Genomic DNA, 72,089 nt, shown 5'->3' with positions numbered 1-72,089 from the left:
CTGCCCACTCTTCTCCACCAACCTCACCCATTTCTTCTAAGAAGTGAGTTAAAGATGGTAACAGCCAACTGACCACTTGCGAGTGTTGGGCTAGAAGGCAGATGAAAATATAATTTTTTTTTATAATTTTCGCCGTATTTCTACAAATTCTGTTTAAAATAGAGACACATCGTGTGAAAATAGTTATAGCTCTGTATCAAGTAGTTGGTGATCAATGGCAGATTACTATTTTGTCATATGTAAGGAAAGTACGATATCAAACACCGTGCTTAAAAAATTTATTATTTTCGTTATATACGGGTATAATAAAAATAACATTGCTCAGCATGTATTTGATATTCAAAGACCGTCTATGTTTTCAGTACCTTTAAAAATTTATTATTTTCGTTATTTACGGGTATATTAAAAAAATAACATTGTTCAGCATGTACTTGATTATATGTGAATGGTAGTTCCACACAATATTCATCTATTTTGACTGCGATTCATGTTGATGATACGAAATTTAACAATGTTGATATTTTATTATCGTCGTAGCCCAAAACTCGCAAGTGGCCATCCCTACATTTTGTGGGCGTAAGAAAGCGCCGGGTATGGGTTAGCGTAGTCCACGGGTTCTGCTGAACAAGCTGTCCAGCACCTCTTCCTCACCAATTTGTTTCTGTATACACCACGTGAATATTGTCTTCTTTGTTATGTAGGCAGTCTATGCTGAAAAAAAAAAAAAACGACATGAATAACACACAGCAGCGTATTTATGTGGAATAGGCAGAATAAATCGATAAGGAAGACTTGCTACTATAACACAATGGAAAGTGATTATGTGGAATGTGCAGAATAAAATGGTAAGGAATACGTGCTAGGATTTAGGTCAGAGATGTAATGGGGTCCAGTCACAAAAACAACTATCTTCCCAGTTCCATGTGAAGAAAATGAACAACTGGCGATGCACACCAAGAATGCCATCTCTACTACGGAGTAACTCAGATGGCTCGCCTTTTCCATTTTGTACTTGTAAAAACTTGGAATTATACTTTTTTTTTTGTCTGTACAATGATAAACCAGAGGACAGTACGTACTCACTCTCTTTTCCTGTCTCACGAGAATACGGCCTCGGATATATATGGCGTACGTAAGCCATAGATTGTGATCATCTTCTCCTTTCTCAGGCTGAAAGGAAGTAGCATCAAGCCTATTTCACACCTAAAGAACATTTTTCTGTAGTTATAGGTTTTTCTACACTGCACAAGTAGAAGTATCATTGCCAACATTGCCTCCTGGTTTGCAGAAAAGTTTCCAAGCACTAAATAAAGTCTGAAAAAAGACGTGCTTCCGGTTGTTCAAAATTTGTCTAAACTGCAGATGTTCATAGTGTCGTGGTACACTGTTCCTGGTGCAGTCTAACAAAGCTTCTGGCCTCCACCTTAACACTGAGCAACATAACTGGGTTCATTATCACCCTGGCTACATCTTCCCTCGAGCATAAGGCACGGGGAGAGCGCAAAAATGTGGCTGAACAGGGTACACCAAAATCACGGTAAACAGTGAGACACTGCTCAATAACCTCTGAAGCCAAGTGATGCGACCTTCGAAGCCTACCAAACTCACCAGAATAATGTGGAAGAATTTCATAGCTGTTCGAATAGACTGAATAGATATTCTTGCTTGCAACTGTACATACCATACTTAAATAATAATATACATGCGTACACAGTATTTATCAAGCTAAAGAGCAGATATTTCATGCTCTAAATATTTAAATGTCGCTATTATATAGGGAAAAAACATTGTTTAACTTTCGACTGTAATAACTATTATAAGCAGAATTATATCAGTTAAATTTCGACTAACCATAAACTTGCTAGCAAGTTCTTGTGAAATTCTGACGAGATTATAAATACGTCAGGTTTGAGAGGGGCTAACGAAAAAGGGACGGTGGTGGGGGCCGAGGGGGTGCAGCGTTAGGGGAGAGAGGTGAAGAGAGGCAAGGGAAGAGTGAGGAAATTTATGAAGAGAAGCACTAAGGGATACAGAGAGCATGATGACACAGAACGCAAGGTGAGGCAAGGTAAAACTGAAGCAAAGTATGGATGAGGGTAGGTAGAACTGACGCAAGGAAGGAGTGAGGCAAGGTAGAGGTAAGGCACAGTAGGAGTCAGGCAAGGTAAACATTGACAAGGTACGGGTGTGACAAGGTAAAAGTGAGGCAAAGTAGAAGTGAAGCAAGGTAGAAATGATACATGGTTATGGTTAGGCAAAAGCGAAGCAAGGTAGAGGTGAGTCAAGGTAAAGGTAGAAGTATGGCAAGGTAAGGATGAGTCAAGGTAGAGGTGAAGCAAAGTAGGGGGTGAGGCAAGGTAGAAGTAAGGCAAGGTAAGGGTGAGTCAAGGTAGAAATGAAGCAAAGTAGGGGTGAGGCAAGGTAGAAGTAAGGCAAGGTAAGGGTGAGTCAAGGTAGAAGTGAAGCAAAGTAGGGGTGAGGCAAGGTAGAAGTGAAACACGGTGGGGATGACGCAAGGTAGAAGTGAATTATGGTAAGGGAAAGGCAAGGTAGAATTGGAGTAAGGTATTGTTAAGGCAAGAAGTGAAGCAAGGTAGGGGTGAGACAAGGGAGAAGTGAAGTAAGGTAGGGATGAGGTAAGAAGTGAATCAAGGTAGGGGTGAGGTAAGAAGTGAAGTAAGGTAGGGATGAGGTAAGAAGTGAAGCAAGGTAGGGGTGAGGTAAGAAGTGAAGCAAGGTAGGGGTGAGGTAAGAAGTGAAGCAAGGTAGGGGTGAGGCAAGGTAGAAATGAAGCAAGGTAGAGGTGAGGCAAGATAGAAATGCAGAAAGGTAAGGGGTGAGGCAAGACGTGAAGTAAGGTAGGGGTGAGACATGGGAGAAGTGAAACAAGGTAAATGAGAGGCAAGGTAGAAGTGAAGCAAGGAAGGGGAGGGGGAAGGTAGAAGAACGCAAGGTAGAGGAAAGGGAAGATACGGGTGATGCAAAGCAGAAGTGAAGACAGGTAGAGGTGAGGCTAGGTACAAAGGAGTACAGAGGAAAGCTCTAGCAACAAACCTGTTGGTCTTTTCTGGACTGTTTGGTATAGAGAAGGTTATAACTAAGAAAATTCTTCTGTCGCCTAAAGATAAGGATAGAAAAACAGGAAAGCTCCCGCCGCCCCACCCACCCAACATACAGTGAAGCAAGATAGGGGTGAGGAAAGGTAGGGATCAGCGAAGGCACAAGTAAAGCAAGGCAAAGGTGAGGGAAGGGAGATGTGAAACAAAATAGGGGTGAGACAGGGTAAGGATGAGACAAATTAAGGCTGGCAAATTAATTTTGTGGGCGAGGTCAATTTTGAGGGTGAGGAGAAGTGAGGATGATGCTGGGTGAGGGTCGGAAACTCTAAAGGTTGAAGTACCGATGAAATAAGCACAAAGTTAAGGCAGGTCTGAGGAAAGGGAAAAAAGGAGAGAAACAAGTTAGACATTTAAAAACATTAAAGGAAGAAATGAGAAGCGAGGAAATGAAGTGATGAAGCAGGCAAGAATGAGAAGGGAGACAATCAGGGTAAAAAAAAAAAAAATGAAGTGAGAAAGGCGTAAATAAGGAGAGATTCAAGTTGGCAAATGGGTAGCGAAGCGTTCAAACAAAAGAAGGATGAGGAAAATAAAGGAAAGAAGTAAGGAGGTCATATTAACACAATTTAAACTAGGATTATTTGTGATAGGGGAGAAGCAAAGGAGAGAACGACAAAGAAAAGGAAAAGGGAGTTAGAACAGAGGGAAGAAAGGAGTGAATGAGGCAGAATCAAGACTGCAGTCCTCACACCTTAACGTGAACCAGGTTTCTATGTTTTTGCAGTACATATCGCGTAGTTCAGAGGCCGAGTGGCACTATTGCGACTGCACATCATTTTTTATAGCATTTCTTAGTGTCTAGCATCATATTTACGTGTTAGTCTATTTTCTCAGTTCTATTTTGAAGATGGAGAGATGGCAATTTTAGGCCAAGCTTGGGTAAAGTGTATTGGTAGGAGCGAGAACAGTTGGCATACTGAATGGAACATTCGTCTCTCCCTTCACCAACACAAGGAAACACTGTCCTTTTGCTCTTACCTTTATGAGTGATGATGGCTGCAGGGTAGGGGTTATAAAAAATAACGAAAGAAGCATGAAAGAGATTAAGGAAGAGGCAAAGAAGGAGTACGGATACGTACAGATGCACAAAAATTAGGAAGTGAGAAAGGCATCAAGACAAGTGAGAACAGAATGAAGGTAAAGTAACGAAGTGAGCAGATACAAGGCAGAGAAGGGATGAGCACAGGCACAATGAAGGGATATTGCAAGAAAGTGAAGACAAGTGATGGAAGGAAGGTATGAATTATGACAAACGTAAGGAGATAGTGAAAAGATTCAAATTACAAACATAAAGGGATAGTGAAAAGATTCAGATTAACTAATCGTTTTACTACTAGGACGCTTTCGTAAACCGAAAAAATCACACTAGTAAGAGGTTAATTATACCAATGATGCTGTTGGTCCAAACAATAAAGGAAGTGGACTGAAAACTGTAGTATTTTATTGCTATCGCCAGATTAATAATTTTACTTGGCAGACTTTTCGAACTGGAAATGTTAGTTTATAACCTTCACTAACCCTCTGATTGTTAGAGCGCTGTCATAAAATAGCCTGCTACCAGATAGAATAAAACTTATTCTAGTTACTAGAAGACAATTTTAAAGTTACCTTGCGTTCACATTGGTAACACTGTCAGTGCATACAAGCTTCATCTCACTACAGGGCCTATCTTTTTAAAATCCTGACTTCAAAAAATTTTACTCTCCTGTAGGGAGACTATTCAAACTGGCAAGGGTAGATGTGGCACTCTAACGCCTTCAGAACATTGACGCTGTATTGTATAATCTCTGTTTATTAGCTATTACATTTTGCTTGGAGCTTTCTACCTGGAGAGTTACATGTAGATATTGTAAACCCTTCAAAGTAAACATTCTAACTGCAGTAAAAATTATATAATCCTGTAGTCAAACTACCAGCTAGACTAAAGTTCCATCGATGCATACTGATTGCACCATGGATTTCTAAGCTAATACAAGGCAGATTAAAGGTACCCACAATATCGTTTTCGTTTTCGTATTTGAAGGCTCCATCATGCTTGCATATACGTCGGCCTTGGTCACCTAATGGCGGCTGGCCATGCTGCTCGATCTATGGCAGCCTCCCTGTTCAGTCCTTTAACTCTGAGGTCACACTTAATGACCTCGTCCCACGTCTTTTTTGGTCTACCCCTCGCAACCCCACCCCAAATATTAACGATTCTTACTTTCTGCACCCAATTATCATCCCCCATCTTCTCCACATGCCCAAACCACCTCAATCTACCTCTCCTCATCACAACACCAATACACTCCAGTGCCAGCCTACCTCTCAACTCTTCCATTATAAACCCAATGCCCTCAGGCCTTGCACGCAAGGACGCACTGCACGTCAACCTAATCATTGTCATGTCTGTACATTTGAGCCTGCGAATATCTTCTTCCTTTACTGCGCAGGTCTCATTACCTTACAGTAATACACTCCAAACACATGCAGACAAAGATCCCATAGCACGTAGGGATAGCCCACTCAATGTCAGGAGAGGCAACAGCTCCCTGAACTTCTTCCAACCACTTCTCACCCTGGCCACAGAGCTAGCTCCAACTCAACCTCCAGCACATAACATATCTACCAAATAACAAAACGCTTTCCCCTACACGCCACACACATATAATCAGCAGTACCTCGTAGCCTACCTCTAATAGACCAACATCTCCTATGCACCCACTTACCATAAACACAGCACAAAATAGAATTACATCCCATGCCCTTGTGGCAAATTCCACATGGCCACATTCCCTCTTCTTTGACAGTACTGCCACCAACCCCAGATAACATCACTAACGTTTTATCTGCATTTATTCTTAAGCCATTGTGCCCCATACCATCTCTCCACTTGCAAAATCTTTCCTCTGCCTGTCTTTCATTCTCTGCAATCACCACCAATTCATCATCATACAACTTCTCACAGAGCAGTCCATTTCTGAAGTCACACGACAGGGATTCAAGTACCATAATAAACAACAAGGGACTCAAAACCGACCTCTTATGCACACAAACATTCACGAAAAACTCATCACTCAAATCTAAATTCACTCATACGTGGGAACACCCACATATATGGCCATAACCACCTTAACCAACCACTCTTCCATCCCAAGCTTCTCATTGCCTACTTCACCACCTCTCTAGGGTCTCTGTCAAAGGTCTTCTCCAGATCAATATATGTTTTTTTAATGAAATGGAGCACATGGGGGACGTAGAAGGTGTGTGCAAGATATTCACAGAAGAAATATGTGCAGCATGTGATGTGGTGTGTGGGGTGAAGAGAAGACGGAAGGGGGTGCAAGGAACAGCGTGGTGGAATGAAGAGGTGAGACAGGCTGTGGCACAAAAGAAGAAAGCATACAATAAATGCATGAGAAATAGGGGCGTGGAAAAAATTGTGAGGCGGAAGAGAGTTATATGTAGAAAGGAAGAGAGAGGTGAAAAGATTAGTAAGAAAGAGTAAGAAGAGAGTGGATGAGGAATTTAGAAGGAATTTGAGTGTAAAGTGGAGAGACTGTAAGAAAATGTTCTGGAAAGAGGTGAAGAGAGTATGACAGGGTGGGAGTCCAGTTAGCAGGGGAGTGAATGATAAAAATGGTAGATTACTAGTGGAGAAGGGAGAAAAGGTGAGCAGATGGAGAGAACACTTTAAGGAATTGTTGAACATAGAGAATGGAAGTAATGAGAGTATAAGTGGCTGGGGAATGGCTGGGAGAAGGAGAGAGGTGAGAAGACAGGAAAAAATCATTAGGATAGAAGTTGTGGAAGCAATGAAGAAAGTCAAATTGGGGAAAGCCCCAGGAATTGATGGAGTGTGCGGTGAAATGCTGAAGCATGAGGGAGAGATAGTAGTAGAATGGATGTGGAAGATGTGCAGATTGGCCTGGGAAGAAGGTAGAGTCCCGGAGGATTGGAAGTCAGGTATAATTATTCTCTTGTATAAAGGAAAAGGGGAAAAAGAGGTGTGTGGTAGTCACTGGGGCATTTGTCTTCTTAGTGTAATAGGAGAAGTGTATGGTAGGATACTTATTGATAGAGTTAGGGTAATAACAGATGAATTAGTTGGAGAAGAACAAGGAGGCTGTAGGAGGGGAAGAGGTTATGTAGATCAGATATTCTTTCTTAGATCTTTAGTGGAAAAGTTTCTAGAGAAGGGAAAGAAGTTGTATGCGGCTTTCATGGATTTGGAGAAAGCATATGACAGGGTGGATAGACAAGGATTGTGGAATGTATCAAGGATATATGGAGTAGATGGGAAGTTGTTGAATGCTGTGAAGAGTATGTATGATGGTGTTAAGGCTGCAGTGCGTGTGGATGGTGAACTGAGTGAATTTTTCTCTTTGAAGGTTGGGTTGAAACAGGGATGTGTCATGTCTCCATGGTTGTTCAATCAGTACATGGATGGGGTAATAATAGAGATGCAAGGTAGGGCAGTGGATATTGGAGTGGCCCTAGTGAGAGAGGGTAGTGTTTGGAAACTCCCTGTGCTGTTGTTTGCAGATGATTCTGAATTGTTAAGTGAGGACGAGGGGGAGCTGGAAGGCGTGGTGGATGAGTTTGGGAAAGTGTGTAAGAAATGGAATCTAAAGGTGAATGTAGGGAAGAGTAAAGTGATGGTCTTTGAGAGAGGTGAAGTCAGTGAATGTACAGTGAGGTTGGATGGTGAGGAAATGGAAAATGTGAGTACGTTTAAGTACTTGGGGAGTGTGATGAGTAAGGATGGAAGTTTGGAGGGCGAGGTGTTTGAAAGGGTACAACAAGGAAGAAAGGTTGCTGGTTCCTTGAAAGCAGTGATAAGAAACAGGGAAGTGACCATGGAAGTGAAAAAGTTATTACATGACAGTATTGTGATACCAACTCTTACTTATGGAAATGAAGCTTGGACGTTGTTGGAGAGACACAAGTCAATAGTGAGAGCAGTGGAAATGAGTTATTTAAGAGGAGCCTGTGGAGTCACATGGAGAGACAGGCTGACGAATAAGGATATAAAGGAGCGTTGTTGTGTGGATGTGGATGTGATAGGAAGCGTTATGAGGGACACACTGAGGTGGTTTGGCCATGTGGAGAGGATGGAGGGTGAGAGACTGACGAGGAGAGTGTATGTGAGTGAGGTGGAGGGGGGGAGAGGGAGGGAGAGGCCGAGGATGAGATCGAGAGATAGAGTGGAGAGGTATATGAGAGAGGGGGGGGGGGTGAGTTGGGAGCAGGGCAGTGAAATGGCGGGGGACAGGGCGACGTGGAGACGCTTTGTTTGTGGCCACCCCGTACGGGATTGAGGCGTCTGGCAATAGATAGATAGATTAATGGCGGTGTTTGAGTACATTACAACACGAAATGCACACATGTATAAATACTTTCATTACGCATACTACAATATGTCAACACGGTATGATTGTATATATATATATATATATATATATATATATATATATATATATATATATATATATATATATATATATATATATATATATATATATATACAGACTCTTGAACTACAGAACAGTATAACATAACTAGGTTACAGTACACTGAATAGTAGTACACTTTAACTTTTAAGTTATTCTGTACTTCTCATTAATCAAGTTAAATTTCAGAGTACATACTGAATCATTTTATCATTTGAACGCATTATTTAAAAAATGACTTGTACAGTGAAAGGCAGTAAACCACAAAACACTAGCATATTTCTGGCCAGATCAATCGTATACTGGTCTTCACAGCATAGTAGCAGATGGTCGCCCTCGCCTCTCTAAGCGCCTGGGGTTCACATGCCATTACCGTATAGGAGAAGGAATCGCCAGGGAAATGCACGACAAATTCTGAAGTTCCTTTGCTGCACCAACACACAACAGGGAGAAACACAATCCAGCTCAACAAATGGAATCCATTTTAAGAGAGAGAGAGAGAGAGAGAGAAAGTTCATGTAGCCTGTTACAGTTCCCCTTCGTGGTAATACACTTTATTTGGATGATAATAGAGTGAATTAACACAAAGCAGACATTCATAGCCTACACTTTCATACATTAATTTGACATCTAAGATCTATCTATCTACATATCTGTTGCCAGACGTCTTAATCCAGTATGAGGTGGTCACAAACAAATCGCCTCCATGTAGTCCTGTCCAACGCCATTTCACTGCCCTGTTCCCAGCTCACACACCCCTCTTTCATATACCTCTCCAATCCATCCCACCATCTCATCCTCAGCCACCCCTTTCCTCTCCTCCCCTCCACTTCACTCGTATACACTCTCCTCGTCAGTCTTTTGTTTTTCTATCCTCTTCAAATGGCCAAACCACCTCAATGTATTTCTCCTAACGCTTTCTGTCACATCCACATCCACACCACAAGGCTCTTTCACTTCCTCATTTATCAGTCTGTCTCTCCACGTAACTCAACATGCTCCTCTCAAATAACTCATTTCCACCGCTCTCATTCTTGACTTGTGTCCTTCCAACCAGGTCCAAGCTTCACTGTCATACGTTAGAGTTGGTATCATAATACTGTCATGCAGTAACTTTTTTACTTCCATGGTGACTTCCCTATTCCTCATCAATGCTTTCAAAGAACCAGCAGCCTTTCTTCCTTGTTGAGCTATTGCAAGCACTTCACCCTCTAAACTTTCAACTTGACTCATCACACAACCCAAGTACTCAAGCACAGTCACATTTTCCATTTGCTCCTCATCCAGCCTCACTGTACATTCAGTGGCTTCATTTCTCTGGAAGACCATAACTTTATTCTTCCCTACATTCACCTTTAGATTACATTTCTTACACACTCTCCCAAACCAATACACCATGCCTTGCAGTCTCCGTTCATCTTAACAACACAGTATCATCTGCAAACAACAGTACAGGGAGTTTCCATGCCTTCTTTCATTAGGGTCACTCCAACATCCACTACCCTACCTTGTACCCTTTTTATAACCCCATCCATATACAGACTGAACAACCACGGAGACATGACACGTCCCTGTTTCAATCCAACATTCAAAAAGAACAGCTCACCCAGTTCACTACCCACACTCACTGCAGCCTTAGCCCCCTCATACATATTCTTCACGGCATTCAACAACTTCCTATTTACTCCATATACTGTATTCTTAATGCTTTCCACATTCCTTGTCTAACCACCCTGTCATATGGTTTCTCCAAATCCATGAAGGCTGCATATAACTACTTTCCCTTCTCTACAAACTTTTCCACTAAAGACCTAAGAATGAATATCTGATCTACACAACCTCTTCCCTTCCTAAAACTTCCCTGTTCCTCTCTAACTAATTCCTCTGTTAATACCCCAAATTTGTCAATAAGGATCTTACCAGATACCTTGCCTATTACACTAAGAAGACAAATGCCCCTATGATTACCACACACTTCTTTTTCCCCTTTTCGTTTGTACTGGTCACTCTGCAGATCATCCATATCCATTCAACTACTACCTCTACCCCATGCTTCAGCATTTCTATACACACTCCATTAATTCCAAGGGCTTTCCCCATACTAACTTTCTTCATGCCTTCAGCTACCTCCATCCTATTGATTTCTTCCTCTCTTTCTCTCCCCCAGTCACTCCCGAGACACTTATACTCAACATTACTTTCATTCTCTGTGTACACCAGTTCCTAAAAAGGTTCTCTCCACATGCTCACTTTTTCTCCCTTCTCCAATAGCAATCTACCATTTTATCTTTCACTCCCCGACTCACTTTGTTACCGTTTCTACTGTAACTGTTTTTAACTCTTTCCCGTGCATTTCCTTCCATTTTCCACTCAAATTCCTTCCAAATTCCTCATCCAATCTCTTCTTACTCTCTCTTACTTATCTTTTCACCTCTCTCCTCCTCTCTGCATATAACTTTCTCTTCTGTCTCTCTGTTTCTTATCCAATCAATACATGCTTTCTTCTTTTGCCCCACAGCCAGTCTTACCTCTTCATTCCTTCATGCTCTTGCTAACACCTCCTTTCGTCTTCTCTTCACCTCACACAAAACTCCACATGCTGCACAGATTTCTTCTGTGAATATCTTGCATGTATATATCACGTCCCCCATCTACTCCAGTTTATATTTATCCAAATACTCGTCTACTTCTCTCTTATATTCAGCCTTTTTTCCATCCTCTTGTAACCTCTCTACCCCCCTTGTATGGACTGATTCCCCCTGTCTTTCCCTTCTCCAACTCTATTTCATCTGAACCTTGACTTTCACCACCACCATGTGGTGGTCAGAATGTCCACTCCCCAAACCTCTGTATGCTCTTGCAACCATTACGCACTTCCTCATTCTGTCATCCCCAAACACATAATCCATCATTTCCTTCCGTTCATTCAATTCACCACCCACCTTTCTCATCACTTGCCACTATACCTGTGGATTATTTTGTGTCAAAAGAGGGTAATGGCTAACACCAACCCCCTCTCTGGAAAAATGTTCACTAGAGCACTGCTATTCTCATCCATTTGTGCAGGCACACCCCGCTCTCCAACTACTCCGTCCACCTTCACATTCCTTACTTTTCCATTCATACCTCCATTCAAAAACTCTCTCTCATTCCTCTTATTTTTTTTTTATGTACGCGTCCACATTTCACCAGAACTCTTCTTTAACTCTGCTTGCACGATCTTGCATTGGCGCATACACACACCCAATCACCCACATTTGTAGTCCAACGTTCAACCTTACCCACATAATCCTTGAGCCGATGGATCCATACTCTCTTAAATTCTCCTTCTATCTGTTGCACACAACAATACAAACTCCTTCATTTGTCCTCTCATCCTCATCTACTCCCGCATATGTACCCCATCCATACTCCCATCCTCTCAGTCTCACCTCCCTATTTTGTCTCAGTTACTCCACATACATCCACTTTCGCACCTTCAAGCACCTGGACAATCTCTTTCTCATTCACCTCATCATTCGCACTCTTTGCATTCCATCTCGCAATCCATATCATGCCCTTTCTTCGATCCTTAGTCGTAACAGGTTGGTCAGTCCTAGTTCAAGGCTTCTTGTAATCACTAGTTAGTTGTTTTACGGGGAGGGGCACTAACCCTCCGCCAACCCACTTGTTGTCTCGTATGGAACACGCGTTGGTTGGTCATAAGGTTATTACCCAGCGTTGTAAGTGATTTCCTGGTTTACAGGAAATCACGTGGCTTGCCAGTCATTGTAGAGCTATCCTAAAATAGAGTACCGCAACACTAGGTGGGTGGATGATGGGCACCCCCATCTTTCAGTATTAAATATGAAATTAAAATTCCCTCTACTGCAATCCATTTCTTTTGGGAAATATTTAGGAAAGCAACATAATCAAAATAAAATGTGCATAGGACCAGACCGCAAGTTAGTTTTTAGAGTACTTTGACAGTAACGCACAATAACACGGAATCACACTACAAAATTTACTGTAATGCGGTTTATCGGGATATTATCTGGCGAAGCAATAAAAATGTAAGAAAGTATAGTGGAACAGATCATTAGAAAAAAAAAAAAATACAGTTTCTTACATAAACCCAACAACTACGTCCAGAAAGTCACAATTCATATCCAGTGCATTTCACTTTTTTAGGAAATGTCTAATGAAGTATGACAAATATAATATGAATCCACTTCGAATTCATAAGAAAACATGCGAGAGAACAGGTAACATACATTGTGCAGTTCATTTTCCCACACCGACCACAGTTCGTCATGTTCACTCAGATGTCGTAAACTTTATGCTGTCACCTGCTTTAGCATGTAGATTACTGTCCTAGAAATGTGCAAGAGAAGAATGTTATGTTGTAAGTTTTTTTCACTGTAACTTTAAAGAAGAAATAACAGTTTGCTACTGCTTCAGTGATACTCTTTTTGAAAAATAACTGGAAAGCAATATACCCATCCAAGATATTAGGTGTGCTAAGCCGATTAAAGACTCCTTTACCCCCACACAACTGTTGACTTTGTAGTATCGTGGGCCCCTTTGTGGAAAACAACTCTCGTGTGTGGGAAAGCGGAGTCTTCCTAAACAAAGGTTCCTTTAAACAAGGTAGAGTGAAAGACTTTTCATTCCATCAGTTCACCTCTTCTTACTGACCCCCTACAACTTATGACACAATTTCTGTTTTGTTGTTGTTGTTTTACCCTGGCCTCTCTGGTTTAACATACCCATTGATCACAGGTAAGAAAATGCTTCAGTACAGCACATACACCGTCTATGTATGCAACTCCCCCTTGTTGAGGACAGCATCTCACCAGGGTCTGGCTAGGCCCCTCCCATAGTGAGGTACAGGGAAATATGTGGGTGTTTGAGTCCCGGAGGGAAGCCTCAGCTTCCACCCAGGGTGCACATTGCCACACACATCAGTGCCATGCATTATCTGCCCAACTCTCTAATGCAAGAGCAAGAGTTATCCATTATTCTGATCCTTTCATGCATGCGCAAGGTTAGTTCTGAAACTGTCTTCCATAGTCTCTATTTCCCTCTGACTATGATCTCTAGCCAGTTAAGCGCAAGTTATTGAAAAACACGAAATGAATAGCCTAGATCTTGACTTTGACTCTCTTTTCTTTATTTTTCTTGGAATGAACCAGTTTACGGGAATCTAGCCACTGGTTTACTCATCTTGATATGATATAAATGAATAATAAACAAACAGCTTTTGACATGCAAGAACAGGCTCGCAAAAATGAGCATGCGAAAATTCAATCCATAGGCTACTGTAGCTACCCAAAACAACCTCAGAAAGCAATTCTAATTACAGCAATGTGCTTATATACTTCGGCAGAGGAAACAAGATCAGTTTACATTGCATGAAAACTTATCTATCTTCCATAATTATCCATTTATACATAAGGTAAATGTGAATGGCTTTGGTTTTGGCCAGCTTTTACAGGCGGTTTCCATTCCTGACGTCTCCCTCCCCATTTATCTGAGCTTGGGCTTGTGCCATGTTGGGCTGTCAGGCCTCCTCAGTGGTTGGAGGAAGGCCTTTAGTCTGCCTGCAGCTAACAGGCCCTTCTGGTATGGGCTCGAAGCAGTAATTCTGCCTGCTCACCACTGCAAGGCAGCACTGCAAGACCAGGCTAGTCTGCACCCCCCCCCCCCGAAGGACCACCAACAGTTTTTCCAGCTGGGGCTGGAGCTTGGGAGGGTCTCAGGAGATGTGAGTGGATGAGCTGGCCTCGCCATCATTATCCGTCACCGCTTCCTCTGGCTGAGACACCAACTCAAGGGGGTGATACAGATACCTCTTATTTGGCTAAAATGATATGTATCCCCAAATGGCAAGTTATTGGTGCTCTGTCAAAAACAATCGTTAATAAACTGAGTGTTTTACCACCTCCTCTGGCAAGGGCTCAAGAGGGCCTTGAGAGATGTGGGGGAAAGCTCTTAGCATGACTGCTTCTACTATAGGCCCCTCCAGCATGGATGCATCAATACAGTCTGGTCCCACTAGGTCCAAGCACCACTCAACCCTGCTCACCACTGCTAGGTAGCACTCCATAGGCAGGGCCTTACATGACAACTGATGCAGAGAAATGCAGAGTGGAAGAGTGGAAAAGATATTTTAATTTTCTAGCACAGCTTCAGACTGCATGTTAATTAAAGGATATCACAAATCATCATCATCATCATCATCATCATCATCATCATCATCATCATCATCATCATCCAGACCTCCTTTCCCACCCTAAGGCAAGGTGAGGAATAGCAACGTCCAGACAGCCCATGTTTGCCCAGTGCAATGGGCCACTCTTCCATTCACTCATCATTCAAGCCCTCAAAATTCTGGCTTTATGTCTTAAGCCAGAAACATCACCACATTCTGTAGCTTCACATAAACGTATCCAACAGAGTCAATAATAATAATAATAATAATAATAATAACAATAATAATAATAATTAGAATACTGAAATTGCTGAAGCAATATTCAAATAACTCAACGTTACAGATGATAATGCCACATTCCAGATATTAGTGACAAAATTAGTGCACTTGTACATCAGATATGATGTACGGTCTTTGAAATATGCACAGTACATACAATAATCCCTCTACTATCTGGACACACATTATTCGGACCCCCACTACCCGGACATTTTGGGCCTGGGCCTTCAGAACCCCAAAATGGCCAAAAAACGGAAAAAAACCAAAGAAATCCGAATTTCTTCCCACCCCTATTTTGAAACTAGCATTTGGCGCTAAATAGCTGTTTTTACACACTGCCCCTCTTCCTTCCTCCCCCCTCTCCAGTTACCGCCTAACTACCATCGTGAGTAGATGCTCATCACAATGGATGCCGCACGTGCTCGTTTGTGTGAATAAACAGTGAATAAACTGCAACACCTCACCACTAGACCACATGGGAATTTAGTCAGTGTTGTGCAGCGTTAAGAAATTAGAATTTAGAATGAAAAGGATTAAGTGTGGAGTGCAAACTGGTGGTTGAAATTGGCGGTTGAAACTGGCATGGCGCAATTAAGAACAGAATGTACAGTGTTAAACAATTATAACTCACAATGCGAAGAATTAAGTGCAGCACAACACTGGATTACTGTACATGCTTCAAGAGCATTTTCACCACTGCCAGAGCCTTGGAGGAGGCTGCCACAGATGTGCTGTAAGTACACTGTACACTGCTAAATATTTTCCATACTTTTAATTCCTCATTCTCTGGTTCCTTTTCATTTATTTCATGCTTTATGTTCATTATTGGTGTGAATAGGGTCTTAAATAGGTGCTATGCATGTCCAGTAGGGAGTTATTTAGGTGTTTTTCAAAGTTAGGCTGGATTAGGGCCTATAAGTACCAGTCCAGGAGGCAGGGGCCCAATATCTGGACCAAAACCAATTCCCGGACATGCCTTTGGCTCTATTACATCAGATATTGGAGGGATTACTTTAAAAGTGTTGTGGTAGAAGGTGCACTGTTAATAATACATCATAAACTGAATGTGCAGAGATAAGTGTCATGATTATTGTTCAAAGCAATCTCTGTATTAGTGAAAAGTAGGTCCAAAGAAAACTCAGAAAGAGTAAAAAAAACATATTGATTTGTCATAGCTGCTGTTATGAAATCTTGAAAAGTAGACAGTCTTAGGATTCTGAAAAATCATTTTGGTATCACTGTAAACCTAGTATTAGGACCTTTTTTTATTTTATTTTTTACAGATTTTGGCTTGTGAACATGAGACCTAGATAAAGGTCATTTTACAATGCAAATCATGTTCACTCATAGACCACCACATTTCCAATGAGTTGGTCAAAATTGGACAAATACATTCCGATTTAACACTTTCGGGCATGAGGCGGCCATTTTGAATTTCCTCTTTATCTCAAACAAAGTTTGACCTCAGTATCAATACCAAGGTACTCTAGAATATGTTGATGAGGACATTCTGGAACATTTGTAAAGCAATGAGTTCAGCAGTTTTTGCTGTGCAGAAGCGCAAAAATTGAAAAAAAAAACTAATATAGAGGGAGCTAGCGCTTGGAAAAAAAAAATGGTAAACGGAGACTGCAGCCAAGATACACCACTTCTGAAAATTTCAAACCTCTATCTTGAACGATCTTGGAATGCCAGCCTTCTAGATCTTAAAAAAATAATTAAAAAAAAAAAAAACTAGAACGTACACAGACATTGATACCTTAGCCAATGCCATTGCAGGATCCAGATCCGGATCCTCCCCAAAAATTTTTGAAATCTGTTTTGGATCATGGCTCACCCTTCCAGATTTAAATGAAATTCATTGAGAGCTTTTTGAGATATCGTGTGAACAAACAAAAAATTCCTGGATCTGGATCACAAGCAAAATCTAATGGATTGTTCTTTGGCCATTTCCTACCCCTCCAAAAAAATTTCAGCAAAATCTGCTTATAACTTTTTGAGTAATCCTGCTAACAGACAGATAAACAGAAAAAAGACAAAACTAACTCTTGAAAAAACATGCCTCTTTACTGGAGGTAATAATATCTAGAATCAATAAGAACTTCACAAAATGTGAAGTTCTTAACACTCTATTTATCTATCTACAGCCAGAAGCCTTAACTCAATAAGGCGTGACCACAAACAAATCGCCTCCATGTCACCCTCTCCCCCACCATGTCGCTACCCTTCCCCCAGCTCAAATCACCCTCTTTCATAAATCTCTCCAATCCATTGCTCCATCTCATCCTCGGTCTCCCCCCTCCCTCCGTCCCCTTCCAGCTCAGTCACCTACACTCTCAACATCAGTCTCTCATTCTCCAGTGTATTTCTCCTAACGCTTTTTATCACATCCACACCACAGTCATCGTTCACTTTCTCTTGTGTCAGTCTGTCTCACCAAGCAACTCCACATGCTCCACTCAGATAACTCAGTACCACTGCTCTCACTCTTGACTTACGTCCTTCCAACAAGGTCAATGTTTCGCTTCCATACATACACAGTACTATCAAACAGTGACTTTTTTACTTCCATGCTGACTTCCCCATTGCATCGGTGAGTGACTCGGTCACCAGTTTGAGGTGGTTACGACAGGTATTACTTCGGATACTGATGACGAGTTGCTGCTGATTTTCTTGGTAATATCCTCAAACGGCTGGACGACAGTGATGCAATTTGTCAGAAGGGACTCATCTTCTGCAGTAAGTGACCTGATTTTAGAGTTTTTTTCATGCATACAAGTGAAGTGACTCCATTAGTTCTTTCATTCTAACCATCATCTGCAGCGTGCTGTTCCATTGAGTGGAAACATCATGTATCACTGATAACTGAGGAGCATTTATTCTCAGCCGAATTTTGTGTAATTCTTCTTGCGCCATGGTCGAGTGCTTAAAGTGAGTGGTTATAGATCTGCATTTAGAGAGGAGGTCTGTAATTGATTTTTGTAAAGATATGCCGTGCTTGACCGTGAGATGCAGTTGATGGGAAGTACAGTTTGTGTTGTAGACAGAAAGAAATTGTGCTTTTTTAATATTAGTAGCGGGATCCCTAATGACACAGTGAACATTGTACAAAGAAATGCTCCATTTTTCAAGCATCGAGCTGAATACTTTACTCATATATTTTCCAGTGTGGCATTCAGAGCGCGGCTGTACGCATCAAATGTAATTTTGATGCTTGAACTCCTTGTAAGTGCAATGACTTGTCAGTCAGAAAAGAGATAAACCAGATTCAGAATCTGACCACCCTTCAATTGTGAACGTTAATTTGGTAGACTCTGTCAATGTCTTGATGGAATCAGAAACTTTATTTTCAAGAGGCTTATATGTTTCATCAAAAATTAGGTCTCTCAAGTACTTGCAATGTCTCAGCGGATATAGTGGTGGAGCCTCTTGCATTAAGCATATAAAACCGATGTCTTCTACATGTGAAAATGGCAAATCATTCATGATTATCATTTTAGCAACGCGATGATCTAGAACACGTCTCGATATATATATATATATATATATATATATATATATATATATATATATATCTATATATATATATGTGTGTGTGTGTGTGTGTGTGTGTGTGTGTGTGTGTGTGTGTGTGTGTGTGTGTGTGTGTGTGTGTGTATGTGTGTGTGTGTGTATGTGTGTGTGTGTGTGTGTGTGTCAAATTATTGTTTCCTATGTTTTTCTCAACCACACAGTCAGGGCGCTGACACGTCTGGTTCCTGTCTGCGTGCTCCTTTCCATTTGACAGCAAGCCAGAGTGATGTTGACTTGGCGAACCCTCATTTTCAGTTACGTGCTTCTCTCATCTGCAGTTATGAGTAAGCATATGATTCGTTTGTCTGAGGATATGCTAAGGTTTGACATTTTTACTCATTATATATCATTTATCAGTGTAAGCACGGCATCCTTGCATTGAACTTGTCACATTTCTCTTTTGTTCTGAATCATATCATGCTGACTGCCCAATCATTATCCAAATAAAACTTATTTTTATAAAACTAATCTTTTTCTTTGGGCCGCGATAATGTGCTGAAAAGTTTGGGGACCCCTGATCTAGAACTTGTGCTTTTGGGTTCTTAGAATCCCATATTTTTTTTCATCTCAAAGCAGCTTCCTAAAGCTTGCCGTTTTATCTTCACCAACGGCATCGGAGATGTTTTACTCTTCTTGCTTTCTTTGTTCTCGTCCTCTTTGTTGTGCATAGCTTTATAAGCTTCGGTATGTTTACTACTCAGATAATTTCTGAGACCGGCTGTTGTTTTTCCTTTCCTGGAATAGTCTTGCTTACACACTTTGCACTTTGGAACATCTCTGGGCACATTTTCAAAATACTGCCACATCTCAGTTGACGACATCTTTATGCTACTGTTACTAACTTCCTTAACTTTCGTCAGAATGTGTAATGGCTGCTCTGAAATTGTATCAAGCAATCAACGGTCAAGAGAGTGTGGGACACAGCAACACTGGACACGCACACATGCGCACACACACCTCAGAGACTCAGTGCAGTCGGTGGTGATGCAGTCACAGAAGTAGCGGCGGTGGTTCCAGGGATATCAGACGCTTCCTGGACAAACTTCGAGATCACATCTGATAGACATTCTCTCTCTCTCTCTCTCTCTCTCTCTCTCTCTCTCTCTCTAAATTCTTGAGATTTAGAATACTTTTTCTGGTTATGACCTACAAATCTGGAGATTACACACTTTTTAAACAGAAATTTTGAAAATCTGTCATAATGTAAAAAACCTGGAGAAACCCAGACTTTTCTGGGAATCTGGCAATGATTCAGCAAGCAGCCCTAGCTAGCTTGCCACAGCTGCGTGGTTGGTAACACTAGCCTAGAACACTTGTTCATCTCATGCATTTAAATCATTATTTGATTTTCTATAAACTTTATACAGTTACATCATTAATATTTGCAAAATGCTCACGTGACAACATGCGAATGCAAATGTGAAAGCAAATATAAAAAAAAATATGTGACTATTTGCAACTGCGAATGTGGAGGAGAATATTTGGACAATCACTAAGGTGTACACCCATTAAAAAGAATATCAACACTCTTTGAATGTGATGAACTTTGATGCACCGAATGGGAGATCGGAAAATAAGCTGAGTTAATGTGCTGTGTTGGTATCCCTGATCTGTTGAGCCTTAGGTCTGTATTTATAGGGAAATTGGAAGGTACACTGCACCACTTACTAAGCAATTTGTTCTGCTTATTTATTATCACTGCCTTTCACATTTCGTAGAGAGTCTGAGTATGAACATACTTCTTACAGAAATTCTAGATGAGGATGAGGATGTGTAATGAAGATCAGATTCAGAGTCAACATTAAAACTCCTATTACTCACTTGAAGCTCAAATTGTCCAAACTGAAACAGTTTCGTAGGCAACACATTCCTCACATTATATGCAAATTGAGAACATTCAGAGGTAGAAGCCTATCCTAAAAAAATGAATATGCCTACTGATAACCCCCACCATCTTCATCAGACTGGTGATATACTACTCTCAGTGGTTTAATCCATGTACAACTTCACATGTCATTGATGTGTGGTTAAAATTATAACAACACACGACACACGCTGTAAACATTTCACATGTATTGTTCGCGGTGCTTTGTATATACTGGTCAGTTTCGCCGAAAAAGTTGGCCATCAACCCATTCTTATCCCCTCCATGGCCACCGGCGTTGAATGACGTTTTACCAGAGCGTTGCTGGTGGCGTTGATGCACCACGATCTATAAAAAACTGTGAACAATTCTGGGACATCATGAGAGTGATCTACCCTCCCCTTCTCAGCACCCCATCTGCCAGTTCAGTTCATGACATCATGATGAGTTGATGTTTATTTTCGCTCCTGGCCAGGCCACCACCCCCTTGCACCGGCGATCTCAGCGTGCGCGTAATGGCCTCACAAGCCCTAAAATCAGGTCTGAACTCTCCCCAGGGGTGGAGAGAGTGACATGGACAAGATTTTTTCTGATGGCAGCAGTCAGTGGTGCAGGTGTCCCCATCCTGAGCAGCCTACGCATGTAGAGACCACTGACTTCAGGCCAAGGATATCTACTTTTGACGAGTGACTCTGGTGTACTTAACACAACACGACTGATGGCCAACAGTTCAGTGCTTAGTTTTTTTCAGTTGTTAGTTGATGAGCAACTGATGAGGACAATTGCGATGTAGATGAACTGGCTTTTTCAACAGAGTACTCCTGACGAAGGACAAGAAGGGACCAACAGGACACAGCATTGAACTGACGTGACAGTGCTTTTCTTGTATGTGTTCTTGGCACTGACGATGTTGATGTCCTTGGTGAAGAAACATTCACTTGTTGCTTACTGGGCAATGATGATTTGACATATGTCTATGCATTCAGCAAACACATATCTCAGAACACATACCAGAACATCCTACAGTTCCTTAATTTCTCTGACAACACTACCACGGACCCTATAGACAGTTTGAGCAAGATCAGGCCCGTTTTGGAGACCCTCAAAGGAAAAATAAAACAGTATTTGGGGGCTTTTCAAAAGCGTCTGATTGACGAGTTTCTTATGTTATTCTGTGGCGTAATTTCTTTCAGACAGTACATCCCATCGAAATGTCATCTTGGCATAAAGGTATTTGTACTTTGTGACTATTATATGGGTGTTGTCTTGAATATGACAATGTACACAGAGGCAATGACTGATATCCCCATGATAATCGTCTGGGAATTTCTGGCAAAATAATGGAACAAATGATGGAAGATTATGTGGGTAGAGGACACATACTCTACACAGATAATTGGTACACATCTCCAGAATTTGCAGTGGACCCGCTTGCCAGGAATATTGGTTCTTGTGGCACAGTTCACCAAATAGACGTGGCATGGCACGGTTCAATCAAGAGCAAGATAGAGTTACTGTTGAGATGTAACGAAACAGCGATCTTCTTGTCCTGGATTGGTGAGACAAGCGTGATGAGCACATGCTATCAACTGTGCACACAGGAGTTCTCGTTCCCACAGGGAAGTAGCTTGTGTGTCAGGCAAACACATTCAGAAGTCGGATGCAGTCGCGCACTGCAGTTGTAAAATGTACTTGGTTAATAAGAACGACATGCAGACTGGTAGTGTGGAGTGCATTTGCTGTAGTGTTAAGTGGTAAAAAAAAAAAAAAAAACTTTTTCCACTTGGTAGACATGTGCATTTTGAATACACATCACAACTGCTGCCAGAAATCGGGACATGATTTTTATGAGGAAGTTTGTTCATGATTTTGTTTTCGAAATTTTGCAGGATTACGATCCGCAGTCATCAGTGCCACGGAGGCGTACAATTGCAGACTGGGACCAGACTTACAGACTTCTATCTATCTATCTATTGCCAGACGCCTCAATCCCGTTTGGGGTGGCCACAAACAAATCGCCTCCAAGTCGCCCTGTCCCCCGCCATTTCACTCCCCTGCTCCCAACTCACACCCCCCTCTCTCATATACCTCTCCACCCCATCCCTCCATCTCATCCTCGGTCTCCCCCTCCCTCTTCCACCCTCCACCTCACTCACATACACTCTCTTCGTCAGTCTTTCACCCTCCATCCTCTCCACATGGCCAAACCACCTCAGTGTGTTCCTCACAACGCTTCCTATCACATCCACATCCACACCACAACGCTCCATTATATCCTCATTCGTCAGCCTGTCTCTCCACGTGACTCCACAGACTTGCTGCAAAGGAATGGGTTGCATTGCACTTCCTGGAGAAGATGCCACCACGCAGTGAAGGACTAGGATCTACGAGAGTGGGCAGGAGCGCACAAGTCCGATGCGGCACATGTGCAACCACCGACCTGTGGCAGCGAGGGAACTCACCACCTGGCAGTGCCACGGATGCCAAGTTCCCGTCTGCCCTCCCTGTTTCACTGAAGAGGCCTACCATTACTTTGGAAAGAGTTGAGTATGGAAAAAAAGCTTATAAATAGTGACAAAATATTGCCTAAGTAACTATGTACATAACCAGGTCCATGGTTGTGATAATACAAGTATATCTAAGGAAGTGTGGTAGTGTATGACCAAAGTAAGTGTTAGTGTTGGTAAGGAAAAGTAAGTCAAGGAAAGATAGTGAGTTTGTTTCCCAGACAATGACTATTTATCGACATTTACCTTTGACCTGGGAAGGGAGGGTAGCGAGATAAGCATCCCTCTCGGCTGGATCAAATTCCACAACTCACACCTTACACCCAAACTAGCTTGAGAGGTAGGGAATATCTTATTTCCTTCTGTCTTTTTCATTGGACGATTATTTCATTTCCTTTACCATTTTCCCCTTATGTTACTCTTGCATTTGCTGGAGAAGTAGTCATGTTCAGTGAATATTGTTGACAACGATAACTTACCTCAGCAAGCCCTACGGATTAGCTCTAGCATTATCGCTTTCTGGCGGTGCAAAATTTGCCTACACACACACACACACACAGACACACACACACACACACACACACACACACACACACACACATACACACACACACACACACACACACACACACACACACACATAACCAGGAGGGAATAAAAAGGAGAAAGGTAGTAGAACCATGTCATGACAAGTATATAAACAAGATGATTAAGTTGATGTACTCAAATGTGGATGGAATGGTATCTAAATTATTAGAGATGAATGATTATGTCAGAGAAAATGAACCACATATAATATGCTTAACTGAAACAAAATTAACACCAAGGATATCGAATGACATCCTAAACTTAGAGGAATATAATATATGGAGAAGAGATAGGAACTTAAAAAAAGGAGGAGGAATTATAATATTAACTAAGAAAAATCTAAAAGTCAAAGAAATAGAATTAGACATACCCTCACAAGTAGAACTGATTGCAGTAGAGATAAATACATCTGAAGGGAAAGTAATTGTAGCCAATTTGTACATGCCACCCAGATCAAACACATGGGAAAGAGACGAATATGAGGACCTGGCGGAGAGTACAATTCAGAGTTTAAGAGCCTTACTACATAAAATGGAAGAGAAATAAAAAAGAATTATACTAACTGGAGATTTTAATACAAACATTAATTGGAATACTCTAGATATAATAAGCCAAGAAAGCTGTTGGAACCAAAAGCTCCTAGATCTTGTGCAAGAGTTTTTCCTAACGCAACATGTAAGGGAAAGCACCAGAAAAAGAGGACTCGATGTACCGTCAATGCTAGATCTCATATTTACTAGGCAAGAAAACGATATTGACAATTTAATATATCACCCTCCATTCGGCAAAAGCGACCATGCAGTTCTAAATTGCAACTTCAGGATTGCATATGACATAGATAACAGCAATGAAAGTTACAAAAAGAGCCTAAACTATAAAAAGGGAAAGTACCATGACCTAAAGAAGTACTTCTTAGAAATAGCTTGGGAAAAGGAACTTAGGAGACAAGATTTAAAGCTATATGGAGTCCAGAAGTACATCCCACAGCAAAAAAAAAAAAGCAGAAAATAAAATAAAGAAATGGTTCAATACAGAATGTAAAAAAAAAAAAAAAAAAAAAAAAAAAAAAGAGATTTGTTGTGGAATAGATACAGAAGACACAATAGTGAAAGGGTATATAATAATTACAAACAGGCAAGAAACGATTATACAAGAATAAGGAGGGAAGCCCAAAAACAGTTTGAGGAGGATATCATAAATAAAAGTAGTGATCAACCAAAGCTATTTTACAGCTACATCAGAAGCAAAACCAAAGTAAAAGATAAAATACAATCCATTACGGACGATGGAATCACTTATACACAAGAGAAGGATATTTGTGAAGCACTAAACAAGAATTTCTAATCAGTTTTTACAGAGGAAAAAATTTTTGTGAGGGATTATGTGGAACATGCATGCTCACACATACTACCAGATATACAAATGTAACGCCAGATATTTTATCCCACCGGTTGTCACCAGTGTAACGCCAGATATTTTATCCCACCGGTTGTCAACAGTGTAACGGTAAGAAATTGAATTTCCCACCGTTGTTGGTTCTGTTTAACTTACTCGTTGATAATACAAATGGTACTCAACTTAGTCTCCCCTCAATGACTGATAAATTATTCACCTCAGTAAAAACAAAGGGGGGGAAGTACTTCGACTTTGAATGACAAAGGTTAATTGCTAAACGGATATTTTGTTTGGTAGTGTTTGCAGTTTTGGCCGAGTCGAGAATAAGTCAGTACCACGTGTGTTAGTCGTTCCCAAAGCGGAGGAATCTTGAACTGGAAGAGGAGTGAGTTATGCGTGAGAGGACATAATTCCCTTGGTTGGGTATCAAAATCACATATACTCTACTTTAATAATTCTATACTTGTTAATCAACAGACATTTTTGAATTACATGACCTTTAATCATATGTAAAAGGGTTGTAAATTAAGCCATAGTTTGGGCAAAAGTCATACAGTACTGTTACCAAGCGAAACAATTTGAATATTCAACAGTGATTTCTGAGGTCATCACACCACATTCCGCACTACCAGTCATTCTTGGGCTCGTCAATAGCCTCAAGATTGGGACATTTATTGACATGAATTGTCTTTTCGGGCTGGCATAGCCTCGAACCAAAAAAAAAAAAAAAAAATCACTCTTGTTCTATTTCGTTGGGGCAGTATTAACTCATCACACAATTCACTAATAATTCATAATCACTAATAGTTCATAATCACTAATAATTCATAATCACTAATAACTCATAATCACTCGAGCTTGTTTAGCCTCGAGGAACAACTAAAAAATCACATTTTCTTACAACCACTAAGTTCACTTCAACACTCCCAATATTCCTAACCTATTAATAGAAGAGAAAAGAAAACGGTTGATGAGTGTGAATTCGCCTTTCCGTTACATGATCACATTAACTTTCAAAAATCTGTACCTTAACGACTATAAAAAAAAGGTTCACCTGATTGATTCATAATTCAATTTCTACTACATTCAGTTTATAAACTATTCATGGGTAGTGTAAGTGTGTGTGTACGACAAGTGTATGGGCAATATCACATGATGACTTCGTGCACGCCCCAAAGTCACCGTGTCTGTGAACCGAATCAACGTCTGTTATCCACCATGTCTGAGTAGCGAATGTCTACGTTAAGCTTTTAACAACATTACTTCATATTGTTCACGACAAGTAAGGATTAAACAAGCAAGAGGGGGGGGGAGAAAGGAGGAATGTGTACAGCTCACATGAATCAACGTCTGTTATCCACCATGTCTGAGTAGCGAATGTGGCTGGTCGGGCACATAAGGACGCCACTGCCAGATCAAATGAGACTGTGTTTTTGCGATATGGTGAGGTTTAATTCTCTTCACTATTTATATAGTAGAGTACACATGACGTTAGGACTTTTGATTGAATTGGGGAAAATTTGAGTTTCATTCCTTGCTACATTTAAATACTGAATTTACTACCATCCCACCTTGAGTTTGGGGTAGCTTATGCCATCTAGTGACGGCTAAGGCAAGCGGGACTATTTGGTCCTCACAAATTACATCATTTTTGTTTTTTTTTTACTATTAATTTCACATATTTGGATTCTAGCAGCTTCATTAGTAAGCATTTCACAACAATCATACGGAAAGAAGTGCATACCCATTATTATTCTGTTTAAGGTTTAAACTTGGCGCCCGGCAACGACGTACCACCAGCAAGGGGGGACGTTGCTCACATCTGTTATTCGTTAACTACCAGATGGATGAACTCCCATAGGTCAACACTTACAGTTACACTACCTATGCATAGATACAGAGATGTATACATATAAAAATGAAGTTATCCCTACATCGATCATTAACACATGAACTACTACTTAGGAGAGGAGCCTTATAGACTAGTATTCAGATTACACCCTATCTAACTTAGAAATTACAGTACCTCTAAACATATACATGAATACTAAATTTGTGGCACTACACAAACATCAGAAAAAGATATACGGGAGGAGCTAAGTAAATTAGACAAAGGAAAAGCAAATGGTCCTGATGAAATATATGTTGGGTGCTATGTGAATGTGCAGATGAGTTAAATAAACCATTATTTTTAATTTTCAAGAAATCCTTGAGTCAAGGTAAACTACCTGATATCTGGAAGAAGGCAAACATTGTTCCCTTATTCAAGAAAGGAAATAGACAAAATCCACTTAACTACTGACCAGTATCACTAACTAGTGTTGTAAGTAAGGTATTAGAAAAGCTTATAAGAAAAGCTTGGGTAAATCATCTAGAAGAACACAATATGATAACAGAAAGACAGTTTGGTTTCAGAAAAGGAAAATCATGTGTTACTAATCTGTTGAGCTACTATGACAGAGTAACAGACACATTACAGGAAAGAGAACGATGGGTGGACAGTATCTATTTAGATTTCAAGAAAGCATTTGACACAGTACCACACCAAAGACTTTTATAGAAACTATACCATGAAGGAGGAATTCGAGGCAAACTGTATTGTTGGATGTAAGATTTTCTCATGAAAAGTAAAAGGAGAACAGTACTAAGGGGAAATTACTCATCATGGAAAGAAGTGACTAGTGGAGTACCTCAGGGATCAGTGCTGGCACCAATCATGTTTTTAGTATATATAAATGATATAGACTGTAACACTGGAAATGAAACCTATCTAAATATGTTTCCAGATGATGCAAAAATACAAAGGATTATTACTAACACAGACTCTTGTAAAGAGCTACAAGAAGAATTAAATAAACTTCATGAATGGAGTAATACGTGGCAAATGGAATTCAGTGTGGACAAGTGTCATGTAATCAAGTTTGGTAGCAGTGGAAAAAGACCTGATTGGGATTATATGTTAGGAAATAAAACCCTACACACATCAGAAAGAGAGCCTCCTAGGTGTGATTGTCAATAACAGACTATCTCCGGCTGACCACATCAGTGAGAAGGTTCAGAACATGTATACACTGCTTGCCAATATGAGAATACCGTTTACATACATAAATGAAGACATGCTAAGAAAGATAATAACATCATTCATCAGACCAACCCTGGAGTATGCATCAGTAGTCCGAAGTCCTCATCTCAAAAAACACATAGACAAGATTGAAAAAGTTCAAAGGGCCACAACAAGATGGGTACCAAGCTTAAGGGATCTAAGCTATGAAGAAAGACTAAATAAACTGAATCTACCAACACTACAGGAGAGAAGGAAAAGAGGTGACGTGATTATGCTATATAAATGCATATCAGGGAAGGAGAAAATAGACATAAATGATTACTTAACGTATGAGGAAGCATCAGCAAGAGGACACTGCAAAAAATTACATAAAAAGAGAGGTGATAAAGACGTAAGGAAATGTAGTTTCCCAAATAGAGCAATTGATCAGTGGAATGCACTACCGAATGAAATAGTGTGTGCCAAAACAATTCACAAATTTAAGCATATGTACAGCTCCGGACAGATGAAACGGCTACACCCCATCCACCAGCGACTTGGTTTGGGTCTCAGTGGTTCTGGTAACAGTTGCTGGTGGAGGGAGGGGGGATGTGGGAGGGTGAGGAGGGGAGAAATGTGGGCGGAGTTCTATAGGGGGTAGTGTGGGAGGGTGAAGAAGCAGCACAGTCTGGCTGGTGGGAGGGGGAGACGAATGGTTGGGTAGCGGAGACGAGAGTCTGCTGGAGGGTAAGACAGGTGAGTGTGATTAGATGAAAAGAAATTACAAAAAATGAATTATTATAATATCTGCTGCATATATTGCATTTTATCTACTAAATAAAACCACTGTCTATTATTCACCACCGTATTTGGGTATCCTACTCATTATTATTATCCTTTGGATATTAGGCAATAAATAAAGATATTGGTCGGTCTTTCGGACCCGAACCAATTTTTTCATAACTTTTTTCTTCAGCTATTTCCGTATTCCTATTATCCCTTGTGCTTGAAGTCCCCCTTTTTATCACTTTCTCCTACGCCCTACATTTTCTTTTAGGCATAAGGCAGTTTAACTTTCTCTTTAAATAACCATATTTGTCAACAAATATTCCTTTCATTAATCTATTTAATTACCTGTTTTCTTTCAATATGCATTTGTCTAATAATGGGTGTTAGACCTTAATTGGCGCCGCTATTTGACGTTTTGAATAAATTTGGTCTAAATTTACGCATATATTGCAGTCTCTCTCAAGTAGGCTGGCAACCTCACACATCCTCCCCCCTGCTTTCTCCTCTCGCTACCCGTTCCCTCCTTTCCTTTTGTAGTACTGTTTATCTATTCTTTCTCATATTTTTAACCTCATTCCTTCTTACAAACTTTTTGTGCCATAGGAATTTCTCCCTTATCACCTACAGTCCTACTACATGAAAGTGGAAAAAACTGCCATCGGGAAAAGAATAACTGGAAATTTATGGCGAAGGTTACGATATTAGTTATTTAGAATGAAAGTGTTGGCAGATACGCATTCTTGACGTGATTATCACAGCCACAGCATTTCGCCTTCATAAAACAGAAGGACTATAGGTTTCATGCATTACCTCCTTACGTCCAGCATTACTGTGCAGAACGCCATGTATAACACATTAAGGACCACAAGGACAGTACTGGTAGCCATCGTGATTCTCATGAATCTCTCCATAGGCTATTGAAAACAGTGCTTTATGCTCAACTTCAGAATTATGTTCTCATCATGGCAATGATAGGCAAACATAATAAAAACAATATATACAACCAAATTATCATTTATTATACAACAAAGCTCAAACTGCCTCCGTGCTGCAGTCTCAAGGGTGTAACCAGCTCACACAATCACATGTAATCTGAAGAAATTAAATACATGATCCTATATATATATATATATATATATATATATATATATATATATATATATATATATATATATATATATATATATATATATATATATATATATATATATATATATATATATATGTATTAATAACCATGAACAACATTGTTTGATCTAAAATTAATTGTGTTGGGTAAAGCAGAGGACACTAACTAGCATGGCAACCTACCACACGGAAACCACCATGTTGCACTACACGCCACAGAAACCGATGCACAGACCATGATATCAGCGAAAAAACTATGAGAAGAGTATTGCACGAAGCAGGGTTGCATCACAGGACCCTAGCAAACGTTATGTTGACAAGCCAGAGGATTTTTGGAAGTGTGTCACTGAAGGCGCAACTGCTGGAGAAGGAATAATACTCGGTGAGTATTATTTATGAGGTTTTCGCTAGTATAAACTAAACTATTCAGTCATACATGACCATAAAAATATATTAATAATTACTGCAGGGGGACAACCAGTTTCATTACAACGTCAGTCCATGCAGAGGAAATTACTTTGGGCATATAGGGTTACTCGATGTTAAGTTTCATAAGTGTAGAGCCTGTATGATTATATATATATATATATATATATATATATATATATATATATATATATATATATATATATATATATATATATATATATGATCAGGTATTTAATTTTTTTCAGGTAGCACGGAGGCAGTTTGAGCTTTGTTGTATAATAAATGATAATTTGGTTGTATATATTGTTTTTATTATGTTTGCCTATCATTGCCATGATGAGAACATAATTCTGAAGTTGAGCATAAAGCACTGTTTTCAATAGCCTATGGAGAGATTCATGAGAATCACGATGACTACCAGTACTGTCCTTGTGGTCCTTAATGTGTTATACATGGCGTTCTGCACAGTAATGCTGAACGTAAGGAGGTAATGCATGAAACCTATAGTCCTTCTGTTTTATGAAGGCGAAATGCTGTGGCTGTGATAATCACGTCAAGAATGCGTATCTGCCAACACTTTCATTCTAAATAACTAATATCGTAACCTTCGCCATAAATTTCCAGTTATTCTTTTCCCGATGGCAGTTTTTTCCACTTTCATGTAGTAGGACTGTAGGTAATAAGGGAGATATTCCTATGGCACAAAAAGTTTGTAAGAAGGAATGAGGTTAAAAATATGAGAAAGAATAGATAAACAGTACTATAAAAGGAAAGGAGGGAACGGGTAGCGAGAGGAGAAAGCAGGGGGGAGGATGTGTGAGGTTGCCAGCCTACTTGAGAGAGACTGCAATATATGCGTAAATTTAGACCAAATTTATTGAAAACGTCAAATAGCGGCGCCAATTAAGGTGTAACACCCATTATTAGACAAATGCATATTGAAAGAAAACAGGTAATTAAATAGATTAATGAAAGGAATATTTGTTGACAAATATGGTTATTTAAAGAGAAAGTTAAACTGCCTTATGCCTAAAAGAAAATGTAGGGCGTAGGAGAAAGTGATAAAAAGGGGGACTTCAAGCATGAGGGATAATAGGAATACGGAAATAGCTGAAGAAAAAAGTTATGAAAAAATTGGTTCGGGTCCGAAAGACCGTCCAATATCTTTATTTATTGCCTAATATCCAAAGGATAATAATAATGAGTAGGATACCCAAATACGGTGGTGAATAATAGACAGTGGTTTTATTTAGTAGATAAAATGCAATATATGCAGCAGATATTATAATAACTCATTTTTTGTAATTTCTTTTCATCTAATCACACTCACCTGTCTTACCCTCCAGCAGACTCTCGTCTCCGCTACCCAACCATTCGTCTCCCCCTCCCACCAGCCAGACTGTGCTGCTTCTTCACCCTCCCACACTACCCCCTATAGAACTCCGCCCACATTTCTCCCCTCCTCACCCTCCCACATCCCCCCTCCCTCCACCAGCAACTGTTACCAGAACCACTGAGACCCAAACCAAGTCGCTGGTGGATGGGGTGTAGCCGTTTCATCTGTCCGGAGCTGTACAATAAATATGGTTTAAGCCACGGGACAGTACAAGCTTGACTCATTCTTATAAAGATACAATTAGGTAAGAACAATTAGGTAAGAACACACAGCTGCACCCAGTATCTCGAAATAGACAGGAAATAATCTTTCTCCTCCCTTGTAACACACACACAACTGCCTAGAATACGATTATAATTAAGTGCAGGAACAAAGAAAATCAAAATATGGGGAAAATTCACATTTTAGGTATTTTTACCTCAATGTTCATATATTTTGAACTTATTGCAATTAGTCAACATATTTCTTGCCTTGTGCAAGCATTTCAGCAACGTTTGTCGTGTTCATCTGATGTTTGGATAGGTGGAAAAGCCTCCTTTCCCCCTAATCCTCTACTGTGAAGTCCAAAGCACGGTCGTATCGCATTTTAACCACAACGGTTCAGCCTGGACACACACAGTAGGACCTTTATCTGGTTAGAATCGAAAAGTACTATCTCTCGCCTCACTTTTCACACAAGCAGCCCACTCAGACTACAAAAATAGCTCGATACTTCCAGAAACACAATATACACTGACAAATGCCAAAAAAAAAAAAAAAAATCATACTCTTTTTTTTTGTGTGTGAAATCTCCCATATTATATACTGATAAACTTCGAAATGCACATATCTAGTCACTTCAAACCATTTCAGAACCAGTGAATTTTTGGGGAGGAGGGGAGGGAAATATTATTTCCTGGCATGATGTTCTCTCACGCTATGGCATAGTTTACACCGGCATTCCTTTAGTCATTTTGCAAAACTTATTGTTCTTCGTTGCAAGACAGAGGATGGGTCTGGGAAACTAAGAATTGTATTGCAAGGTGCTCTAGATGTTTCTCTTCAATTCAACAAGAAAAAAAATATCGATTTTCGAGAATAGAAAGATCACTGCCGGGGCGGGCCTGTGGATCCCGACAAAGTCCACCGGCTCGGCCACGAAGGGGTTAATATGCTATCGATGGTTGTCATGGTATCACAGAGTGTAAGAAAATCCAAAGGTGGTAAATCCAGGTATGACGGGTGCCAAGCAGACAAATGGCACTTAAATTTCTTTTTATATTATGTAGTGGATAATGCGTTTCTGTTTTGAGACAATTCTACAAGCATTGTGTCCATTTCTATGAATTATTTGTAATAGGCCTATACGGCATTAATCCGAGGCATGATAGGAAGCGTTATGAGGAACACACTGAGGTGGTTTGGCCATGTGGAGAGGATGGAGGGTGAAAGACTGACGAAGAGAGTGTATGTGAGTGAGGTGGAGGGGGGAAGAGGGAGGGGGAGGCCGAGGATGAGATGGAGGGATGGAGTGGAGAGGTATTTGAGAGAGGGGGGTGTGAGTTGGGAGCAGGGAAGTGAAATGGCCGGGGACAGGGCGACTTGGAGGCAATTTGTTTGTGTCCACCCCAAATGGGATTGAGGCATCTGGCAATAGATAGATAGATAGATAGTCCCATCAATGTATGAGTAAGTTGCAACATTTGCCAGTCCCGATGACGTACTGGTACGTCGCACAATTGCAAGGTGCATAATTTGCACAATTTTCAAAGTTCACGCCTGATTTTTGGTACGTTGGGTCGCTCCACCTTCCCCTACCTGCCACCAGGCGGGGACACTCGGCGACCCCGCATGACCACACTCACCCTCAGCTCAGTCACTCACCTGTTAGCAACGGTCCTGCTCAGACATGGCACATGAAGGTCTCTCAGAGGAGGAAATCCAAGCCGCCCTGGATCCCTTTACAGGCGACAGTGATTCCCCACTGGACGACGAGGTTGTGAATAAGGATTATGTCCAACCAGAGGAGGTGGATAGCAGCAGCAGTGATGAGGAAGTCCCATCCCCCAGGAAGCTACGTGACTTATCGTGCTGCTAGAGGGGGCCAGCATGCACAAAAACAACGTGCAACATCCTCTCGTCAGCCCCAATGTGATGTGGAGCCGAATTTCTAGGACGAGGACGAGGATGAGGACAGAGCCGTGGGACATGCTGCCACGTGGTACGGCCAAGAAATTATCACTCATTGTGGCCCCGAGCGAACACCAAGTCGTACGAGCAGGTATGGGCCTAGACTTTTGTTTGGGGAGGTTGGAAGTGACATGGAGGGAGTGGGAAGTGAAAAGGAAAGTGCAGGGAGGAGTATTGAAAGTGAGAGTGGCGGAAGTGAGTCATCGCTCTCCAGTGGAGGTGTGAGGCGGCGGGAAGTATCACGTGGGCAAGTGAGGGTGCGTGCTGAATCACATGGGGTTGTGATGGAGGGGGAAGGTGGGGAGGAACCACTCCCCAGCACGTCTTATGCTCCCAAATATACCCAGACACGTGGGCGAGTGAGGGTGCGTGCTGAATCACGTGGTGTTGTCGTGGAGGGGGAAGGTGGGGAGGAACCACTCCCCAGCACATCTTATGCTCCCCATTATTCACAGACTTCATCCCCACAGCCCCCTAATGTTTCACAAGGCCGTAAGGGTAAGGGAAAGGGAAAGGGTAAAGGCTGAGGGAAGAGGAGTGAGAGTGGGGAAGCCCTCCACACTCCTCCTCCCCAACCTCCCCCACCAGCATCTCCTCCTCACCCAGATGAAGGCGACGATGGGGACGAAGGATTTGTGAGTTGGAATTGGGAAGATGGGAGTGATTTTTCCCCCATCATTCACCCCTTTCACTGAGCAGGGGCGTGCTGGCTGTATTGCACCCGGTATTCACCCAAATTCCACCAGGCTGGATTTTTTCCACATTTTTTTCAGTGAGGCTTTTGTGAAGGAAATAGTGGACCAGACAAAACTTTTCGCTAGCAGCCAGTGACGTGAAAGTGAAAGACTGGGCACAAGGAGCAGGCATTCTAACAAATATGATTACCCAGTCTCCCTTTCAGAAAGATTTTTATTATTTGCCCTGGTACTTTTGATGGGTATTGTACGAAAGAACAGAATTCCGGCATACTGGACAAGGGACTCTGTTATGCTGACACCAATATTTGGCCAAGTCATGAGCCGTAATCGCTTTCAGCAGATTCTAAGTCTCCTCCACTTTTACGATGCTGATGATCCTCCAAATGCGAATGACACCGATAAGATGAGACGAATTAGGTTGGTCTTTGATCACCTGAGGCAAACATTTCATTCGTCAGTTTATCCCTATAGAGACCTCGTCATAGGCGAGAGTCTCGTGTTGTGGAGAGGCAATATTTCATTTCGGCAGTATATACATACCCAGCAAAAGGCACCATTCTGGGTTCAAGATCTTTGTTATGTGTGACTGTAGGACTGGTTATGTGCAAGACATAGTCTTGTACACCGGTGCACAGACAGACATAATAGAGGATTGGAGTATTGGACTATCTGGAGCAGTGGTAAAGACCTTCATTGTGGTCACGTCCTTTACCTGGACAACTGGTACACTAGCCCTCTTCTCGCTCGTTATCTACACAGGCATGACACGGGAATCTGTGGTACCGTCAAGGTGAACCGGCGTCACATGGTCAAGGTGGGGAGCAAACTTGACAGAAATGAGGTTGTCTTCTTCCAGGCCAACAATATACTTGCAACAGTGTGGAACCACAATCGAGAAGTCAGCCTCTTGTCCATGGTTCACAGCCCCTTGATGCACCGTACAGAGTCCGTGGATTACTGGAGCGAGATCAGGTGCCACATATGGAAACTTGAGTGTGTCCTTGATTACAACATCAACATGCGCCTGGTGGACCAGTCAGACTCCACGATATCCACGGCCGAGTGTGCCAGGACCACGATGAATTGGTACAAGAAGCTCTTCTTTCACTTGCTAGATATAACTGCCCTGAATTGCCACCACCTGCACGCCATGACAACAGGAGTTCAGGAAACCTTTGAAGGGTTTGTGAGGGAGCTAACATGAGAGATTTATGCCCGGTATACTGTTGAAAGGCCCCAACAATGCTCACGCACTGCCCCTACCGCCCAAACTCCCCTGAGAATATCCGCCCACCATTTCCCCACTCCTATATCTCCCCAGCCAAATAGACCTAGGCCCAAACGCAGGTGTCACGTGTGTAGTAATTCCCGGGTGAGACCCACCACTCAGAGAAAAGACACCTGCAATGAATGCGTAGAGTGTGACGTGGGTCTCTGCATTCACCCTTGTTTTAGTGAGAATCACACCTTGATGCACTTCTGATATGGTGTGAATGCGATATGACGCTGATACTCAGAAATAAATGCGACAAACAGAAGCTCAGTGTAATTATAAGGCCCGTAGATCTGTAAATAGTAGTGTGTAAGTGGAAACGGGTGTAACATAAGTGGAAAATTATTATGTAAGTGTATAAATATGATCTAAGTGGAAACATACCTAGCTAGGGTATTTTGATGCGATATTCTGATGCTCAGTGGAATAAATAAGGCCCGTAAATATGTAAATATTAGTATGAAAAATGCAACCGGGTGTAATATTTGTTGTAATTTTTGTAAGTGCCGAAATTTTTTCTAAGTCAAAATATTCCTAGCAAGTGTATATAAGTGTGATTTTCTGACGCTCATTGGAATAAATAAAGCCCGTATATATGTAAATAGGAGTATACAAGTGGAAACGTGTGTAATATAAATGGGAAATTAGTGTGTATGTGTATGAGTATATTCTTAGTCGAAACTTTCATTGCGATATTCTGACGCTCAGTTGAATAAATAAGGCCCGTAAATATATATTGTGCACTATTGGGTGTAAACGGGTGTAATGTAAATGGGGAAGTATATTTGAAACTGAAGAAGTAAAGTAGAAGTTGAAACACGAGTGGTAGAGATTGTGCTTGCTATGTGAATATGCGTTAGCATTTCGCTAAATGCCCTCGTAATGAATGTAAATACTTGAAAACATTTACAGTGGTGGAGGAAAGGTTCACTGTAAAGAAAACAATACTATGAAGGTGATAAAACAATATGGTATGTTGAAATACGAGTCATAGCGAGTGCGCTGAGTAAGCAGATGTGCACTATAGTTGTGCTACATGTCATCGTAATGAATGAAAACAACTGAAAACATTTACAAACAGTACAAAATGGTAAAATGGCATTGAAACAGTTGTATACAAGTAGAAAAAATGATATGTTGATGGAAACAAGAAACTTAGCACATAGCGTGTTACCACTCTGACCCAACTCGCTATGCTCGCACGAAGGTACAATGCTTATTTTTCATATATATGTCAATGAAAACCATTATATTGTTATTCTTATTGTTTATTAGTTCAAATTCAATAAATGTAGGGTGTTGTTTGTGGTTTCTCCCAAATATCCTACCATAGAAAACGTGAGCGATTCACACATCAATGATAGAATGCGATACCTGGCGCGGGGGACCTCACCTGTTCCAACCACTTATGGACCACGGTAAGCCCTTTCTTGGTGATTTTCCTTTGTTTCTCAACAAAAGCGGAAGTTTTAGCCAAAAAAAAAAATTTCCAAAATAGCTCGGGATTGGGGGGTTTCGGATGTGCGAAATAGCTCGTGACGTGACAGGTTAAGCTACAGAAGTTATACTATATCTGAAGAGAGAGAGAGAGTGAGACGGATGGGGGAGGGGGAGGGACATAGCGATTGAAGAAGGGAGGATCAGGTGTACTATTGGCAACATATGAACCTGGTACAGTATAAGAGTGTGGCTTGGTTTAGGGAGTTGGTACGCCTGCGGTCCGTGACGTATTCACATATTTTTTGTGTCTAGGAGGTTTAATGAATGAATGGGTTGCCAATCACTTTAATACTGACACGTATCTACGAATCATACATTAGAAGACTAGCAAAAGTAACCATACTTGCGTGTGTTTTTCAGTTTTGTCATAGCTCATTTCCTTAATAGATAAACTTCAACTACAGTGATAACAAATTGATAAAAAGAGATTTCCGTATCATTGACTGATCTAGCTGGTGCTCACACACTTTAAGTCGCTTCTGTCTTGTCTGATGGTGGAGCACATACTTCACCAATGTTTTATTTTATACAAAAATCAGATTGTTCCCATAAACTGTATACTAGCTTTTTCTGTTTGTAAAATTAATAAATCACACGAAGATGTGGTTACTGGCCGCTACCGCCTTCGTAAATCAAAATCCTCTCTTCCCTTTCTGCCAACTTTCGTTGCTGGAAACTCACTTCCATCTTCCCCTACCCCGACTCCTTCCCTCGAACTCCCTACCTCTCTCACTCTCCCCTTCCCTCTCTAAACGCCAGTTCCTCTATCTCCTACCACCTGGCTCAGGGAATAAGGTCGCAGAATCTATTCTCCTTACCTCTTAAACCTGTAGTGGTTATCTGCCTTAATAACCCCGCTGCTGTCATTTACCCATTCCTGTTGACAGTCTCTCTCTCTCTCTCTCTCTCTTCGTCACCCAGGCCAATTCACCCCAAATCTTACCCAAGCTGTGTGTCACCAGGCCGTACTGCCATAGGGCGCTCCAAGGGGAAGCGGGGATAAGAGGGAAGCCACTAATTTCTAAGTTGCTGTCTCTTTGATGGGTATTCTTTTATGGTTAATGATCGTTTGAAGTTGTTTGTATTACAGTTTTAGGACGTTGCCAGTATTTTATCACAAACCTAGCTCAGAGTAGAAATGTAAATTATGAACCGGCACTAGGATGCTCTCGTCCTTCTAGGTCGAACTGCTGGCTAGCGAGAAAGTGGAAAGACTATAAAGAATATTGGCAATAACCTAGGAATATCAAAGACATCAGTTTCATTATGGCTGACGCATTGAGTATGAAGTGGAAACCTGAGCAACAAACCGAGAGAATGACCACCAAGGAAGACCACAGCCAAAGATGATCAACAGATACGAGAAGCTGCAGAAAGAATCCTTTTACCAACGCGGCGGCCATACGAGAACAACTACAGCTAGATATGACTGTTCATACTGTGCGAGTTGTCGATGGTGTTCACCGCAGGACACCTGCCAGAAACACAGCAAGTGTAGATTCGCACAGAACCATGTGCAGGAAGACCTTATTTACTGGGCTGGTGTTATATTCACTGACAAAATACATTCTCCTCAACAACATGCGGGAAGGCACACTGCTGGAGGAGAGTAACAGCAGGTTTAATATTGCAAAAGGCATCACACATGCCTGTTTATATACAAGTAAATGTAAGTGTATTTCACTTAGGTATTGAATGAGACATATCTAAGTCTGTTGTGTAAATCAGAATATATTCCATATGCATGCAAAGTTAGTTTCAAAGTAAACAATAAGAATAGCTCAAAGTGCAACATCAGTGCCACACAATTTGTCTATGATTGTAATTTTTGAACCTATCCTGTAACCTTTACCTTCGACTGAGTATCGTAAAATCCAGTGACTTTATGTATGGGCCCTCAGCCATTCGACGAATATTGGTACGAATTCGATTAGAGATGTCTTGGTTGACCTTACTTATGATTCTGGCCTTTCTTGTTTTCGTTGAAATACAGTCACTTCATCCTTGTCTGATCTTAGCCCCTCCCAGGCTCTGTCAAAATCGAGTAGCCAGCTGAGACAAAGGACCGAATCATAGCCATTACCTCTGTCCAGAAGTTCTAAAATATTATTCAATTCATCCTATGCTCATCCTCAACTTTATTACCACATTTGGTCTAAATCTGGTTAAAAAAAAATGATCATGCACTAGATATACGACCTTGTTCGGCCATAATTCAGTAATCTGTGATACTTTGTTCAGTAGGATTTCCATAATATTGCCACAAATGGAAGGACTGACAGGCGAACCAAAATTCTTTAGGCACATACTCCTTTGCGTAACACGCACGGGTGTAACAATACACCAAACATTATTTGTTGTATTTTCCCAATAACAGATACAACTGTCAAAACATCTTTTAAGTAATCAAGTAGTGGGCATGTCTTGCGTAACGTGTGGGTATGGTATGTCTCCATGGGGTGGGTTGTCTCTCTCCCATTGATGGACCCTTTACAACAACAAAGTATCTTGAAACTCCTGAAGAGGAATTTCTGCCTTCTCTCCTTGAGCAGGACTACCCTTTTCCTGGGCGGATACTGTTTGCCCAAGACAAATACCCTGTGCACACATCCCACATCTCCCAGAGATTGTTTGACGAACACCTCAACCTGGAACTACCGGACTTGACGAGTCGGGGTTATGATAAGCCCCATTGAAAACCTGTAGGGCAACATGGTCTACACCTGGGAAGAAGAAGGGGAACGAACGACACAGTAGGCTGTGACTGTTGCAAATGATGCATGGACTAAATATTAGATATGTTATATTCGTAAACAAGGTGTCTGCAACAGACTTAGAAAGCGCTGAATTTGCCTTGTTAGATAACTGTTATAACTACTGTTTCTCCTACACGGTCATGATGTTCATATGCAGTTAGGCTGCAAAATGTGAACTATATTTTCTAGGTTAAAGTATTGTCATTAAATATACCCTATCTTCTCAGATACTTTAACATCATATCTGTACTAGTGAAGGAGAGGGTGAATATCAGGCAAGGTATTGTCAGATATAAATGGAACACGAAAACTTATCATCCGTCTATGATGTATGAATGTTATACAGTATTAACAAACATGGTGGGATAATCAGCAAAATTTTTACGTCATTCAGTCAAAAACATATTGTCTCAGATATTGTTGGTACAGTGTCATGTGGTTATACATTACCTAGATAAATTTATTCTACCATTTATCTGTTTGTATATGACGGAAAGGAATCAACACAAATGGTGAGCGATAAAATCATCCGAATTATATGGGTAAAATCGCCCCCCCTCCCCTTTATTTTGAGAACAAATGGAAGGTCGGTGTTGAAACCTGCAGATGAGATGAGAGGAAGAGACGAGAGAACTTGGTAGGGAAAGGAATATTATCTGTTCACTAGGACTGAATGGGGAAGGCGGTGGCAAGGTCGATAGGTCTGTTGTTCCAATGGATGAAAGTTTGTATCTTGGTTGAGGCAGGGAGCAGTATACGAGTATGAATTTCGTTAAAAACAGACTTTAATGATTTACCATAAGACCTGCTGACATGTCACAAAAACACCCAAACTATTACTAATACACCAGTACAAAACAACCTTAAATGGACGGTGGGTATTAGCACCGAAATGATGTCATATGGTCATATGGAGATGAATGTTTACAGGAAGACTGCTGGGCCTCAGAGAATGGGCTCTTAACCCTATGTTTTGAGTCTCACACACACACACACACACACACACACACACACACACACACACACACACATACACAAAATAGTAAGTTACATTAAGAAGAGCCCTTCTGCTTGCAGTAGTCCGCTATGGGCTGGTCTTGCTGCTGTTGATGATGATGATGGCCCATTTGACCTGGAGACAGGATTAGCCTTTTGTATGTGTTATACACGATACCTGTAATCCCAACATATACAACAATAGACTACTTATCATAATCATGAACATAAAAACGACACCTGTGTTGGTGTCCTTTTATACAGCCGAACACTTCAGCTCTTGGGAAGATTTGATCCCCAGCGCGAGAATGGAGACTAAATATCCAACTTCCGTTCTAGACCACAGAGGTATCGGTCGCACGTCAACTGGGTGCGTTGGACAGGCCTCTTTTGGAAATTGCGCCACGCAGCTATGAGCCACGGAGAGATGGAGGGTATGTGGGAGGCTCTCGTTACCGTGCGTTGATGGTGCGCCTCTTTCCAGTGTGACTCAGCTGCGACAGATTATGACAAGCAAGAGTCATACACATTTCAGATCGATCTGATGAAACATCATTGCCATTACACTTTGTTTTTACAGTTATGTTCTTACACATTTGAGTTATCTTATGAATGAAATATGTGGATGAACTATCATCACAATCAGTATATTATAATTATTGCAGAGGGAATATATAGGTCATACTAATACACCAGTACGACACCTTGAACATCAATTCTAACGGAAATTTTTTTTTTTTTTCTAATTCATTTAACCATATCAGTACAAGCTTTGGCTGAAATTTCATCATATCCAGTGCATTATATTTATCTTATTAAGCAAGTAAGTAAATACATATCAAAGAGACAGGGACATAGAGGTTACTTACCTCCACACTATCCTCGCCTGCCCCCAGAGCACCCTGTGGCATTACTGCCTGGTGACACACAGCTTGGGTAAGATCTGGGTTGAATTGGCCTGGGCGACGGAGAGAGAGAGAGAGAGAGAGAGAGAGAGAGAGAGAGAGAGAGAGAGAGACTGTCAACAGGAATGGCTAAATGACAGCAGTGCGGTTATTAAGGCAGATAACCACTACAGGTTTAAGAGGTAAGGAGAATAGATTCTGCGACCTTATTCCCTGAGCCAGGTGGTAGGAGGTAGAGGAACTGGCGTTTAGAGAGGGAAGAGGAGAGTGAGAGAGGTAGGGGGTTCGAGGGAGGGAGTCGGGGTAGGGGAAGATGGGAGTAAGTTTCCAGCAACGAGAGCTGGCAGAAAGGGAAGAGAGGATTTTGATTTACGAAGGCGGTAGCAGCCAGTAACCACATCTTCGTGTGATTCATTAATTTTACAAACAGAAGAACCTAATATACAGTTTATGGGAACAATAAATCATTGGTGAAGAGTGTGCTCCACCATCAGGCAAGACAGGAGCGATTTAAGATGTGTGAGCACCAGCTAGATCGGTCTATGATACGGAAATCTCTTTATATCATTTTGTTATCACTGCAGTTGAAGTTTATCTCTTAAGGAAATGAGCTATGACAATACTGAAAAACTCTCGTAAGTATGATTATTTTTGCTAGCCTTCTATGGTATGATTCGTAGGTACGTGTCAGTTTTAAAGTGATTGGCAACTCATTCATTCATTCATTCATCCTTTTAGCCACAACAAATGTGTGAATACTTCACGGGCTGGAGGCGTACCAACTGCCTCACCCAAGCCACACTCTTATATTGTCCCAGGTTCATGTTGCCAATAGTACCAACCCTCAATGCGTTTTCACGTCTTCTGTGCCATGCCAAGGATATTGAAGCAAGCGGTGCTGATAATTATTTTAATTGGTATAGAGAGACAGTTTTATCCTTTTCTGACATTGTGGTGCGTGAAATTATTTGCAAAAGGACGAAATCTGGCCAGCTTAACATGTAAGAACAATAGATCCGACTACATCCACTTAACCCTTCATCTGCACTGGGCTGGTGATGGAGAGGGATGCCTTCATGCGGGGTCATTAATATAACCAGGCGGTTTAACTGCCTGGTTATACAAATGCCTCTTAGCTACTCCCCTGTCCCCCGAAATGAGAACGGTTGACGGCAGAAGTTAAATTTCAGCTTGCGGTCCACCGGGCTGGTGGAATTGCAATTACAGTACTGCAGATAATGCTGCAGTGGGTTCTCCTCAGTTTAGCTTGGTCATCTACCATTAGCAGAAATAAAATGCACGGCCCTTAATATCTCGAGAAACGGGTGGACACTTTAGCTCCTATGACTAACACTTTGCTGAATAACATTGGCTGACGTTAGCTGGAATGAGAAAGTTAAATCGCAGCGTATATAGTAGCAGCAGCAGGCTAGTTGCAGCTCTAAGTTCTTCTGAATGTGAACCCAGTGGAATGAAAGATGAAACCGACCCTCTCCTGCAGCCCATCATCCTCCTTTCAGAGGAGGGAGGCAGGTGATTGACGTTTGTATGAAATGGCAGCACAACCGCCCGGCTATATAGGTGCCACCACGTGATGGCATTCCCTTCTAGCACTCGTAGTCCAAGGATTACCGAGAAAGTATACATAAAGTTAACTTCTGCTTGTTGCTGAAAATATATTAGGCATCAAAATTGTAAACGACGGCTCTGACTACATGAGAAATGGTGTAAGTGATCGGTGTCTAAGTAAGTGATCAGAGTCTAAAGTACGTGTAACTTACCTACCTCATCCACCTAACTATAAATTACTTATCCCTGCAGCTACAATACACACTCTTAGAAAACTACGTGGCTGAGAGAGAGAGAGAGAGAGAGAGAGAGAGAGAGAGAGAGAGAGAGAGAGAGAGAGAGAGAATATATGTAGGCTTACAGCCCACAAATACTGTTTTAACAAAACCAACCAGGAACGATCATGTCTATCAGAGGAAAACTTAATTGTTACGTTCCGTTCTGGCCCGAAAATGTTTTTGGACGGGTAAGAAATGCTGGCAGAAAATATGCATGTGAACCAAAGCCATCAGGAAAAGCCATGACAGTAACAAGAAAATAAAACATTTCTGGCTCTATCCACTCCCTTCGAAAAATTGTATGAAGAGCAGAACACATTGAAGTACAGCATCTATGGGTGAGAAGTGGCACTAGTAAATCTGTAAAGTAGTTTTCAAGAGAAAAATGATGAAAACTGTTATAAAAAACAAAATCACAGATCCCTATTGTTAGGCTACACTCAACTACACATGGAATAAATTTCGAGAAGCATGAGAGAGAGAGAGAAAAAAAGAAGCTCCAGATGAGAATGGGCTTTTTGAAATCAGTAACCATAAAATCGATTGATATTGCAGTTTCAATATCAGTGTCAGTTACAGGAAAAACAATTCCTTTCTGTTGCAATTATCTTTGGGAGATACTTGCAGGAGGCGGCAATGCTCAGAACAACTTCTAATAGATGAGAACAGTTCGGAACAGACGAAGAATGGCGTGAGAAAATATACAGGCCATAAGAGAAGTGACATTGTCCAATTTGCCAAAGTAACCGGAGACAGCCTTAGATAGGAGTCCCAGCCATTTTTTTTTTTTCTTTTTGCGTCGAGCACTGTCAGGTCAGCATCAGTCATGAAATAATGAGAGGCAGGAAAGGCTAAGGCAAAGGAATTATTGTTGTGTTGGATTTGCCTGCTGTATACTTAATGTTAGGCACTCATATTCTGACGCTGTTCGTGCAACTGCTAGGAATACCTCAGGCAGTCATGTTGTATACTCTGCTTTATCCCCGTCAGTCCGGAAGGTCGCACAGATAATCAGGTCATCTGGTGTTAATCAAACTGAAAAACGTAAATCGTGCCATTAATAAAGAATATCCGACTTTTCCTAACATTTTTTGTCATATCTCTCCCGAGAAGATAAAACTTTCTGGTGCCTACCAAATAGAAAAGTGACATCGCAGCCAGTGGCTGAAAAGCTTCTGAGTTTGAGTGTCGGAGTCAACAGGGTAGAAATGACATCGTATTTTTACAGGATCTTTGTCATAAGCAATTAATTTTAGTAAAAATATAAGCATATTCTAACAAAATAAAGGTCATTATGTTAGAATTCACTTTTCGAGGTATGTTACTTCATCAATTATATTGGCTTAATTCATGCCACTGTCTCTATCGTTGCTAATTACAGGAAGTAATATTACATCCCCACTGAGGATGGCAAGGTTGAATTTGCCCTCAATCGTTCGTTCGTTCGTTCGTTTAAAGATTTCCTGCACCGATAGTGAAGGCCGGGCCATACATTAGCCCGGTCAGTGGGGTATCGGCTGGTTAAAAAATAGTAAGGGGGGAGGACAGGACCTGGGGATTGCCCAGTACACACGCCCCGTCTCCTGGCTGGCTTTGTGGTGTGTGTGCCCTCAGTCGGAGTACATTATGGAAATACTGTTTATACTGATGACAGCACAGGAAAAACCTTACTATTTTTTTTTCTTTTTTAGCCTACACAAGTGATGTTATTGCACTGAAGAAACTACCAGACATATGTCACTTCGACAGATTTTTTCTTTCTCTCTCTCTCTCTCTCTCCCGTACAGGGCTAGCCTACAGTGTTTTATCAATCAATTGTAAATTTGGAGACAATCAGGATCCGTGAATTGAAAATTTCAGACACGAGTTGACTGGGAAATGGGTATGATATTTGGCATCTCTTGTCTTGTATACTGCATTGTTCACATAAATATTCGCCATGTGTTATAGATATTATTCAAACCACTTCAGCCAGCGGACGTCTTTATTATATTCTCTTTGCTACCAGACGATGTTATTCAACTTTGGAGAACACCATAGTAATTGTTGTTGATCAGCACCAGTCTGTTTGGCCGAGTAGACCCAAATGCCTTTATTTCCTTGCAACTGACATGGTCTGGCCACAGCGAGACGCGGGGACTAATGTGTAGGCTTGGTTCCTCTATGGACGACGTATTACATCAGATCGCCTAGTTATCAGCGGCATGATAACAGGATCCACTGCAACCAGTTATCTGGTTCTATGGTTACCACCCAGCATTGTAAATGGTTTCCTGGATTACAGGAAACCATTACGCCTGTCACTCGTGTACAGCCACCAGAAGTTACAGAAAGAAAGGAGAAGGGAAAAAAGAGAGAAGTAGGAATAAAGAAATCGAGACACAAAGATAAAGAGACAGAGGAAGGAATAAGAAGGTAGCGTTACATCATTTGAGTGGATGATGGTCTCCAACACCTACCACTGCGCCTTAATAGTCAAGGGGTTAACGAAAACTAAATATATAACCTCTTTATAATGAAAATGTATCCTCAGCTAGCTACAATTAAAGACAAAAGGTCAGCAAAGTGAACGTATTAATATCAACTGATTTTGCAAGTGGATAATAACGAACCGTATGTATAAATAACTGTTAAGGAATGGCGATGAATGATAACGATGAAATTCGTATAAATCATGATAAACGTAATTCTCTCTCTCTCTCTCTCTCTCTCTCTCTCTCCCTCCACACTTCCTTCACTCAGGCTCAACACAGAATCCGTCTTCTTGACACAATGATCCAAACGTTTTCCACCCTTTCTTATCGAAAAGGCCATCCATACCTCCACACACCCGGGCAGATAGCTTGATCCACCAGAGACACCTCCACACACCCGGGCACATAGCTTGAGCCACCAGAGACACCTTCATACACCCGGATGTATATATCCGTTCTATATGCGAACTCATCTCCGTTCCACAGCCAGCCGCTACCTCAGCCAAGCAGCCGTAGTGGGATAGGTTTGGTTTGGTTAGGTTTACTATTAATAATAGATAGTTTTGCATGGGGAACACATTGAGCATATTTTCGAGAAAAAACTATGGTCAGTTTTGGAACGACGGGGTGAGCATCGTTCCTTCCTGAGGGTTCCCAGTGGTAAGAGGAGTACACATACTGAAAGGAAGTACACCACCCGGGCAGACGCCTGAGACACCGTAGACACCTCCACACACCTAGACACACCAGAGACACTTGGATGATCCCCTTGGAAGCCCAGAATCAAACACAAAGACACTGAGGATGAAACCCACTAAGAATGAAACCCAACGACAATTAAAGTGCAACCGAAAGTCAGAATGAAAACCAGGAATGCCAATAAAAAAACAAGATAGGCCTACATACGCATAGTCGAAGAGAGAGAGAGAGAGAGAGAGAGAGAGAGAGAGAGAGAGAGGCCAACCTGGTCTGCATTTCAACAGCTGTAGCGCCACGGAATGAGGAGCTTTCGAGAGGTAAAGTGTGGGGGGTGAAGGGGGCATTTTGGGGGGGGGGGGTTGTCCCGGCCTCCGTCGTAGTCGGAACTATTTGAAAAGTTGGGTCTCTCTGGCGACATCTGACATCTGTGAATGGTTTATATCACAGTTGTGTAAAGGATAACAATTCTAAATACCAGTGTATTTTTCTTTATAATTTGAGAGAGTGAAAGATTTTTGAATACTAACACGTCGTAGATGAAAATATTTGTTTCAATACCTTCTTCATTTCAGTGAAGTAATAATGTTTCGCTTAATGAAAGTAGAGGCTATGCGGATCAAAAGAGTACATATTGAGGGTTTGTTTTCAGTTATTCCCGCGAAAATCATACTTTCGTGAAACACATCCTAACCTCCGCACAGTCATCATGTCTTCCAATGTCATCTTGGTCCTCTACAGGGTCCATTTCGTCTTCAAAATCGGAGAAAATCACAGGAGGAAGTAGCTGTAATATAGGCAGGATTTGTTATGGTTCTTCGATATGACTTACAAAGTGGTGAAATATTTCCAAAGTATTTAGGAAATATACATTTACATTTATATGTTGCAGACAAATATTCATGTAACTTGTTAATATTATTGTCAATAATGTTCAAATATACATAACTACTATGGTATTATTCCAATTATTGTATTCTAAAAGAAGGATGTCTAGAGTAAAAGAGAATTCGTGCTCTAAGTATTTGGTAGTTTCACTGCTACCCCCACTACCCCAGGACCGCCCTGTGGTGCTAAGGCCTGTTGAAACACAGACCTGATAGTATCTCAGACACATAGCCAGAGAGAGAGAACCACACCCTTATAATAACACACGAACGACACCAGCACGACACTGACATCAGGGTCAATTCCCGTGAGACTTGCTTACTCCTGCATTCCTCCGAAGATTAAAACCCGCGTCACACAGTAGTACGAACAGCCACGAATCAGGATGACTTGTAGAAACATTCAGATTTTTACAGTTTGCACAAAATTCGCCCATATTCGCCTCTATTCGTCTCTTGATTCGGGAGGGTCGTGGGTGGGTCTGGCTGGTGTCTGGGACGCGGCAAAGTTCGGCAAAAAAATAAGAGGCTCCTTATTTTTGAGGCGAATGTTCGTGGAAAAAAAAAATGTAAAATTTTTTCGTCCTGGATTCGTATAACCTTCGTTTGAGATTCATGAGATCTGTGTGGGGATCTGTCGTGATTCGGCTCAATTCGGCCAGTTTATCTTTGATCGAAATGAACACGGGTCACACAAATATATCTCGAATTACATCAGAATGCCAAACGAACTGAAGCCGATTATTCGTGTGAGTCTTAACCCCAGCCACATTCAGGACGAATGTCGTCTGAATGGCACTCAACTTGCACACGAATCACACAATTAGCACAGGAATTGGGCCAGTCTGGCAATCGAATGGAACATGATTAATCAAGTAAGCTTTCCCTGTAGGACGAATTCCGTCCGAATTGCACTCAACGTGCACATGAATCACATAATCAGCATTCGAACTGCAACACACTAGCACACAAAAAGAATCCGATTATTCGTATAAGTATCTCCTTTAACCCGTTAACTGTGGCATTAGGTTTCGTGGTCGATCCCTTCATGCACAACACACACACAAAAAAGGATTTTTTTTCCTCAAAAATATTTTTTGCTCTTATCGGCAAAATGAAAGAGTGCATGGAAAAGAATAGGAAAAGCAAATATGAGTTCATTATTTACCATAGTTTGGCTGTGGTATGCTATTTATGGACACTTGGGTGATAAATGTAGCATGCCTCAAAAAAAAAAAAAAAAAAAAGCTTGATCATATGATGTAGCCTACATAGCAGTCACATGCTATTCTTCATAAGATGTATGTAGCAGCTATCAGGTTAACTATATAGTAGGACGAATACCATCCGATTTACACTCAACTTGCACAAAAAAAATAAAAACGAAGTCCATACGTGATGCACTCCACTTGCGTGTGACTCATTCGAATTTGGTGAGAATCCACAGACGTCGGGGCAACAGTGGGTCAGATGTGGCACTTGTTGTAGAAGCCCTCTGCTACCTTCTTTCAGTTCTGGGGTCAATGGGCATACGATGACATCCTCCATTAACTCCTCTGTGAGGCCACGTTTCTCGAACCACAATAGAGAAGGTATTGGGGGGCCACTCTGAAGTTAAGGGTCATGCTGTTATAGGACTCCCTCATGGCCAGCAAGTGGATGGTAATGGCGAGAAGTAGACCAGGCTCCAGGGGCTTCCTCATATTGGTCTCCTGCTTCTGGATCCTTCGTGTAAGGCACTCGAGGATATCCTTGAGGAGTGCCTCATCCATCCTCATGAAGCTCCTGTAGGTGATCTGGTCACTGTTGATAGGGTCATAAGAAGGGCTTGGTAGTGGCCATGTAGAGATCGTTCGACGATCCACTCCCGCACTCAACATGATCGTGCTTTACACTGTTGTCTCCTCCTCCGTCGTCTCCTGAGTAGTAGCAGGTGGTACAATCTCAGCAGATTATTGTTAGATTTGATGCGGGTGTAAAGGGCTGGGGTTGTGGTAGCTTCGTTGTAGGTGAACTTGTTAAAGATAAGCGTCACAGACTCCATGGCAGCTAGTAGTGGTCGGCAGGGGAGCAGGTGATCGAATGGCTGGAATGAAGGGCGCCCAAATATATACATACCACAATTGCAGTCGCATTGGATTTGTGGTTGGTTCCAGTTATTTGTGTGATTCGTGTGCATTGTTCGGCTTTCGTGTGCACTTCGTGTGGAAAACGACCAACTTCGGCTAATGTTTGTCATTGTCTGTGTGCGTTCGTGAGGAATGCTTGAAAAGTTCGTGTTGAAATCGTATTTCGTTCTGACTACGTTCGTGTGATTCTTACGGTTATTGTGTGGCGACTGTGTGGGGTTCATAGCCATTGTGTGGAGTTTGTGTGGGCGGTTTTTCGTGGCCGGTTCGTTCAATGACTTGCAGATTCCGAGAAAAGTGCAAGTCATCCCAATTCGTGTGGGTTCGTACTGCCATGTGACGCAGGCTTAAACAATATCTAAAATGCCCTTCAATGCGAGGGAATAAGACTCTCTTGGTGGTGGGGAAATATGCAAATGAAAGAAGTATGAAAATTTCTGAATGCCGATTTGACCCTATTTACTCCTCCTTCCCTCCTGGTATTCAGGAATTACCCAACTTTCTTCACGGACAAGCCTCTTTCACTGCAATGTATAATGAGATGCATGTGGCAAACGAATAATATCGACTGCTTGATAACCAACCAACAGAAAATGAGTTAAGAGATCGACATGGAAATATTTTAATACCTACTACACATCCTAATTCGTGTATTATTTCGAGAGCAATGAAAATTTCTAGAATTACCTTGAAACTCTTTCTCTTTGTGTCGGGGATTTATCATGAGAGGCAGATGGGCAAAGGACTGAACTGGCAGAAGAGAATGTGAAAGAGACTGATGATTTACCCACACCTACGAGACTTTTACTCTTGCATCCTTCCTGGAGATCAGGAAATGAATAAAATACTCTGTTCCATCTTCTGTCCCTGCAACGTATCATGGGAAACAGTAGAACGAAGAATAGCCCCAAATGCATGCAACTGGCAGAAAATGTGCAAGGGGAAAAAGATGGAAGTTTTACACACCAACGAGACTACTTTAATCCTTTTAATGCAGAAGAACAAAGAACCGAATGTCCAGGAGAAAATGTATAAAGAAAGGTGTCTGTGGAGATTTTTGCACACCAACTAGACTCTCTTTTTCATGCATCCCTTCCAGAACTCAGGAAGCATCTTTATCCCCCCCCCCTTCTGTCTCAGATTCATCGTGAGGAGAGCAAAAGACAGGCTCAAGTGCATGAGAATTGTCAAGGGAAAACGCACAAGCGGCACAGCTTATGGAGATTTTTGTTCATCTACGAGATCTCTGTGTTCCTTCTTTCCTTCCAGAACATATCTACGCTAATCTAAAATCCGGAATCCACGACGAGAGGAAGGAGGGCACAGAAACCCTTCGAGTGTGTGAGAAACAGCAGGATAATTTGTGTAAAGAAAAAGTGTATGGATTTTTGCAGTTTCTGCTGACTAATCTTAGTGTCACTCCCACCTGGTCTGTTCTCGTCATTACAGCTTTCCATGGGTTTGTTGTTGTGCCAGCCAGAAATAGAAAAGGGGTAATTAGTACATAAATAATGGTAAAGAGGTTATAGCTATATAAGTATATGAAACGCACTGGGAGATAATGATAAAGATAGATAGGTAGATACATGGATAGATAGAAAGTTCGACTGAGATAGGTCTAGACAAGATAGAGAAAGGTCTAGACAAACAAAATTTGAGAGAGAGATTGATAGATAATGGTATATACAGATATAGATGAAGAAAGAAGATGCTGTAGCTGGAGATGCTCGTAGAATAAGGTATCGATTGATGTAGACAGATACATGTGAACAGCCTTAACTGAAGCATGATAACCACCCTTGATAATGCCAGATAAGTTGACTGACTTCCACGAACACCTCTCATACTGAACTGGGTAAGTTATTATAAAAGTCTTCTAAGCTCACTGGAACACAACTCAAAATGTAGAGCAGGTAGTTAGTAATTCCATTATTTAACAGTGTTGGCTTCCTTCTTCATTAGATGCTTGATTTAGCCACTTCAGTACGAGTATGTATTTTATAAAAATCTTGCATCATCTGGGCCACAGGTTCCCAAACTCTTCTTGACCGTTCCCCACATTTGCCAGAAAATCTCTGATGAATCCTCCCCTCCCCCCAACTCCCAAAAGGAGGAATTCCCGCCGTTCCGTTAATGGGTATTTCTTTACATAACTATGGAATCTAGAGATATATCCATCATTTAGCACTGTTTTTAACGAGGAAATCTAGGGGTATTATGGTGATTTTTAAAAAGTTGTAGGAATATTTTGAATATTTTCTACTTTTACGTAGCATGGTAATTATCTGAGAACCAACTGTTGATGTAACTTATAAAAATACAAATTAAAATTTAAAAAGCATTTGGTCATGAAAACATAAAAAAATTATAGCCAACAATGCACGATAAAGGTTACTTTTGCCATTTTGGCCTTATCTGTTAAACTGTCCCCTTACTCATAGAATACCCAAACTCTCCTGAGATGGAATCCCCCTCTCTTATTTGGGAACCAGGTCTACTCAATTTCTTTACTTTCGGCAGAGACTTTTCAAACTGCAGGAGTTCAAAACGGCCTTCATTTACTCCTTAACTCTAAGATCTCCCACAGACATCGTATAAACATCCAGTGGAGGCTTGGTTGAAACGAATGACGCCTTCATTGAAGTGATTAAGGTGCTAAAAAGTATAGAATCCATGAGACTGCGACCCCAAATGGTGAGTTTGGGGCCAGTTTGTTAAGATTTGGACCATAATAGGTTTTTCATTTAAGATGAAAAGATTGGGATTTTCTCTTCAGCTTCAGGTGTGTCCACCTCTATAACCAGGATACTTCTAGGCATAACATCTTTTCAAGTCGCTCTTTTCACTGTAAAAGGTCCTTCCTGAGGTGTGTTGTTTACCTATCTCCTACTTCTACTGGCTAGGAAAAATGCTTTGACTATCTTACTGCTTAGATGGAATGTAACCTATTAATTTCTCATTTCTCTGAAATCTCCATTCTAGTTGATTTCAGTGTTCACCACCACCACTGTCTCTTCCTCTCCTTTCACTGCTCCACCTAGTGAACAAGCCTACATCTGTACTCTTCTTAATGACCTAGAGCAGCTTGTACAGCATCCTTCTCGTATCCCCGATCTAGTTGTAGACGTTTCAACATATTTGACCTTTTTCTTACAACTTATCCTTCTGCTTATGCCGTTAATCTTTTCTCTCCACTTGGCTCCTTGGATCACAACCTTATCACCTTGACCTGTCCTATCACTCCAGTAAGGCCTGTGGACCCTCCTAAGAAGTTACGGCTGTGGCACTTTGGAGCTTCTGATTGGGAAGCCTTCTGGCAGTACTTCTATGATTTTCCCTGGAAAAATTTTTGCTTGCATGGTTGAACGCCATCTGAGAGTGTCTTAAGCATTATGTAGGTTATTCTCTCGGGCATGGAACCATACATTCCTTTCTCTTATCCTATGACTATTGAAAAAAAAAAAACTGTTTAAGCACGATTGTTCTATGGCTGACCACACACAAAAAGAGAAGCTTACAAAAGGTACTGGAGCCAAAACACGCTGTCTCTCATCTCTTTTATGTCTTTGCCTAGACCGGTGCTGATACTGTTCTTCACACTACTAAAAATAATTTCGTTTGTACTGAATGCTCTGAACTCTGGCTCAGATTCTTACTGATCCTTTTGACACCTTGCCAAAATCTTTCTAATTGCTTTATTTCATCATCCTCCCCTTCCCTTCTCTTTTCCACCGCCATCGCTCTCTAGCTGTTTGTTCTACCGACAAACAAATCTTCGCTCAGTTTTTCTCCTCCAATTCCACCTTAGATGATCCCAGTGCTGTCGTTCCATCACTGCCCCACTCTGACTTCCTCATGGCTGAATGCAAAGTTTCTTCGATTGATGTCACTGACCTCAGTACTAACAAGGCAAATGGGCTTCAAGGGGTTAATCCACGGAGATATACACGCAGACACACACACACACACACACACACACACACACACACACACACACACACACACACACACACACACACACCTCTAAAGGTGACTTTCCAGAGTGTAAACACTGTGGAAGAGATACTAAAAAATGCAAAGAATCTTATGGAAAAAGAGGAGTTCAAAAATGTATGGATAAAAAGATGCCTAACACAAGAGGAACTGGAATTACTGAAAGAGAAAAGGGAGGAAGCAAAAACAAAAAATGAGGGAAGATCAGAAGAGGAGAAGACGACATTTTTTTACAAAGTAATAGGATTGCAGGTACGAATGTGGTACACAAACAGGATGGAATAAAAAGGAGGAAGGTAGTAGAACCATGTCATGACAAGTATATAAACAAGATGATAAAGTTCATGTACTCAAATGTGGATGGAATGGTATCTAAATTGCTAAAGATGAAATTATGTCAGAGAAAATGAACCACAAATAATATGCCTAACTGAAACAAAATTAACACCAAGGATATCCAATGACATACTAAACTTAGAGGAATACAGTATATGGAGAAGAGACAGAAATTTAAAAAAAGGAGGAGGAATTATAATATTAACTAAGAAAAATCTAAAAGTCAATGAAATAAAACTAGATATACCATCACAAGTAGAACTGATTGCAGTAGAGATCAACATATCTGAAGGTAAAGTAATTGTAGCCAATTTGTACATGCCACCCAGATCAAACACATGGGAAAGAGACGAATATGAGGACCTGGCAGAGAGTACAATTCAGAGTTTAAGATCATTACTACATAAAATGGAAGAGAAATCAGAAAGAATTATACTAACTGGGGATTTCAATACAAATATAAATTGGAATACTCTAGATATAATTAGCCAAGAAAGCTGTTGGGACCAAAAGCTCCTGGATCTCGTACAAGAGTTCTTCCTAACGCAACATGTGAGGGAAACCACCAGAAAAAGAGGACTTGATGTACCATCAGTGCTAGATCTAATATTTACTAGGCAAGAAAATGATATTGACAGTTTAATATATCACCCTCCACTCGGCAAAAGCGATCATGCAGTACTAAATTATAACTTCAGGATAGCATATGACATAGTAAACAGCAATAACACTTACAAAAAGAGCCTAAACTATAAAAAGGGAAATTATCAAGACATAAAGAAGTATTTCTTAGAAGTTGATTGGGAAAATGAGCTTAGAGGACAAGATTTAAATGCTGTATATAAAAAATTCTGTGAATTTTATGAAATAGGAGTCCAGATTTACATCCCACAGCACAAAGAAGCAGATAAGAAAATACAGAAATGGTTCAGTACAGAATGTAAAAAATCAAAAGAAAGAAGAGATTTGTTGTGGAATAGATACAGAAGACATAATAGTGAAAGGGCGTATAATAATTACAAACAGGCAAGAAACGATTATACAAGAATAAGGAGGGAATCCCAAAAACAGTTTGAGGAGGATATAACAAAAAAAAAGTAGTGATCAACCAAAGCTGTTTTACAGCTATATCAGAAGCAAAACCAAAGTAAAAGATATAATACAATCAATTATGGATGAGGGAATCACTTATACACAAGAGAAAGATATTTGTGAAGCACTAAATAAGAATTTCCAATTAGCTTTTACAGAAGAAAAAAATTTTGAGAGGGACTATGTGGAACATGCATGTCCAGACATACTACCAGATATACAAATAGCAGAAAAAGTAATACAGGAGGAGTTAAGTAGATTAGACAGAGGAAAAGCAAGTGGTCCTGATGAAATTTCATGTTGGGTACTACGAGAACGTGCAAAGGAGTTAAGTAAACCATTATTTTTAATTTTCAAGAAATCCTTGAGTCAAGGTAAACTACCTGATATTTGGAAAAAATCAAATATTGTCCCCTTATTCAAGAAAGGAAATAGACAAAAGCCACTCAACTACCAACCAGTATCACTGACCAGTGTTGTAAGCAATGTATTAGAAAAGCTTATAAGAAAAGCTTGGGTAAATCATCTAGAAGAACACAGTATGATAACAGAAAGACAGTTTGGTTTCAGAAAAGGAAAATCATGTATTACTAATCTGTTGAGCTACTATGACAGAGTAACAAACACAATACAGGAAAGGGAAGGATGGGTGGACAGTATCTATTTTGATTTTAAGAAAGCTTTTGACACAGTACCACACCAAAGACTTTTATGGAAACTGTACCATCAAGGAGGAATTCGAGGCAAACTGTTTTGTTGGATGCAAGACTTTCTCATAAAAAGAGAAATGAGAACAGTACTAAGAGGAAACTACTCATCATGGAAAGAAGTGACTAGTGGAGTACCACAGGGTTCAGTGCTGGCACCAATCATGTTTTTAATGTATATAAATGATATAAACAGTAACACTGGAAATGAGAGCTATCTGAATATGTTTGCAGATGATGCAAAAATACAAAGGAGAATTACTAACACAGACTCTTGTAAAGAGGTACAAGAAGAATTAAATAAACTTCATGAATGGAGTAGTACATGGCAAATGGAATTCAATGTGGACAAGTGTCATGTAATCAAGTTTGGTAAAAGTGGAAAAAGACCTGATTGGGATTATAAGTTAAGAAATAAAACCCTATACACATCAGAAAGAGAGAAAGACCTAGGTGTGATTATCAATAACAGACTATCTCCGGCTGACCACATCAGCGAGAAGGTACGGAACATGTATACACTGCTTGCAAATATGAGAATAGCATTCACATACATAAATGAAGACATGCTAAGAAGGATAATAACATCATTCATTAGACCAACCCTGGAATATGCATCAGTAATCTGGAGTCCTCATCTCAAAAAGCACATAGACAAGATTGAAAAAGTTCAAAGGGCCGCTACAAGATGGATACCAAGCTTAAGGGACCTAAGCTACGAAGAAAGACTAAATAAACTGAATCTACCAACACTACAGGAGAGAAGGAAAGAGGTGACATGATAATGCTATATAAGTGCATATCAGGGAAGGAGAAAATAGACATAAATGATTACTTAACATATGGAGAAGCATCAGCAAGAGTACACTGCAAAAAACTGCATAAGAAGAGAGGTGATAAAGACGTAAGGAAATTCAGTTTCCCAAACAGAGCAATTGATCAATGGAATGCACTACCGAATGAAATAGTGTGTGCCAAAACAATTCACAAATTTAAGGATATGTACGATAAATATGGTTTAAGACACGGGACAGTACGAGCTTGACTCATTCCTGTAAAGATACAATTAGGTAAGAACAATTAGGTAAGAACACACACACACACACACACACACACACACACACACAATCACATACAAATACACAGAAATTTATGCAAACGAGCACAGTCAGACAGGCACACACACAAACACAGACAAAGCAAAACAGACATACATGCACAGATGGAGAGAGAAAGAGAGAGAAACAGACAGACACATGCACAGACAGACTCTCACCCATAACACACACACACACACACACACACACACACACACACACACACACACACACACACAGTTGCAGAGATACAATGATACACATGCCATACAAATAAACAGATGTAAAGAAAAAATTATATACACAAACAAAAACACGGAGACCAACACACACACACACACACACACACACACACACACACACACACACACACACACACACACGCACGCACGCACGCGAGCGCAAAAGCAGTCACATACACAAAATATACAGAAAAAGAAGAGACAGACAGAGAGGGACACTTTGAAACAAACAGGCAGACAGGCGCGCGCGCACACACACACACACACACACACACACACACACACACACACACACACACACACACACACACACACACACACACACACATTAACAAAAACAAAGACGCACACACTGACAGAAAACACTCAGACATATTAACAAACAAAAAGTTGCACACAAAGACAGACACACACACACACTCAGAGATATACACGGAGAGAGACACATACCCTCACACAAATTTGCACACACCAAACAGATATACAAACACTCATGCAGACAAATACACAGACAGATATAGAGACAGACACACACTCATACACAGAGACAAATAGACAGATCCCACACACACACACACACACACACACACACACACACACACACACACACACACACACACACAGATAGATAGGTAGGTAGGTAGGTAGGTAGTGAGAGAGAGAGAGAGAGAGAGAGAGAGAGAGAGACAGACAGACAGACAGACAGACAGACACACACACACACACACACACACACACACACACACACACACACACAAACACACACACACACACACACACACACACACACACACACACACACACACACACACACACACACACACACACACACACACACGGAGAGCTGGAGCTCCCGTTTCATCAGCCCTCGGGACTAGTTCCTGACCATCCCCCTTTGCTGAACTTTTTCAGTGATTCAGTAACTCAGAGAGTAGGCCAGCATGCTCCCTAATTCAAGTGGCTCTAACTCTCAACACCAAACTACATGCATAGTACACACTACACTTCCTTTTTCAAATTTCAAACAAATTATGGCATCTCTAAACATAGCCTCGAAGTCCCCAGTGGGGGGATACCATAAATGCCCCCACCATCTGCCCCTCTCCCGGTGACGACTCGAGCTGCCTAGAACCACTGTCTGACTCACTTCTTCATTTTTGCAACATTCTCGGCCTTTCCTCTAACTTTCGCTCTGTTGAGCACCACCTCTCCTCCTCTAAACTTCACCTTTTCCTAACTGAGACTCAGCTGTCTGAGACAACTGACAGCAAACCCTTTTCTGTAATCTCCTACTTTCTCTATATTCATTTCAAAGCCAAAGGTGGCTGTTGTGCATATATACGCAACGACTTATCTTGCTCTCGTGTTCCTGAACTTGATTCTTCTGAATTCTCTAGACTCTGGCTTCGGCTTCCCTGTCATTCTCTGACTAAATGTATCTGTGCTGTTTACCTATCCGCTAATTCTACTGCCTATGAAAAATTCTTTGACTATCTTACTTCTATAATGGAACACATTCTATCCATTTCTCCTTTCTCTGAAACCTCCATTCTAGGAGAAATCAATGTTCTGGTCCACCTTTGGCTCTCCTCTCCTTTCACTGATCCACCTGGTGAACAAACCTACATTTTTTCTATCCTTAACGACATAGAGCAGCTTGTACAGCACCCTACCTGTATCCCTGACCGCCTTGGAGAGAGCTCCAACATACTTGACCTGTTCCCTACAACTAATCCTTCTGCTTACACTGTTAATCTTTCCTCTCCGTTGGGCTCCTCTGATCACAACCTTATTAACTTAACCTGTCCTGTCGCTCCAGTACACCCTGTAGACCCTCCAAACAAACGTCGACTGTGGCACTTTGGAGCTGCTGTTTGGGAGGCCCTCAGGCAGTACTTCTTTGATTTTCCGTGGAATGATTATTGCTTCCATGGCCGTGAGCCATCTGAGTGTGCCTTGTGCATTACGGAGGTTATTCTTTCGGGAACTGAAGCATACATTCCCTTCCCATATCCTTTGACTAATGCAAGAATGTCTTGGTTTAATGCTGTCCACAAGAAGGAGGGGGTTTATAAAAGGTACCAAAGCCAACTCAACCCTGAATCACATCTTTTTTAAGTTTCTTCCAGGAATCCTGCTAAGTCTACTTCATTCTGCTAAAAATAATTTCATCCATACTAAATGCTCTCATATCTCCACCTCGAATTCTTCCCACTCCTTCTGGCACCTTGCCAATAACCTTTCTAACAACTTTACCTCATCATCCTTCCTTCCTCTTTTCTATTCTGATGTTTCTGCAGCTATTTCTTCTACTAATAAAGCAGATCTCTTTGCCCAGACATTTTCCTTCAATTTCACCTTAGATGATTCCGGTGCTGTTCCTGCATCACTTCCCCCCTCAGACTTTCTCATGGCTGACATTAAACTTTCTTCAGCTGATGTATTTTCTGCCATTACATGCGTCAATACTAACAAGGCATATGGACCTGATGGAGTCCCTCCTGTTGTCCTCAAAAACTGTGCTTCTGTGCTTACACCCTGCCTAGTTAAACTCTTTCGCCTTTGTCAACTTGTACCTTTCCTTCTTTACTGGAAGTTTGCTCTCATTCAACCAATCCCAAAGAAGAGTGACCATTCCCAACCCTCTGACTATCGTCCAGTTGTTTTAACATCCTGTATCTAAAAAGTTTTCGAGTCAATTCTTAATAGAAAAATATTAAAGCATCTTTCCTATCACAACATTCTTTGTGATCGTCAGTATGGGTTCCGTCAGGGACGCTCCACTGGCGATCTTCTCACCTACCATTCAGACTCCTGGTCATCCTTCTTTCGGGACTTTGGCGAAAGCTTTGCCATTGCACTTGACATCTCAAAGGCTTTCGATCGAGTCTGGCATAAATCTTTCATTTCCAAACTGCCCTCTTACGGTTTCTATCCTTCTATCTGTGCCTTCATCTATTGCTTCCTTTCTGGCCCTTCTGTAGTCGCTGTTGTAGACGGCCATCGTTCTTCTCCTAGATCTGTTAACAGTGGTGTTCGTCAGGGCTCTGTCCTATCACAAACTATCTTCCTCTTATTCATCAATGACCTAAGCTGTATATCTAACCCTATCGAGTCGTACACTGATGACTCCACCCTTCACCATTCCATTCAGTTCTTGCAACGTCCATCTCAGCAGTTACTTCAACAAACAAGGGATTAGGCTATGGCACACCTAGTATCTGACTTGGCTCGTATCTCTGAGCAATCAGTCAATCAATCAAATAATCAATCAATCAATCATTTCTTGTTGCATCCCACGGGATGTATAGGGCCGCGATGAACTCTCTCCACCAATATTTGTCTCTTGCCATCTCCTTCAGGTCCCACCAACACTCCTCTCCTTTTTCTCTTTTCATTGTCCTCAACCAGGTTTCCCTCGGCCTACTTCTACCTCTTCTTCTTCTAGCAGTCCACTCCGGCACATCCTGTATTAAACTGCCTTCTTTTCTGTATATGTGCCCCAGCCACTTCCAGCGAGACAGTCTCACATATTCATTAACTGGTTCCACTCTTGTAATATCACTTACTCTTTCATTTGTAACTGTCATGCCACTTTACCCCAAGAATCCTTCTCAGTATTTTATTCTCACATCCTAATACTTTCTGATGTGTTGGAATTGTACTGTACCATGACTCATGCCCATAAATTTAAATTGGTCTAACTATGGACTTGTAAATTTTCACTTTAGTATGTACCGAAAGCATATTATTTTTCCAAACAGATTTCAACATTCCAACAGCTCGCCAAGCCTGTCTAATCCTCTCCTCAATTTCATTGTTTAGTGATCCATTAGATGATACAATCGTTCCCAGATATTTAAAGTTTTCTACATTCTTTACCACATTATTCCCAATTACACAATCGACTTGGTTCTCCACGTTCATATTAATAATTTCAGTCTTTCCACAATTTATTATCAATCCCACTTTTTCTCCTTCCTCCACCAGGCAATCAAGCACCCTTTGCATCTCGTAAATACTTCCGCAAGTCAGTACAATATCATCAGCATAGTCCAAATACATCAGCTTCTTATTTTCTTTCCAGTTAATTCCTGCATCTGTTCTCCCTACAACCTTTCTCATAACATACTCCATAACCAAAACAAACAGCTATGGCGAAAGAACTCCTCCTTGAATCACGCCTGACCTAACTTCAAATGGATCACTCAAAGAACCACCCACCATTACCTTACAAAAAGTATCTTCATGCAGGCTTCTAATAATATTTACAAACTTTTCTAGTATACCATAGAATCTCATAATATTCTACATAGCTCCACGTGAAACACTATCACATGCCTTTTCAAAATCCACAAAACACATTCTAAGTGGCATTTTCATCTCATTAGCTTGTTGCATTAGATGCCTTACAATAAAAATCCTATCCTTACAACTTCGACCCTTTCTAAATCCTTCTTGTTCCTCTCTTAAAATTTTATCAATTACTGGCTCTATTCTGTTCAACAAGATTTTGGAAAAGACTTTTGCAACTACAGACGACAAAGTTATCCTCCTCCAATTGCCACACTCACTTAAATCTCCCTTTTTTGGTATTTTTATAATCACTCCATTTTTTTCACTCTTCTGGAATTCCACCATTATCCCAAGCCACATTAAAAGCTTTCAAAAGCGCATTCATCAACTCATCATTTTCCACCTTAAGCATTTCAGGAAATATTCCATCCTCTCCGGGGGACTTAAAATTCTTTAACTATTTTATTGATTTTGCTACCTCTTCCAAGGTTATATCCCCTGTTTCTATCTGCAAATCTCTCTCAACTGGCAAAATGTCCTCTTGAGCTGGGATTGGTCTATTTAAAACAGATTCAAGATGCTCTTTCCACCTTCCTTTTATATCCAAATCTTTAGTCATCAAATTACCATTTCTATCTCGTACAGGTTTTTCCTTCCTTCTCTTTTCAGTCCCAGTTAACTCCTTTATGGCCTGATACGCTGCTCTTGTGCTCTGACCGTCATTTTTACTTAATTTCTGCCTCTGTTGCCTTTTCATCATATAGCCTCCTCTTATCACGTCTAACGAGTCTTTTTCCTTCAGAATGTAAACTCCAGTACTTTGCTCTAAGTTCTTCAACCACTTGGCCGTCAACATGTTGTTCTTCACTTCTTAACCTTGCCTTTTTCCTTTTCTGAATTGCATTCCATGTTTCATTTGATATCCACTTTTTCCTTCTCGTTTTTCCCTTTTTCTTAATAGTAACCTTAGCACTCTCATGCAAAACCTCTTTTACCTTTCTCCATATTTGATTAATATCATTGTCTTCAGATTCCATCAAAGTCTGCATGACTAGAAACCTGTTCCTACATTCCCACCGAAGCATTTCCTTCGTGTTCTCATCACTTCTCAGCTCATCAAAATCATAATTATTACCTCCTGTACAATTACCATTAACGTTTCTCTTAAGTTTTATTTTAATTTTTGACACAAGTTGATGATCACTACCTATATCTGCCCCCCTCCTTACGCAAACATCTTGCAAAATAACTCTTATGCTTTCTGCTAATTGCAATATGGTCAGTCTGGTTACAATATTTACCACATGGTGAAATCCAAGTAGTCTTATGTATTTTCCTATGCTGAAAGATAGTTCCACCAACAATAAGGTCATTTGCCAAACAGTAGCCTCCAAATCGCACCCCGTTTTCGTTTCTTATACCAACACCCTCCTTACCCATACAATCTTCAAAGCCATCCCTATTACTGCCAACAATCGCATTAAAATCACTAATGTAAACTAACACATCATGTCTTGCCACTCTATTCACTACATCCTGCAGCTTCTCATAAAAGTCATCCTTCATTTCATCAGCAGCCTCATTTGTCATACTGATATTACCATTGTCAGATTTTAAACGAGCATAAAGCAAGCGCTCATTAGTTGGTTAAAACTTACATACTGCCTTACAAGCATCTCTACTCAGCAGTAAGCCTACTCCTTGGTAATGATTTCCATCACTCCTACCAGAAACCAATATAGTAATACCATCTTCCGAATTCATTTTATCAGCTCCAAGCAACCTCGTTTCTGTAAGAGCACAAATATCCATCTTGTATTCCTTGAACACTGAAATAAGTTCTTCCATTTTACCAGCCTGATTGAGAGTTCGAACATTCCAGTTTCCTATTCTTAAGGTTCTTTTTGGATGTATAAACTTATTTTTACTCCGTGGGATTCTTAGCACCCCCTGCCCACTAAGGGCTGCACGGCACGGAACTGAGGGCCATTGCTTCGTAACCAGAGTTCATCAAGATTTCTTAGGCAGAAAAATATTTTACCCTGGAGCCAATGCCAGTGGCTCGCAGGAACCGAACAGTGGAAAGAGGAAATAACCTAAATGAAAGTAAAATGCAGAGGGTTTGGACAAACAAAGTACAAGGGAAAGGAAGACAACAAGAAGAATGTATTTCTGAATGAGGTAAAAATAATCCTGTTGTTTTTTATGCATCAAAGACTCAGTTCTTACACCGGTCAGCCCGACAAAATCTTCTACAGGAGTACCCACTAATGTTTAATAATATTCAGCTTAATCCGGCGTCATCCTTGAACTCGCTTGGGGTTTCATTCACTCGGGACTTGTTTTGGAAAGATCATATTACATCTCTTGTAAAATCTGCTTCCAAGACATTAGTTAATGCTAGGCCGAACCTGTTCCATCTTTTCCCCTGCACAATTGTTGACTTTATACACAGGATTTATCCGCCCCTGTGTAGAGTACAACTCTCATGTGTGGGGAGGCTTCCCACATACAGCTTTTCTCAATAGGGTGGAGTCAAAGGCTTTTCATCTCATAAACTCTCCCTCTCGTACTGGCTCCCTTCAACATATGTCTCTTCGCCGCACTGTTGCATCTTTATCTCATTTCTACCGCTATTTCAATGGTCACTGCCCCTCTGAACCGTCGGCTTGCATCCCTCCACCTCTATGAAGGGCGCGTAGCACCAATCTAGCAGCAAACTCTCATCCTTTTTCTGTCCAACTCTAATGCAAGAGTTCCCGTTACTCCCAGTCCTTCATTTATGCAGGAGGTCAACTCTGGAACTGTCTCCCTCTGTCTGTATTTCCTGCTAGCTATGATCTCCAGTCTTCCAAATGCAGTGCGTCCAGGCATCTCGAAATTATCGGATCTTGAATTTAGCTCTCTTGTATTTTGTTATTCTATTGGAAGGAACAGTATTGCGGGCTCGTGGCCTTTTGTTCCTTCTTCCTAGCATAAAACACACACACACACACACACACACACACACAATCAGACAGTCACAAATAAAAATAGACTTGTTTTCCATATTCCGTTACCCTTACCTAAAGGGAAGCATAAAAATGTTCAGGCATTTTGAAAAATCATTGACTGTGGCTATGGTTCAAACGAGTTTAAAATTAATATTGCATATTTTTTTTTTTACGACATATTAGAAATTATTTATTCCTAACCTCTTCTTAAAATGGATCGCAACGAGTCGACCTGCTATTCTACTGTTATTTCATTGGTGGTAAATAAAAAGAAAAAAATCACGAACTCTCATAAACAAGAACTGTGCTTGTTTAGGTTACATGTATAGCCCAATTGGGAATATTATGGTCTTTTATTCTCTCTAAACCCATCCGATTATAGTTCGTCCACAAAGACATGTCTAAGTTTTTCGTACTTTGGCATTCGGTATCAGGTAGCTCAACGGTAGAATATGAATAAGAGTGTTTTCTAACGCTTTAAAAGGATAGCATCGATACGCCCATGCCTTAAAATATATTATCCTTTCCAACTCTCACGCTCGGAGGTTCGAAATTGTTTTTAAGCCTCTAGACTTAATTTTCATTTGTGTTTTTTTATACCTAAAACATCGCCTAAAGTGGCAATAGAACCTAACTCCGACACACTAAAATGCAATCGGAATTTATTTCGATTTTTCCATATTTTCTTTATTTCTTAGACCCTCTAGCTCTAAAATGGCAAAACAGGTCACTTTTTTTTTTTCAGAGGGGTTTCATTCTCCAGTGGGTCAAAAGTACGGTAGATATTACCCTAAAAAGGTCAAAAGTAATAGGTCGGGAAGAGGTCAACATTTACAATTTTCATCTGATTTAGACAAAACTTGGCACAGGGGTAAAGGCTGAGCAGAGGGTGAGGTGTTTCAATTTTGATTAAAAAAAAGTCTATCTATCTATATACCTAGGCTGCTTCCCCCAAGGAAATGGAGGTACCTGAGACAGGACGTCACACTCCCCATTTACTCATCCATTCAAACACATTCATTCGCATCTTAGCCCCAAAGGGGAGAAGGAACAGATCCTCACCGCATCACACTGCACATGGGTCAACTGCGCAGTGCAATCAGTGACATCCGCAGCAGGGCCCGACAGCAGAGCTGGTTTACCCTTGCAACATCATAATAGACCCATCCCCTTACCCGCACCTGACCTGACTAGCTGATCAGACCAAATGTGGGAGAATATTCCCTCAGGGCTGCGTCATCGTTTATTCATTCACAATTTCTCTCCATTTATTTCTGTCACACACAGCCACTCTTCCTTGCTCAACAGACATCCCTCTCACATCCAGCGCTCTCTTCACACTGTCCATCCATCCTATTCGTGGTCTCCCTATCAGCCTTACACCTCTCACATCAGATCTAGTTACCTTTTTCACCAATCGCTCATTATCCATTCTCTCCATATGCCCAAACCATCGCAATACCCTCTGCTCAACTCTACCAGCCATCTCCGGAACAACTCCAGTTCTCCTTCACACTTCATCATTTCGCACTCGATCCACACGCCTCACCCCACACATACTCCTCAGACACCTCATCTCCATTACATTCAAACTTTTCCTTTCTGCTACACCCATATTCCATGTTTCAGCCCCATATAACGCAGTCGGTACCACAACACCCTCATACAGCCTTCCCTTTACATCCATTCTAAGTGAACGACATCTAAACACTTTTTTCATTCCTCCCAGCACCTTACCTACTTCATTCATTCTAAACTTCACTTCTGCATCTATTCTTTCATCCACAGCAACATGTGACCCTAAATATTTAAAACATTCTACCCCCTCAAGCAACTCACCATTGAAAACTATATTCATCCCCCTACCATCTACCATCCTCGTGCAATTCATCACTTTACGCTTATTCTCATTTACTTTCAATTTCCTCCTTTCACACACCCTTCCAAACTCCTCTACCGACTGTCTCAATCTCTCCTCTGAATCAGCCACCAGCGCAGTATCATCTGCAAACAGCAGCTGCTTCAGATTCTGCTCTCCACCATCAACATTCAGCAGACTCAGACCTCCACCTAAAACTCTTGGATTCACCTCCCTTACAACACAATCCATATAATTATTAAACAACCAAGTTGACATCACACATCCCTGTTGCAGCCCTACTCTCATGGGAAACCAAGCATTACCCACTCTTACACACGCTCTCCTATTTACATAAAAACTTTTCACCCCTTTTAGTAACCTACCATCAAGTCCATACAATCTTAAAACAGTCAACAAAGCCTCCCTATCAATTCGATCGTATGCTTTCTCTAAATCCATGAATGCCCAAAACACATCCTTGCCTTTCGCTATATACTTTTCACACACTTGTCTCACAGCGAACACCTGATCCACGCATCCCCTCCCTCTCCTAAAGCCACACTGCTCATCACCAATCATTCCCTCTGTACCCTCTCTAACTCTCATAATTAACACTCTACCATTCACCTTACCTACAACACTCAACAGACTTATACCCCTAAAGCTAGTACATTCATACTTATCACCCTTGCCTTTATACAACGGGACCACACAAGCACATGCCCAGTCAATTGGCACCATACACTTCACAAAGCACACATTCAACAATCTTACTAACCAGTCAACAATAGTCACTCCACCACTCTTCAGGCATTCCACAGCACACCCATCCAAACCTGCAGCTTTCCCTGTTTTCATCTCCTTTACTGCCTTCTCCACTTCCTCCTTCGTGATCAAAGAATCATTCAACTCTCCCAACACATTTATTCCTTGCACCCTTCCATCCGCCACAATCTCAGCCACCCTTTCCTCCTCTGCATTTAACAATCTTTCAAAATACTCTGCCCATCTCTTCCTTACTGCATCGATCTCAATTAACATCCTTCCATCCTCTGCTTTTACTCGCTCTTCCTTCCCAAACTCTCCCTTTCGCACCCTTTTCACCTCCTTCCAGAACATTTTCTTATTCTGTTGAAAATTCTCAGTCAGTCGCCTACCCCACCTTTCATCTGCTCTCACTTTAGCACCGCGCACAGCCCTTCATGCCCTATTCCTCTTTTCCTTATACATCTCATATGACCCCTCATCCTTCCTCTGCAGCCACACTTCATATGCACATCTCTTCTCAGCCACAGCCATACTTACCTCCTCGCACCACCATTCACTTCCCTTTCTTACACCACCACCTACACGTCTCACACCACACACCTCTTCTGCATGCCCCACCACAGCACTCTCAAACAACTGCCATTCCTCCTCCACACTGCCATTTTCCTGATCTTTCACTGCGTTCCACTCATCTTTCAATTTCTCCTGATACTCTATCATTTTCTCTCTTATCCAATTCACTCACTTTCAAAACCTCCCTGCTACACCTAACCCTCCTAGTTCTCACCCATCTCATACCTACTCTTAACTTTCCCTCCATCAGGTAGTGGTCAGACATACCTCCACCCTCCCCTCTCAGAACTCTCACATCCAGCAATCTTCCTATTACATTCCTAGACACAACCACATGGTCCATCAGTGCTTTATCCACAACCATTCCACCCTCCTGTCTCACCCATGTATACGTATAAATATCTTTCTTCTCGAACAGCGTATTTCCAATCACCATCTCTCGCTCAACACACATCCCTATCATTCGTTCCCCATTTTCATTTCTTCCAGGCACACCATGCATACCAACTACACCTTCACCTGCTACATTTCCCACTCTGGCATTCAGATCTCCCATCATTACTACATTCACATTCGCTCCAAAACTCTGCAGACACTCATCAACATCATTCCAGAAAGACTCCCTCTCTTCAGCCCTTTCACTACCAGGCCCATATGTACTCACAAATACCCACAACTCACGTTCAAATTTCACTTTCACCCACATCAGTCTCGATGACACCTCCTTCCATTCAATGACACACTGTTGTACTTCCGGACTCACTAACAATCAAAAGACAATGCTACTGTCTCAGACCAGTAGCCCCAAATGTTGTTATATTTTGGATTATACTTCGTGGATTGTTTTAAATTCAAACACAGATCAATTTCTTCTGTTCTGAGAGCAATAGGACAAAGGTTAGGGTTACAGAGCAAGGTGAACTTAAACATTTTTTATCCAGTTGAACCAAACTTGGTGGAGAGGTTTATGTACAAGCAATGATGAAATATTAGATTCTCGAGGACAATCGGTTAAAGGTCAAAATCATACAGCTAAATCCAAAGTTCGGTAATAGATCGATGGCACCGTGTGAGTGATGTGCTTTCTCAGTTCTCCTCAATTTCTTCTCCAGAGAATTTTGTTCAATTTAGGAGAGAGTTTTCGAACAAAACTAGGTTAGCCAGAGCCTTCAGTAACCTTCATTACTATGGCACTTTAAAGTTGAATAACTTGCAAAAGTCTTTTGAGCTTTCTTACACAGAGGCAAAAATATAAATGAGGAAACATTTTAGGAATTAATTTTAAATGTATGAAGATATAGGGATGGCTGTCCACCAGTAACCATCGGAACAAGGTTAAAACAGAAAAAACACATGTAATCCCATCCCTACATTTTTTTTTCAGTGGCATACCTTTGAATACGGCATGTATTACAAATACTTATACTATACCATTATCATGACACTTTTCCTGTGCACTTATGCTACACCATAAAGACAGAATGAAGGAAAAGTAGGGATGATATCACATCTGACTTTCCTGCCTCGACCTTGTTCTGATAGTTTTAATGCACTGCCATGCAAACATATGCACGTATGCATACATATTATTTTTTTTCCTTTGTGTTGCCATAACTTGACATTCACTCCACACTTCTTCCTCCTAACTACAGTAGAATCATTATTTTTGTGTTAATTTCCAGTTACAGCTCATTATTCAAAAGTAAGATGTGTAACTGTCAAACCAATATACTTGACACTTCATCGTGAAGGACATTTTTTATATCCCTGTTCACAAAGTGAGAGCAAAATATATTATGTAGCCCCCTGCATGCGTGTGTGTGTGTATTTGAGTGTGTGTATTCTTACCTAATTGTTCTTACCTAATTATATCATAACAGGAATGGGGCAAGCTCATATAGTCCCGTGTAATAAATCACTTTTATCATACATATCCTTAAATTTATGAATTGTTTTGGCACACACTATTTCGCTAGTGCATTCCAGTGATCAATTGCCCTATTTGGGAAACTGAATTTCCTTACGTCTTTATCACCTCTCTTTTTAAATAGTTTTTTATAGCGTCCTGTTGCTGATGCTTCTCTGTAGGTTATATACTGATTTATGTTCATTTTTTTCCCCTGGGACGCATTTATATAGCATAACCATGTCTCGTCCTTTCCTTCTCTCCTGTAGTGTTGGCAGAATCAGTTTTTCTACTCTTTCTTCGTAGCTTAGCTCCCTTAAGCTTGCCGCCCATCTTCTAGCAGCCCTTTTGTACTTTTTCAAACTTATCTATGTGTTTTTTGAGATGAGGTTTCCAGACTACTGATGCATACTCCAGGGTTGGTCTGATGAATGATATTTATCTTTCTCAGCACATCTTCCTTTATGTACAGTAGGCTCGCACAGTACGCAAGCTCAGAGTAAGCGAATCACCTAGTACGTAAGTGACCAAAAATAATAACCAAAAAACCTTGATTGTGCAAGTTTAGCCCACAATACACAAGGCAGAGGCAAGGAGTGGCCTAACACCGCTATTTTCCCTGGCTCTGCCCCCCCCTCCCCTTCCCCGCATGATGCGCCCATCGTGACTCTGAGGCTCATGGTGAAGGTGCTCAGGAGTTTACAGTAAGATCTCGCCAATAATGACTTTGATAGTAACGTTTTCGTCAATAACAGTACGTTAGAATAGATACCAAGTTTCTATAATAATGTTTGGATTCACCTGAATGACGGTTATTTCGTGAATGGCAAGTTGTTATACAGCAAATACGTCCATAACAAGGAATGAAACAAACAAGAAGAGATGAAGGAAACTGCCGACAATGTGAGCAGTAGCGAGGAGGAGATGTAGGATCCTCCCCTCACCACCTCCCCTGACTCGGCCGCTGCCGTCTCCTCCTCCTACACTGTCCTACATGACTCACCAGCCGCCTCCCCCTCAACGTCCACAACCCCACCTGACACACCTACTTCACCTGGCATACTTGCAACCCCCACCATAATGACCTTTGCTGCATTCTGGAAGAAATATAAAATTCGACAGGCCGTAAATTTCCTCGTCAAAGCCAGGAGTAATACAACACTGGCAACCATTAAACACGCATGGTGCTGCCGATGCAATGGGGGCACCCTAAGTGTGTTGCAACGCCTCGGAACCCTTGTTTTTTAAGTCCATCAGGCCTGTTGTCTACTGTTGTTAAGGTGACTGACCATATTTTTTTTATTGTACCTATATCTGCAGTATATGTCTGAATATTTTTCCCTTTACTATGTCTCTAAGGGTAAAAAAATGTCAGGGTATGAGGGGGGTACCACTCATATGTAATTTTTCTCATAAAATTATGGATTCACAGTGTGCGAGGACCAGGACCGCCCATGCACTCCAGTACTGTGCAAGCCCACTTTATGTGAATGCTATTCTCATATTAGTAAGCAGTGTATACATGTTCTGTACCTTCTTACTGATGTGGTCAGCCGGGGACAGTCTGTTATTGATAATCACTCCATGGTCCTTCTCTCTTTCTGATATGTGTAGGGCTGAACTTCCTGACTTATAATCCCAGTCTTGTCTTTTTCCAATTCGACCAAACTTAATTACATGATAGCTGTCCACACTGAATTCCATTAGCCATTTATTGTTCCATTCATGAAGTTTGTTTAGTTCTTCTTGTAGCAAGACTGTGTTAGTAATTCTCCTTTGTATTTTTGCATCATCAGCAAACATATTTAGATAGCTTCTATTTTCAATGTTACTATGTCATTTACATATTCTAAAAACATAATTGGTGCCAGCTTTGAGCCCTGTGGAACTCTGCTAGTCACTTCCCTCCATGATGAGTAACTATCCCGTAGTACTGTTCTAATTTCCTTTTTTCTAAGATAATCTTGAATCCAACAGTACAGGTTGCCTTGGATTCCTCCTCGATGGTACAGTTTCCATAAAAGTCTTTGGTGCAGTGCTCTGTCAAATGCTTTCTTGAAGTCTAGATAGATACTGTCAACCCATCCTTCTCTTTTCTGTAATGTTTCTGCAACTCTATCATAGTGCCTTAATACATTAGTAACACATGATTTTCCCTTT

Source organism: Coenobita brevimanus, chromosome 19 (assembly GCF_032717465.1).
Source record: "Coenobita brevimanus isolate Jiangsu-jjx chromosome 19, ASM3271746v2, whole genome shotgun sequence".
NCBI classification, from domain to species: domain Eukaryota; kingdom Metazoa; phylum Arthropoda; class Malacostraca; order Decapoda; family Coenobitidae; genus Coenobita; species Coenobita brevimanus.
This window is presented reverse-complemented; position numbering follows the sequence as displayed.